The sequence below is a fragment of the Glycine soja genome, chromosome 15 (assembly GCF_004193775.1).
Source record: "Glycine soja cultivar W05 chromosome 15, ASM419377v2, whole genome shotgun sequence".
Taxonomy (NCBI): Eukaryota; Viridiplantae; Streptophyta; class Magnoliopsida; order Fabales; family Fabaceae; genus Glycine; species Glycine soja.
The window spans coordinates 9,676,772-9,740,325 of record NC_041016.1 but is presented as its reverse complement, the minus strand read 5'-3'; the positions used below and the strand labels follow the sequence as shown (position 1 = coordinate 9,740,325).

At 30.0% G+C, this 63,554-nt stretch overlaps 4 protein-coding genes, 2 long non-coding RNA genes and 1 other non-coding gene across 8 annotated transcripts; 3 read left to right on the top strand and 4 right to left on the bottom strand.

The window, feature by feature from the left end:
* Window positions 1-2,909: 2,909 nt before the first annotated feature.
* On the bottom strand, window positions 2,910-4,426 carry LOC114385778. The gene is made up of 2 exons (XM_028345849.1): window positions 4,164-4,426; window positions 2,910-3,858 (listed from the first exon to the last, which is right to left on the bottom strand). The coding sequence occupies exon 2, from the start codon at window positions 3,832-3,834 to the stop codon at window positions 3,382-3,384; it is 453 nt and encodes a 150-aa protein (XP_028201650.1). The 5' UTR covers window positions 3,835-3,858; window positions 4,164-4,426; the 3' UTR covers window positions 2,910-3,381.
* A 1,590-nt stretch (window positions 4,427-6,016) lies between these two features.
* Window positions 6,017-16,496, bottom strand: LOC114388124 (enhancer of mRNA-decapping protein 4-like). Its single transcript, XM_028348455.1, has 13 exons — window positions 16,274-16,496; window positions 15,149-16,183; window positions 14,266-14,315; window positions 14,019-14,175; window positions 13,702-13,920; window positions 13,332-13,460; window positions 11,628-13,181; window positions 10,531-10,890; window positions 9,654-9,773; window positions 8,570-8,740; window positions 7,801-7,947; window positions 7,596-7,712; window positions 6,017-6,954 (listed from the first exon to the last, which is right to left on the bottom strand). The coding sequence occupies exons 2-13, from the start codon at window positions 16,025-16,027 to the stop codon at window positions 6,646-6,648; spliced, it is 4,212 nt and encodes a 1,403-aa protein (XP_028204256.1). The 5' UTR covers window positions 16,028-16,183; window positions 16,274-16,496; the 3' UTR covers window positions 6,017-6,645.
* A 4,836-nt stretch (window positions 16,497-21,332) lies between these two features.
* Window positions 21,333-24,710, bottom strand: LOC114385663 (ras-related protein RABB1c). Its single transcript, XM_028345671.1, has 6 exons — window positions 24,469-24,710; window positions 23,294-23,433; window positions 22,938-23,020; window positions 22,255-22,459; window positions 21,883-21,951; window positions 21,333-21,647 (listed from the first exon to the last, which is right to left on the bottom strand). Exons 1-6 carry the CDS (start codon window positions 24,512-24,514, stop codon window positions 21,555-21,557), a joined length of 636 nt encoding a protein of 211 aa, XP_028201472.1. The 5' UTR covers window positions 24,515-24,710; the 3' UTR covers window positions 21,333-21,554.
* Window positions 24,711-31,192: 6,482 nt separating this feature from the next.
* On the top strand, window positions 31,193-35,109 carry LOC114387561. Its single transcript, XR_003661348.1, has 2 exons — window positions 31,193-31,583; window positions 31,724-35,109. It is a non-coding gene; the product is annotated as an uncharacterized LOC114387561 (long non-coding RNA).
* A 6,931-nt stretch (window positions 35,110-42,040) lies between these two features.
* On the top strand, window positions 42,041-44,194 carry LOC114387812. Its single transcript, XR_003661415.1, has 3 exons — window positions 42,041-42,411; window positions 42,647-43,193; window positions 43,729-44,194. It is a non-coding gene; the product is annotated as an uncharacterized LOC114387812 (long non-coding RNA).
* A 5,272-nt stretch (window positions 44,195-49,466) lies between these two features.
* Window positions 49,467-49,540, bottom strand: TRNAN-GUU. The gene has a single exon. It is a non-coding gene; the product is annotated as a tRNA-Asn (tRNA).
* A 2,947-nt stretch (window positions 49,541-52,487) lies between these two features.
* Window positions 52,488-53,795, top strand: LOC114387476 (heavy metal-associated isoprenylated plant protein 47-like). 2 transcript variants are annotated; one of them, XM_028347669.1, is made up of 4 exons: window positions 52,488-52,548; window positions 52,707-52,785; window positions 52,873-53,012; window positions 53,442-53,778. In XM_028347669.1, exons 1-4 carry the CDS (start codon window positions 52,543-52,545, stop codon window positions 53,445-53,447), a joined length of 231 nt encoding a protein of 76 aa, XP_028203470.1. In that variant the 5' UTR covers window positions 52,488-52,542; the 3' UTR covers window positions 53,448-53,778. The 2 variants fall into 2 exon arrangements, with proteins under 2 accessions (XP_028203470.1, XP_028203469.1); XM_028347668.1 differs by having other exon boundaries at window positions 52,873-53,795.
* Window positions 53,796-63,554: the final 9,759 nt, after the last annotated feature.

The window sequence follows — 63,554 nt, the reverse complement described above, 5'->3', positions numbered from 1 at the left end:
GGATGAAACGGCAACATATGGCTTGTTTAACCATATGCAGATTTTTTTTCCTAAAAGAAAAACATGTGCAGATTTTTGTTCACATTTTGATTGTTGCCAAAATATGGCTTGTGTTGTGGAAATATGAAAACCGCAAATTACAACATTGTTTTAGGGAATATTTATAGAAACCGAAAGTGTCGGCACCATGAAAGACTGCAACTTCCACTTATTGATGCTCTTCTAATATTTTTCATTTTGAGCTTTGAATTTGTGATGCATTTTAGTCTAACCTCCATGGGAAGTAGCGTCATGCATTGAGTCAATCAAATGAAAAGGGATTCAATATAATTTTGTTTTGCTTTTCTTAAACTGTTCTGGTTTTACTTTTTTTTTTTTTTTAATCATTATCTTTCAACAACCCCAGTTTATCTATCTATTTGCATTGTTCTTACTAACGTGGTAGCAGCTAGAAGTAACTTCGCTAACCATTTTTTTTGTTTTACATTAAAAAAATTCTACTGACTTCTCTTTTGTTGCCATTTGAGATTTGTCCAACTACCGTCTACTAGCAAAATTTTAAATAATTTTGTAAGATTGAAATCTCCATGGTAACATCATCACAATAGAAGATAGCATATTATATTATTTTATGCAATATTTTCTCTTCAAGTGACGATCTTTAGCTTTCATTAAATAAAAAGAATTGTGTTAGAGTATTGTTTGAAACCACCATATATCGTGCTGATTCTTTATCTTTACTCATGTTTCTCTTCTCCCCTTAATAATAATATAAAAACAAGACTAATCTCAAATAATTTATTTCTTTATTATAAACTAGAATAAGTGATTAATGAAACTTTCATCTTCTCACTCTATTATGTAGGATATCTTCTTTCCTTTAAATGTACATTTCACACATTACCATCACTATCAATCAAAAAATATTTTTCAAGATTACACTCATTTTATCTTCTTAATCTTCCTTTTGTTTTAATTTATCATGTATTATCTCTATTTCTAAATTAAATTTCAATTTTGAAGAAATTATTAATAATCAAAACTAACTTTATATCACAATTTAAATTATTTATTATAAATTAAAAATATAATTTATATATTTAAAATACTTTTAGTATAATTTTTAATTATAATATAATTTATATGTTAAAATAATTATTTATTATAAATTGTAATTGAATAAAAAACCATTAATTCAAACCAAAGGTTAACTAGTTAATACTCCCTCGTGTGGTCTTTATAAGAAATAAGTGAGTCTATTATTTTGGTCCTAATTATAAGAAACATGAATTTACTTTAAGATGTATTACTTGTCTTTTATATCCTTAATTTATTGTGAAAGATGTCCATTCATTTTCCATGTATGTGGACTCATTTATTCACCTATTAACAATACAAACACATCTATTGGGGGAGAAAACGTCATCCCTTAAATCATGTGTAGTGTCATTAAAATATTATCAATATTTTGCATAGTTGTGAAATCGATTCGGCTCGGTCTGGTGGACCGGTCCAATCAGGATCCGATGACCTAACTAGACCAGTCTCATTATTGAATCAGTCACGCAATTGACTCAGGGTGACTCAGTCAAATCCAATCGGTTAGGTCATCAAATCATAGTTAGACCGGTCTGACTTGGTCAGTTTTACAAAAAAGATGAACTTTTCTTACACAAATAATATTAATTATATACTTATATATAATAAATACATATATAATTTTAGATTTTTAATATATACTGAGTCAAGCCAGACTAATTACTGACCCATCGGTTAGACCACTAATCCATTGACTCACTACCTCAACCGGGTTAATGACTAGACCAAGATTCACAACTATGATATTTTATGATATTTTGTATTGACGTTTTTGAAATAAGATTTAGATTTATGATATTATTAATTAAATTAACTAACTTGACTATTTTTATTGGTGTTGGTGAATTAATTATTTATTTCTTGTATAAACTACCGGAGGAAATAACCGTGTACAACACAGCTAGTCAACTATTAATAGTTAAATGTAATACTAATAGGATCCACAGAGAATGCTTTGTATTTTGGGGTTCATCATTATTATTGTTGTTTGTGGAGTGTGGACAGAAAACAAAGAGCATATCCACACATTAATGATTTTCGCTTTCCACTAACAAGGAAAAAAGTTTTCAGAAGGATCAATGTTCGCAGATATAAATAGAATTGAATCACTCTCAACTACAGCAAGCCCCACTCAATCATTTTGATAGGTAACATATGATGCCTTTATACAGCAATAGTCATCAAAGCAACACAGTTATGTCCACCACTAAAATTTAATGGAAAATGCTGTTAAGAAACAAAGCAAATTGTGTGGATATGCATGTGAGCATAGTTGAATTTTTCATTCGGTCAGTGAATCAGAGCCGTTGGATGAAAATTGAATGGTTCAAATCTCAAATGTGTGCTTTAAGTATAGTTTATTGAGATAAAATGAGTCATTCGATCTTCATCAATGGTTCTGATCATTTTACTATATGAATGAGTGAAAAATCCAATTGAATAGCATACTCCAAAGCAATCAAAAGATATAATTAAACAGAGGCAAAAATTGCTTTCCAGGATTCCTATAAATGTTGGACAACCTCTAATCTACATTATATTCACAAATTCCCATTTGTCTGAACTGCATATGAAGTTTCATTCTCTCTAATGCTTAATTTGGACAGTAGTGAACAGAATTGGATTTCAATTTTCGTGGACCTTGCCATATGCTGGTTGTGCATTACATACATCACTTTGGGATTCTAGGTTCAAAATTTAATGTTTTATATTAGGATCTGTTGGGTGAAATGGAATGAAGTTTTTCCCTTACAACTGGGAAAATATCATGAATTCCACATATAAGGTATACATGTCCTGCATAGAATAAATATTAAATGCATGTCAACACTGAATGCTGCATAAATTCAAGTCTCATATTTGTGTACTACATTTTCTAATTGATCAGCATACAAGTCCATGTAATTTTATTTGGACAACCAAAGAAAAAAAGTGACAAAATTGGTCCGGGACTAGAATTAATCAATAGACTTATAGACCCTTAACCTGAAGTTGACAAATCCATATGTGATGAAGATTGTAGCTCTGAACCATTAACATGAAAGAATAATACCCAATTTTGTTTCCCAATTGCTCTCTTGGCTTTGCGGTTTACTGATATCTTCTCAAATCATCAAAGCGCAAATTCAAACATGACATCAAATCCATTATGTGGTTTCATCTAGCATCATTGAGTAGACCTCATACAACAACTGTCATAGCTCTACCATAAGTTTATTTCAATTCTTGGGCGATATAATTACAAAATCTTTTTGAATTATGGATACAAGAATCCAAATTCTGTCAAAGAGGCTTATTGAGCAGAAAGCTCCAAATACAATCTCCATCTTCCGCCTCCAGCTCCAACCCGTTACTCTCAAATGGCTTCCACATATCCTCAACCAACTTGGCTTCTTGAATATGAGCCATTGATGCCTCTGGAGTTTCACACAAGCCATACTCCTCAGAGAAATCAATACCTGAAGCTTTGAATAAAGTCTCTTGGCGTTCTAGAGATGACCAGGAATCGTCTTCAAAATCCAAGCATTCATATGATTTGGATATGACACCATCCTTCATCCAAGGGAAATCAAACACTCCCATTGTCAAATGGGAGTAATCCCATGCCTTGGAACAGTCTTTCTCCTCCACTTCATTCTTCTCCTTCTTTGCAATATTGTTGTTATAATTCTCAAAAGAAGACTCAATCTCAACTCCATCATCTTCTCTTGCTCTCTTATTCTTCCTCCGTTCCATTTATGAGCACCCTTGATACCTTTTCTGTCAATGGAATATTCACTAAAAACATTATCAACTCGTATACATGTCCAATACCCCATTGACAGTTTTATTAAACACAAATCGTTAAAAACACATCCAAAGGTTATACTACTAAGATCAAAATTGAAATAAACAAAGGAAAAACATAACTGGACACATATGCATGTGTAAAAAAACAAAAGTTACCACAAAAATGAACAACAAAACCTTTTTCTAATTCATGTTGAAAAAACAAAATGTTCAAGAAACGATTGATACAATTTTCACGATGATTTATTATGCTAAGAAATGGTAGAGCTGGATACCTGAGTCTTGAGGCCAAGGGACAGGTATGTAGGGGCTTAGGAACGTATATCTATGTTTCAATGTTGGTGGTGGTAAGGTTAAGGTAATGTAAAGAAAAAAATGATTTAGAAATAGTGAGCTTTGCACACACGCTATGCTTTTTTTTAAGGTAAAAGTAAAACCGTATCTTCCAACTCAAAACACAGCACACACAATATTAACCAGCCGCACACGTGCATGTACATTTGTTCCACCCCTTCACTTGCGGTAGGTCCAAACTATAACACCAGCAATGTGATGTGAGATAGGAGTTAGCTCCCCTTTTGGTGTTGCTAATTTTGGAAAAGGAAAGACCACAAAGAAAATCAAGGCAATGAATAAATAAAAAGAAAGAGGTGCATCTTTATTATAGCTTTTGTTACTTCTCCACGGCTAATCAGGGGTGATGGTATTGTGTTGCAACTTGCAACACCAACAACAACAAAAAAAAACTGTTTCTACTTTTATGGTTTTATGGTGATTTCATCATTTTCATGCATGCAAAATGACTGGAATACATCATTTGGCGGGCTACCTGAGTTTTTGTAGAGTTTAATTTTCATTAAATACTTCTGGAAAAGAAAATTACATTATTAACTAATTATCAAATCATATAAAATATCACTTTTAAAATAATTATCATAAAATTAATAATTAATAACCTTCTTATATGATAATGTATAAATAAATAACAATATAATAAAATCTTTATCCTACTCACTTTAATTAAAACATTTTGTTTTTATCTTTTTGAAATTTTCTTTCTTCCTAGAGATTGGTGTTTGCTTATGTGTGGTTCCTGGAAAGAAATCTTAGATTTATTATTTAAGTTGTCGGTCAGATTTTCACGTGTAAATTTGATTCTTCTATAAGAACCATCAAGATCCACACTGCTTTCAAAAAAAAAAAATTATCTATGGTGCATGGTAACTTTTTGCCCATGTTTTTTTACCATCACCATAGCTGGTCATTTTTTTTCAAATCAATTTTGTGTATTATCATAAATTTAAATTATATTGATAAATAAATATTTTAAGTATTAATAAATTTTGTATTTCCATTATAATTTTTTAAAATTAAAAATATATAATTATGTGTTTTTTGTTATTTTAAAATAATTTATAAATAAATAAATATTAGAAGATGGAAAAATAATTTAAGATCTCAAAATAAAATTTACTATTGGAGAAAAAATGTAAGAAATCTTTAAAATAACAGAATTCACATATTTAAAAACCCAAAATAATTTATCGACAAATCCTAGTTATTAATATGTTATGTTATTTGAACCCAAAACCTCCTTTCACTTTAACCCTTATGCCTTATGCCCTTCCTCCAACCACCGCACCATCTTATACTCCCAAACTGAGAGTATTTGGAAACTTGTTAGAAATTAAAATCATGTTTAGGATGTAAACGTTTTAACTATTGGTTTCTGAATATCACATCCAAAAATGAAACAAAACACGTTATAAGATGTTAGAAATATTTATAGTGCTAGCATGAGCAAGTAAAGCACATTTAAACTTTTCACCTGTCTTTGATTCAGTACAACACCAACAAAATGCTATTATAAATGACCATAAATAACCTTTAATAAAAAAAATATTTCTGACACTTGTGCTTCTAGAAGCACTCCCAAGTGCCAAATAAACTTAAGGCCTAGAGTTAGACATTCAATTTTGTTTTTTTTTTAATTTTTTTTTTTTCACTTGGTGAAGGGAATCTCTAACTCTAGAGTAGGTTGTGCATATAGGCTGGGGCTCTGGCAAGAATCTGAAATGTTGAGTACAACCCTGCAATCCAAAACTAAATGAAATTTAGGAGGGAGGTCTCAAGTCCAACTCAATTTGCTACTGTGGCTATATTAAGTATAAAGTTTACATAACTGGGGGAAATCCAAAACATCAGTAACTGCTTTGCAGACATTCTTAACCAACTCTACTGGAAACTGCCACCTGAATCAACCCTCATAAAATATCCTAGGAAAACAATAAAGCCTCTGAAGCCCACTCTCATGTTCTTTAACTATTAAGAATCACAAAATCTTTTACAAGGCCAAGCCTGCTGTAGCAGGATGCAATGACCAGTCAGTGCTTGCTACAGCCACTCCCAGCCTCAGCTGCTACCTACCCTGGAGTTTGTTTACACTCCAAAGGCAGCTTGGAAATAACTGTCATTGCAATGTTGACTTCTTTGCATGAGGATGTCACACTTTTCCTTGTCCATCAGGGTGAAGGCAATAAAATCTCTATAAAGAGTAAAGACACCTATGGAGGAGGGGGACATGGGAAAATGTAAATAATTAAGCATACAAAAAAAGTGAAACTATTTCACACAAATCAGTTGTACCAAAACAACTACATACAGTAGTTCACTTCATCCCCTCCAAACTATCTAAATATCTATACAAACCAAAGTTGATACCCAACACTTTCTGCACATGATAAAAATACAACAATGTCATTTACAGCTCAACAACACCGAGTTTATGACATGCATGAGAAGGCGGATTGTGCTCGCTTCAGAAGGGGAGGTAGTTGGTAAAGTCCGATAATGGCCCAGTGTTCGGGACACTTGATCTAATATTCGCTGCACATGTGCTGCAATCCTTGGATCTGCTGGGTTTATAGCAGCAGCCACGTCTGTCATCCATGCCAATTTTTTGGGTGTCTCTGTATTGATGTCACAGGACAACTGTTGTAGAAGAGACAGAAGCACTCCTTGGCTTAATGGCAGTGGCACCATTGCCAAAATACCAGTTAAATCAACCTGGTTATGAAGAGGTGTGAAATTATACATTATACATTGTCATTGACTTTATCAGATATAATCATGCAAACTACAAAAAAATGTCTGAATAGATTTTCTTTTGGGATAATTGGAGAGACTGGAATGGGTTTATGAGATGCAATTTCCACCTTAAACTAGAAATAAAAAATGGGGTGGTCCAATGCACGAGGCTCCCACCTAATGTGGCATGAGAAAAGTAGATTTGTGTGGAGCTCCCCCCCCCCCAAGTGAAGGAGCTATTTTCAAGATTTGTACACAAGGCAGCAAAATTTCCATTATGCTAAGGTTTGTTATAGGAACTGCAAATCAATTTCACATTTAAACTCTGCTTATCATTTTCATGGAGGACCCTCAGAAATTTACAATTTTACCCTTGAAAAAACTCAGAAAAATTCAAAATCTGAAGGTTAATGACGTTTCCTCAGAATCACTGAATATTTGCTTGGAAAATACAGAAGCAAGTTACCCAATTACCTACAGTTGAATTCAGAAGAAATATAAAGAAAAAAAAAAATCCCCTTTTGCTTCGTTTCATTTTGACCAGTTCTTTCTAAGCAACATTTCAAACAGAATGTAATTCTGAGTAGCAACTCAAGTCAACAGATGAAAGATTATCATACCTGAGAACATAACCAAGAAACTATCGAAACGTCACTTCTATGAAGGGCTCCCGTAAATGCTTCCTCAATTTTGCCCTCACTTATCAACCTTGATAATTCTTTGGTAGGATCCTCAGTCTGTCAAAGTGTAAGTCATCTCGCAGTATAAAATATCAAGCACACTCATCAAAATAGGAAGATAAAAGGAAATAACAAACAAACATACCATCTCATGCAAGCCATTGTTGATTTGTGCTACAAAGGGATCTGCAGCTACTTTGGAGTTAGTTGCAATTGCTAACAGTTTACGTTGGCCATCAGCCAATTGTCCACTCAAAGTTTGGGTGATTGATGATGCTGAATTAATTGTATCCTGTGAAATCACATCACTACATATTGAGTTTTCAAACATGACAAATCAGACATTCAAGGCATAAAGAGAGGAAAGGCCACTAATATATTTGGCACATGGTAATGAGGATGTCCCAGCATATGACAGAGTCTTGAATCAAGACTCTCCATTCATAATAAATTAGCTTCTTGTTCCCAATAATGAGACAAGATTCAAACATCTTGTAGATATGTATATGTAGATAACAAAATAACTGGACGTTTTGCCTTGTAAGTTGTTATGGCAACTGAGAAATGAAAAAAACTTGCAGTTTCTAAAATTATCTGTTTTTGGTTTTTTAAAAGAACTATCATGATAGGTCATCTATGACAAATTACCTTTAAGAAAACAAAATAAATAGAAATGAACTATACACTTCTCAAAAGGAACACATTATTCAACCATATATCACAAAAACTATTTAGATTGCATCTGACTAGTGCCACATAACATAAAACCAAGGTGTAACAATATCTTTGCTAACCAAGTAAACATAAAAAATAGAGTCCATAAGTAAGGCAAAAAAAACCTCTGATGGCAGGAAAAACAACATTAAAGGTAAAAGTCATATTAGCTGCTTTCAAAATAAGCATCCTACACATACCCTCAAAGTCATGGCTAGTGGAGAATGAGTAGAATCGAACTGCTGTTGAATAGCAGTTGTGTGCTTCACAAGTCCATTTTGAAATGCAACATCAATTTGCTCAAACATAGCCTTGCAAGACATCTCAAATGCGGGAACGACTGAAGCTTCCACACTAGTCTTGAGTGCTTCCTACAAAGTACAAACAAAACCATAAGAAATGATTAACTGAACCCACCTACAAGGAAAGAAAATTCCAGACTGCTTCGAGAGCAAACATTAAAATAAACCCAAAATATGAAGTTAATTTGAATTGTACTACCATGTGAAATAAGATATTGCTGATTCAGAAAGGGTTTGAAGTCCAATTTGATCTATATATAGAATCTTCAGATTCATCTATAGTAGCTATTAGTATTTTGGGGAGTTATCTTAGACATGAATTCTATTCCACTATATTAGACATCACTCCTTTCAGTCTTTTTTATAAGACCCAAGTAACTAACTTACCAGGATTAAGGAAATTAGTTAATTTAGTTAATCGAAGTAAATTTGTCCTCAATTTATATGTTTTTCCAAAATTATCCCTAAAATTAATGAGACATACTTTATACTTTTTTCAAATATTTTTATTAAATTTGATTCTTTTAATCTCTGTCATCATTAATATATTTATTGCCTTAATTTTTATTGGCTATGCATGTGAATAATCAAAGGATCCCAAGATGCTCTTCATACAAGACAAAGTTAGACTCCCAAAGAGCCTAAGATATTAATGCATTCTAGTTATTATTTATTCAACTAAAAAAATGATTCATAATTAAGGGTATTTTCTTCAAAAAATAATTAATGTAGAAGACATTCTAGATTAGTTCTTATAAAAAGGACCAAGCCAAACATCTAATTTGGTTCGTATAAAAAGGACCGAAGGGAGTAATTCCTAAAATATAAACAGTTTCCAACAGCACACACAACAGATGATAAAACCAAGGAAGCAAAGGCAGACAAAAGTTCATACTCAAACTCAACATGATCAAAAAAAAGAAAAGAAGAGAATGCAAAAAAAAACTTTAAAAGATATTGATGTTGACCACAAGCTGCTTACCTGAAGAGCTTGCTTGCCAGAGGTTTGAAATTGTGCCTGTATCTGCCTAGCCACTGTAGCTTCAAGTTTTGAACTAACTGATTTTTCTAGCTGATTCAATGCCTTGTCTCCCACCCCCTTCTACAGAATTCATGACATAACCTCAGTCAAACATATTCAAGGCAAGCAGAAATTGGCACTTTAGCAGTGAGGACAAAATTGAAGTAGCAATTCACCATATAGGAGGGAAGGGTGGAAGGTTGAATAATATATGAACTATAATTGGCACACAAAGATTTCTGATAACATTTCAGTTTACCATATGGCATGGCATCCAACTATTTTACAAAGTAGACTCTGAAAAGTTGTAAATTGACAAAAAAACAAAAAAAGAACTAAGCTAACCTAACCACAAACACATTAACTATTAAAGCAGTAGCACTTTTAAGGCCTAACTCAACACCAAAAGTCAGCTCGAAAGGTGAGGATAGCCGAAGTCTTTATAAGCTCTACTTTAGTCATATCTATAGTTAATTTGGGATCTCAAAACACACCCCTCATGCCTAGAATTGGACATCTAGAGCAAAGAGATCGTAGTGTTTTTTTTATTTTTAATATTGCACTAGTAAAGTTGCGTGACCAAGTAGATTGCAGTCATTGCACTGGAAAATTTGCATGGCCAGGTGGATTTTTTTTATTGCACTGGGAGTGCTGCGGTGTCAAGGGGATTTTTGAATAGTTGAAGGCGGCCCAATATCATTTCTATGATAAGCTGTAGTACCATCTAGAATTTAACTCAACCCCAAAAGTTAACTCATGAGGTGAGAATTGTCCAAGTCTTTGTAAGTTCTACTTTAACCATATATATAGTTGATAAAGGATTTCAACAAATACAAACCTGGAATGATTCTGTAATAGCTGATGATATTGTTTTCTCTATAACTTGACTAATTGAACGAGTAATGGTTGTTCCAATCGAAGATATTTCCTTCTTAATGATTTTCTCCAATATAGATACCATATCCTTGTTTACATAATTGGAGATCAAATTTGTTATTTGCTGTGTACGGTCTCGCTCTAACTTCTCTTGCTTTGCATTTTCTTCTTGCAATCGAGCCCACAAAGCATCAGTGTGAGCCTTGACAACTTTCTCCATGTTTCGACCCAAGGATCCTTCCAATCTTTTGCCTTCCTTAGTAACTGGGGCAGAAACCATTGCATTCATCTGCTTTTGCATTTCTTTATGCATGCTTAATAACTGTAAAATGGTAAACGAAAGAGAATAAGAAACAAAAAAGAAAATAAAAAAATCTAAAAATAGCTTCCTAGAAAAGATCATATTAAAGACATGAAAAAATCCCTTCCTAGAAAAGACAGTTTCTATAAGTGTTATTTTAGGATGGGTGCAAGGGAGAGTGGCATCCTTACAAGACCCGGCAGTTCAAAAATAAAAGCAACTTCATGCTACTATTATATTGTATCACATAATCATAAAACCATGGAGCTGATAGTGAATGTATTGCTAATCAGTCTTTCAGAATAACTGGAATGGAATAAATCCAAGTGAGATACATAAGAAAGAAATGGGCACAATCAATCAGGCTTCTACAGGACATGTATATTAGATTAATCCATTTTCAGGCTGCATATGCCACAACTGTCTTTGTCCCCCAAAAAGATGCTACACATGTATCTAAACTATATGTCTACAGAAACTTCCACAAAGTTTGACAGAAAAAATCTTCTGTCCCGAATTTGATCATGATAAAGATAGTTAATAAAAAATTAAAAATCCATTTTGACTACAAGGTTATAATAGGAGGAGACTATTAATCTAGAAAACAATTAACTATGCTCTACTAACATGACAACAACTTTGTCAGAAAGAACAGAACTGCCAAAATCATGGGCAATATTGCAAGTATAGGCAAAGCATGCACCATGATAAGTGAAGCCAGCAAAAATTAAAATATAGTTCAAATACAAATTAATAACCTGGCTCATCATCTCCTGCATAGCAGATAACTGTGGTAAAGCAGGCTCCATGGATGACCCTCCTGAATTGCCACCTTGATCATTTGATGAATCTGTTGAGTTAAAAGGACTGGGAGAAGTGGAAGATGCACCAGACACGTGAGAATTTTTTCCTTTTTGTCTTTTACCTTTCGCAGAAGGTGCAGGAGATTGCACAGCAGCAGCCACAGTTTCTGATTCACTGATGTTTGCAGGTAAATCCTTTCTTGTGTCTTGAACTTCTTCCTCAACAGAGTTACCACTTTGATCAGGTGCATCGATGGTCTTAATATTATCAGCTTGACGAGCTCCCTCTATGTTATAGGTCTCTCTAGCCATCTGAATACCCAGATCGGAGGCCTGAGAATAGAATAACTTCTCTTTCTTCTCAGCAACATTCGTGTGCAAGTCTCTGTCTCTTTCATACTCAGTATTTTCTAGAATAGAACCTCTCTCCCCAACAACTTTAACATCTACTTCAGAGTTTTCTGCATCTCTATGGGCAGCCACATCTTGAACGTTCATACCTTGAGAAGTATGGGAAGTATCAGAAGATAAAGAAGCATTAGAGAATATCTCAGATGGAGTTACCAAATGGGTTGGGTGCTTATATGTTGTAGAGGTATTAGAAACCACAGAAACATCATTATTAACAACTTTATCATCCTTTCGCAAATTGTCACCTGATCCAGGTACATCTGCCATATCTTTTTCAGATTCTACTCTCCGTTCAGCTGAAGAATCAAGATTTGTCTGTTCACTGCTGTGATCAGCACTTGTTGAACTAGTCTCTAAATTATTTGATGAATTTTGTAAACCAGATAACTTCTGGGACAATCTTGGACTCTGAGGAAGTGGAGGTGGAGCAGTGTGGATATGTTCAAAACCATTACGAGGAGGTAAATCATTTGACTTGGTCTCTGAATCTGAAGATATAGAAGCTTCAGGTAACCCAGAAATATCTGATGAAGGCAAATTCATAGCAGCGCTCACGACAGGAGCACTTTCAGAACTGCCAGAAAGAACTTGTGGCATATTTCCAGTTTCCATAGATCCATCCAAAGCATCAAAAGCACGAGATAAATTGGATTCTGTTTTCTCATGCTCAACATTGTCCAGGGGTGGAGGCAAACATTGTGACAAATTGAGTCCATACTGTTGAATAGCTTGTGTTTGGACACAATATATCTGTACTATATGCTCACCATCTGGTAAACTATCACTAGTTCCAGTAAGACTTAATATAGGCATTGTGACTGTGAACTCAGCAATGTAATCCATGCGGGTAGCAGTTGGATTGGATCCATACTCTATGTGAACAGCATATATTGTATTTTTCTTGGCATTTGCAAGCAGATACAGACCAGCACGGGACAATGCTACAACTTGATTAAAGAATGCATCTTCAGGGTTGGCTTCAGACGAACTTCTTATATCCAGAGTCTGAATACAATTCCATGACTCAGAATCACTAGGCAATAGCCAGCCTTCCTCATTATCAGAAACCCATATCTTCACTTCCTGATTTAGTGGCCCCTGTGGTAAAGGAAATTAGTTTAGAAAGATGTGAGGAGAACCTATACACCACTTCAAGCAGATATGAGAAATGGTCAAGCTGCATAACAAAACAGTCCAAAAGCACCCCCAATTGAAGCATAAATAAAGGGAAAGACTAGGAGCATATACCGCTGTGATAAGAACAATGTGCTCAGGGCGGTGAGGCGCAGTCAAGAACGTCACAGAATTAACAGGTTTACCATCATGTGGTCTTATAACAGCAAGTGGTGTTGCCTTACGTTCTTCCCATATCTTCACCTGTTGACAAAAAAAGATATTTAGAAGTACAAAATAGAAGAATAATTATGAATCTTTCTTTAATATTGACAACTCAAAGATGTAATATAATGACAGATTCATTCAGCATCCCTCCCCCACCCTATTTAAAGCAAGGGAATTTGAGACTTTATAATCTTTTCCAGATTCTACTAGTGCAAAATTGGATGAAAAAGTAAAGGAAGCAATGAAGGAAGGCAAGGAGAGATAATCAAATGCAGACCGTGCCGTCAGCTGATGCTGAAGCTAATCGACTCTTCATCCATTGGCACATTGACAACTCGGTGACATTGCCATCATGCTTACCAACAAGTTGCACCCCGTCAATCAACTTATCAATGGAACATTTGAGAGGCTCCTCTGCAGAAAATGTTTCACCTTTTCCAGCTCTCATGCTGTCAATTTTGAGAATACGGTTTCCAATAGCAACCATTAAAATCTCCTGTAAGTAAATTCCAACTGATAAGCTAAAACTTTAAAGGAGCTAACATCAATTGGAAGATAATAAACTTAAGACCAGAATTATAAAGTCGCTGTTACTTGTTTGTGGGGATGCCAGCATACTCGTGGATGAACTGACTCACTCTCTCCTAATATTTGAAGTGCTAGGATAACTTTTCCAGTAATTTGAGGCTTGTCGTCCTCATCAGGGCCCTCCTTGATTTTCCATATAAATATTCTCCCATCCGTGCTAGCACTGTGAACACGATCATATTCAAGGGGAAAATAATCAATAAACATAATACTGAAAAAAATGACAAACAAGAAACAGGAAAGGGATATTTACCTAGCCAACAGGTGAAGATCCTCAGCGAAGAAAGCCATGTCTGTTACTCTCTACATAAAAGGGAGATATGGACAAATTGGAGACGGGTACAGATAGGAAATTGAATAAAAGGTAAAAACAGCATCTCAAATGCATGTAACAACAGCGAATCCACTATAACTTTTAAGAGATAGAGCGTGAATTGCATGTAGAAAGTTGCAATTATAAGAATATGATCAACCTGAGAGAACAGTTACCAAGAGTACCCATATGGTGGTTAAAGAAAAGGGGCCGTAGGTTACATATATTGCTTTAAATATCAATAAGTACATAATCCTAACCAATTAATGGAAAAGACAAAGTCAAACACAACTCCAAAGCAATCTTTCTCAGACATCAAGAAAAGCTCATGCAATCGTGTGTTTATACGATATATAGCCTTTCTCGCACTACACTATCTAAATTCAGCATGATAAAGTTAAATCAAGAGAATGCAACACATGGCATACAATTAGGCGCAAACTCCCAACAGATTTAAGGAAAAAACATAATCTCTTGCTCTTTTTTGCCCAGTGGCAACAGACAACAAGGTAGTGTGTATGCAAGCAGAGATTAGTGTAAAAAGAATATATTTTCATCATCCAAAACATAAGTTCATACTACCCCTGCCAATTTGTCTAAGGCACAAGGGCACTTAAACACATCAAGCTGATACAATGTTAATGGAAAATGCCAAACATGAAAAGGGTGAGCAGCCCTCAATCAGAGAGCCAATGCATCAACTACTAGCACCAAGAAGCCACATTTGACTAAACAAACACCATAAATACTACACTTCAATCATTACAGATACAATTAACATCGCATTCATAATCAGGTCATATGCAACTGCGACACAACACACCTGAGTATGGCCTCGAAGCAGATATCTCAATGCAGTATTGATATTAAGGACCCGGATGGCCCCGAGTTTGAGTCCATAGCATATGTAAGACTTATTCACCGCGATTTGGCGGCCGAGCACGAGGCCGGGATCCGAGGCATACTTGGTGATTGGAGTGACTTCAAGCTGAGGCTGCACCTCACCAGGGACCCTCACATCAATGTCATACACAGCATGCTCTCCGATCAAGTGGCGCCCCTTCGGCATCTTGGTGCTGAGCATCCTGGTTGGTGTGGACTGCGGACTAGCCAGATTCACAGGAGAGCCTGAGGGCTGTGTGGAGGGCAACCCTGAAGGGTTTGGTGGCACTGAGAAATCAGAAACCACAGGTGATGGGACTGTGGCAGAGGGAGATGAATACGCAAGCGATGGTTCCTGATTGGAGGGAGGGTTTTGGGTGCCCAACAAAGCCATGAGGCGTGCACCAGTGGGGGGATTGGGGGATGAAGGAAGGTGTGGTGAGGAGGGAGACGGTTGAAAAATAGGGGGTCTTTGAGGGGCATGCATTTGGGGAAGATGGTGAAGGATAAGAGGGTGTTCTTGGTGTTGTTGTTGGTGGTGGTGAAGGGCTGGATAGGGGAGAAAGTGAGGATGGTGATAAGGGTATGTGCCAGTTGGTGGAGGGTAAGAGGAAGAAGGGGTAGGGTAGGAAGAAGGAGGGGGTGTGGAAGGAGAAGGAGCAGGGAATGATGGTGAAGAGTTCAAATTTGAAGGGTTAGGGATAGAGGGTGATGTTGATGGTGATGATGTTGTTGGTGCTTTGAAAAGCTTATTGAAATCAAAATTTTGTTGTTGTTGTGGTTGCTGCAGCTGTGGATTTGGATTCCCAGATGAAGCCATAAACTTTGTTTGACCAAAAAATTAAGGCTAAAAATATAAATTGTGAATGAACAAACAATCAGATGGGATCTGGGGAGGTTCTGATTGTGAGATCTGAGATTGATTATGGTGCCACCTTTTTCTTCCCTCCTCTTCACTGCTACTTGGGACTTTGTTCTGTGTTTCCTCGTACCAGCTTAGTATTCCCAGAAAAATAAATAAATAAATAAAAAAGAAAAGAGAAAAATGGTGGTTTTTAACACATACCTGTTTCTTTGTTCTCCTATGTTTCTATCTTTTCTTGTCTTGGTCTCCTCTTCTCTCTTCCTCTGCTTGGACGAGTGCTAGAGGGAATTCGTGTGAAGAGAAGAAGAAGGTGGTTTAATCAACAATTTGCGTTTTTGCATCATCCAATTTAAAAAATAGCTGCAACGACCAAAGGATGGGGATTTTGGAACAATGGCAATGGCAACCATCATAGCACTACAAAGATGGTACAAAATGGTGATGATAGGGGGAGAAATAAATAATAATTTTTTTTTCTATCTAGAATTTACTATATATTGTGCAAAAAAATCAATTAATCAATAAATGAAATAGTACAATAATTATTTTTTCATATATTTCTATTTATTTATTTTTTGGATAATTTTAAATTCTCCTATAAAAATCTATCTTTTTTTATATATAAAGATCCTATAAAATCCATCTACTATGTAATCTTCTTGCTTGTGCTATATGGCAAGTATTTGATTTTTTTATGTTTTTAAGACATTAAATATATTTATTTTTATTTAATATTTTTATAAAATATTAAGGAAATTTATAGGAATATATAAATTATTTATTATATATTACTAATATTAAGCCTATAATTAATTTTTACTTGGAATTTGGCGTTATTTGAGTAGACAGTGCCTCTAATATTTTTTTTTAATGAATGTCTAATATTTTTAAAGTTCACATTATTAATATTAGTTCACATTTAAATAAAACTTAAACTTAATTTAATTTGATAACTGAGTTTTTTTTTTCTTTTAAAGGATTGATAACTGAGTTAGATCTTGTAAAGAGTCTAATTTAATTGGTTCAATAGTATATATGAACAGTACATATGAATTATTCATATGAATGGTTATAAATTTTCTTATATTTAATTTAATTTTTCCAAATAAAAAATCTTACAATTATATTAATTATTTTATTGTACTGTATCATTTCTTAATATATTATGCAAATTTAATCTTTAAGGATTGGATACAAGTAATTAATATGATGAAATTAATATGACTCTTTTCACCTCATGAAGTAGAGGATTAAAATAAAAAAAATCCTTAGGAATAATTAAAGATGTAGACTTCTTAATTTGCTTTTGTTTTTGGTAACGTATTCCTTTACTGTAAAATAATTTAATTTTATAAGAAAATATAAATGATTCCGTTGCATTTGGTGTCAAGGGATCTTTTTTTCCTCCTTGTGCTTTAGTTATATAGTATATCATTTTAATTTAGAAGGCTGATGACTAAGAATGTCCCATTATGATACATTATATTACAATTGTAACCATATAAATTAAACACTATGCCTTAACTTTTAGCAAACTGCATGTCAAAAAAGACAAAACTCTAAATAGAAAAATTATGACTATTTTGCCTTTAATTTTAAATGTGTGGTAGACCCGTGTGTTGATATTAATCCTGTTATTTTAAATGTTCTTTAACTAAATTCTTTAGAATTTGCAAGACTATTACATGCTCATTAGGCCAATAAGGCAGCTAGAAATTGGAGGATCATTTAGCCATGTGCATCAAGTTATAAAAGGAAGAAACATTAACCAATGAAAAATGATAATTTTTTGTCTTCTTAGTTGGAATTTAAGACATGCTTCCAATGGAATATTTTCTGTCCGACTAGTAGTTTTATAAAACAATGTACAATATGTTTGGATATGCAATGACATTCACCATAAATTTTCAACACAGTATAACAGTAGCTTTAAAATCACCACATTATATAGTAGCTTTAAAATCACCATAAATTTTCAACACAGTATAACAGTCAAACAAGCTAGTAATTTCATTAGAATGTATTATGAGAGAAAAAAAATAGTTTTAGGAAGTCCATTACTACATGATAGTTTCAGAAAATTCCTTTAATCAACCTCAAAATAAAGAAGCAGTTGATGAATGGGCCATCAAGGAACATAGAACAATGAGCAAGCTGTTTATACGATTCTTTTCTTAGTATAGAGAAATAATATGGATCACACCACAATTATCCCTCCTATGAAATTCTTGCATGTGCATTGGAAAGAAAAATTAGAAAACATTACAACCTAAGGTCTCTCAACCTCATCATGTTGTTCAAATTAATGGATCAAACATTGTCATGGCGCTTTCACAAGTTCCCTGCCCTTAAGGCATTATCATACGTTGTCTTTGTCATAAAGTTTCATGAACTAAGGAATATTGACGGCTCTACACTAGGGCATTATCAATCATGACCCACATTTGTTTCTCACAGGATTTGATGGATGCATCATTTGTATGGGTAAAAAAATAAAACATATAAACCCCAAAAGGAGGGAATATGAGAATGATGGCGATGCAGTTGGGAGATCCTGTTGCTTCCCTTCCCCAGTCCCATGATCCTACATATCTATCCTCCAACAGTGATAATTCTCTTATTCCAACTAACAATTGAAACTTTCATCATATATTTTTTAAAAGAAAATGTGACTGTGTATTAGTTCGGTAGTTATCTAATTATTCGAGTTATAAAAATAATATTTTATGGGATTCTTTTCTTTATAAAATCTAATTAGTTAATTAATTAAGATTAAATAAATTAGTTAATTTAGGGACAAATTCGGTGACTTTTGAGGAGAGGAAGTTATGGTGACATTTTTTTACAAAGACTTTTTCTTATTTTTGTATGAGTAATTTGTAACTTAAATAATGATTTATATAATGACATCAACTTAAATGAATCGTTCAATCAAGTGAGATTGAGCACAAATAATTAATATGTTAAAGTTAAGGTTGAATTGTTCGAATAGTATCATCATCAACGAAAATAATTCTTGCACATATTTTATTTATCTTCTGATCGAATTACAGATTAATCAGATCGTGTTTTTCCTGATGAATCAGAGGATTAAGACAAAAAAATGAGTAGCCAACAATTTTAATGAAAAAATAACGAAGAATTACAAGTTTAGATATGGTGGCTTCGTGGAGGAAAAATCATAGTAACTTTACCTCTTTTTAGATCATTAGATTAATTTGGTGGTCCAAAATTTGTCATTTGTTTTAAAGATTTTTAATTAATTATTCTTTTAGTTTTTATATATTTTTTTATACTTTTAAGCCATAGAAATACAATTCAGTGTGTAGATTAATTAGTAAAGAGTTATTTCAGTTTAACCAATAGTTTTAAAAGAAAATTTTATTGTTCATAACAGTCAAAGAAAATTTTATTGTTCATAACAGTCATATATGCTTGGAAAGATTGCCTTCAATGAAAAATATGTGTGATGAGTATAAAAAGAAATGGTCAAAAAATTTGTGGCAGTTCTTTATTGCCAAAAATTTACTTGTCAATGAAATTTTATTTTTGACAGTTTAATAATTGTCTAAAATTTTCTTACAATCTAGACAATACTTGAGACCTCTAGGCACTAGTTAAACCAAAATAAGGTTGTACTAATTAATTTATGCGCTTGGTAGTATGTTTTATGGTTTAAAAGTATAAAAAATAAAATAATTAAATTAAAAATATCTTTTAAAACAAGTCACAAAATCCGGGCCATCAAATTAATTCAATAGTCTATAAACGGGAAAAGTCATGGTGAATTTCCCACTCAAAAGTCACCGAATTCAAATAAGGAAGGTACATTAACTTTTTGTTCTCAAAGTCACTGAATCCATTTTCTTAATTTAATTGGTAGGATGAAATTTTTTTCTTAATTTGTTTTTTTGTTTTCCAAAATTGTCTCTAACGCTGATGAGGCCTATTCTTATTATTTAAAAAAGAATTAGTTTTAATTTGTGTAATCTCTCTCATCATTAGTATAGTTATGGGAATATGTCCCTTACGTAGAGTTTGATTTCAGCAACTAAACGAAAACTGAAGTTACCTAACACCCTCAGCAAGTTGTTTGCATGGTGTACAAGTACATATTCTATAAACATCATGCAACATCCACAAAATAGAGACAAAGTCTTGCAAAGATAACCCGAAAATAGAAGTCTTACATAGAAACACGTTAAAAAGTGGATTAGTAATCCTTTAATGTCCCTTTCCTCTTTTAAGCAGTATTTATTTTGCTAAAAACAGGAAAGATTTAAATTACACAAAAATACTCATTCTATGATTAATTAAGACATAACATAATAAAAAAAAGCGAGAGATATTAAAAAGTTATAAATATTTATTACTCTACTAAATAAATCAAGAGACAATTTCTTATCTCACGCAATACCCCAAAAAGTTAAAAATATCCATCTATTTGGCTGAACATCAACGCTAATAGAGAACAACCAAAACGCATAATTAGGCTCATAACCCAACCCCCCAATTCACCTCTAAAGCATTTTGTTTTGCGCATCGATTATCAAATCCCTTGTATTGCACATTTGTACTGTTTTGTTTATACTTTATACTATCCTTCAACGTATATCAAACCCTTTCATGTTCAGAATTTTAAGTCTCAAATATATTTTTCTCATGCAAAATACCATACTTAATACAAGTGTCTTTTGAAATTTAGGTTGTTGTAAAACTGCAACGAATTCTACCAATAGCTTATGAATAGCTCATCCGTCATGTCTTGGGTAATTAAGTGTCAAAAATGTTTTACCAGCTTCGTATTTCAGCATTTACTGGACTTAAATGACACTTTGACTTTCTCAGTCGCAAGGTTAAGTTGTAGTGCAGTATAACTAAATGGTAAAAACCAAACCTGTTTCAGATGGTTAAGTCAAAAGATCCTTTACTAATCTTCTCGGGAGAAATTAGAAATTACTCCACCCCAGAATTGAGAATTCATGCAAATTTTAACAAACGACTAAACGCAGCCAGTGTTGGGAGTAAAAAGGTTGTACCTTATATTTCAACAAAAGAACAATTCTACTAAAAAATTCAACACAACTAAATGCGTGTTTGGTTTCTCATCCAATGTCACCTTACACATCTTTTGAAGCAATATATACTAGCTACTGCTTATTGGACGTGGAAATTAATACCAACGTGCGTTAGCGAAGCAGGACAAAACACAGTGTAAGAACGAAACAACAGATCAATTAACTAACACAGTAACACACTATAAGAAGAATGAAGCAACCAATCAATTTAACTATGCACACAAATATAGACAAATAATCAGTTCAGGTCAACAAAACAAAGTCAAGATTAAAAAGAAAACATTATACAATTATCTGATTTTATGAATGGAAGTAGAACATATATATCTTCATATCCAAACCCAAAATAAAAGAAGAGAAGACATAAAGGACTACATTGACGCAGATAGGTTTGGATAGGTTCTTCAACTGCAGCAGCCTCCAGCCGAAGCAGAAGGGCCATCCCTACCTCCAGAAGGTCCAGGAATTCCACCATATCCTACTTTTATTCCATAAGACTGAAACCACACGAAATTTACCAGTGTTAAGTATTTGCTCTTTGAATCAGGAGAATGTTTTTCACTTTAGAATCATTATCCCCAGAATGCATCCAGATTGTAAAAACATGAGGTATACTGAAATTAAATATCCCACTAATTCTCCGTATTCCAATATAATAATGTGAGATTTCCATAAAAGAGATAAAACAGATGAGGTAAAGAATGACAAAAAGCTGAAAAGAAAGAAACTAACCTCATTTGATACATCAAAAACTCCATCTTGAATCTTTTTGTATATGGTTGCAGCTGTTTTTATGAATGCCTGCAAGAGGATAGGCTATATGAAAACTTCCATATAGATAATTTTCCAAGATATTTATGGTGTGTTAGGATACACATCCCCAGCTCAGGTCTCAATATTATTTTCACATCAGATTTGAAAGGAAAAAAAAAACACAGAAGCAACTCTTTGTAGCTTCTGATTAGTGGATGCGTCACCTAGCATGCAGTTAACCTATAAGCTTAGATATGTTGGAAATCTGACTTTTCTTGTGGGAGTGAGGATGAGGAGATAGATGAAGATAATTCAAGATGTTATATGAATATATATGATGTGACTTTTGACCTCTTCAACATTCTGAGCAGTTTTTGCAGAGGCCTCCATAAAGATCAACCCATGCTCCTTTGCAAATTGCTCGCCTTCCTCCGTGCTTACGGCCCTTCTATGAGCAAGATCACACTTGTTGCCAATCAGCATAATAGTCATATTTGCATTTGCATGCTGTCTTGCATCTTCCAACCAGCTAGCCAAGTGATTAAATGTCTCCCTCCTATTGGTAAACACAGGTCAGCATCATTTATTGCCTTATTCAAGATAAAGAACACATAATCCTCATATACAACCACATAAACATGCATGCACCAAATTGTCACACATATTTAGTTACCCAATCAAATTGAATAAGCTCAAAAACATGTATCTCCTCAGCAAACAACAACTCAGAAAATGCTGTTTTCTACCAATATACTTGTTCAATATAAGGATATCTGTTAGAAGAGCACATCATATCTTCATATGACTAGGTTTAAAATTCACTTAAATTGTGTTTAAAAAGATTATTTAGAGAAATAAAAAGAAATCATTTTGATTAAAATGATTTCCATATCATCTCTGAAGTGTTGGGCTACATATACAGTTTATTTTTAAGACGTTAGATTCCTAAAAGAAAGCAATTTCTTTATAAATGAAACTAATTATTTTATTTTAGGATTTCAAACATATATTTAGAAGTGCAAATTAGAGGATACCTGGTTATATCATAAACAAGCAGTGCACCTGCAGCCCCTCTATAATAAGACCTTGTAATAGATCTGAATGATTCTTGACCAGCCTGCAATATTACGAGGAAACTCAGTGCCTTAGACACAAACTATATAAGTCAAACAACTAATGAAGAATATATTCCACCAGGAAAATCTGGATAATCAATCTAAGCTCACAGCACCATGAAGTGTAGACAATTACCGACACCAACAAATGAAACAACAATAGTCTTATCCTACTAGGTGAATTGGGCTACATTTGATCGCAAAAATGTTTCGGAAGTTTCGAAATTTGAACTAATTGGATTTATGGCCAAGCTCTGTGAAAGGGTTAAACAAACCGTATCCCATATTTGCAACTTGATTGGCTTGTTATCAATTGTGATCATCCTGGCACCAAATTCAACACCGATGGTCAAGTCATGGACGGGCTGAAAGCGCTTGTCTGTGAATTGAAGTAGAAGACAAGACTTCCCAACTCCTGCAGAAACCAAAAATAAATAAATAAATTAAAAGAGCTAGACTCAGTCCTCAGCACATGAACTACACATACATGGTAACCAAAACACAATGATAAAACAAAGGAAAAAACAAACTATAACATACTAACATTTAATGTTTCATATTTTTAGTTAACAAAACGTAAGCAACAACAAAGTATACATTAAATTAGAAAACTCTATTCCAAAATAAAATTGTAATCAAGATTCAAGGTTGTCAAACTCAAGAGTCCACATAAACTCGTTGACTCATACGAGTTTACCTATTATACAAAAACTAATATTTAAACCTATTAATAATGCATAACATAATACTCTTAACACAACAGTAACCAAACATTTAAACTCTTTAATAAAGCAAAGTAGCAAACCACAATAATAAGGTGTGATAGTACATTAGTACTAAATAAGATTTAAACTACATAAATTACCAAACCATTATTTATAAAAACATGAGTTCCTAAGGTGAAAACATTTCAAAAAGGAGTTAACTTCTTCAAATCATTGGATTTCAAACTCGCTTCTTGATTCAGGGAATTTATGCGAGTTTATCCAAAAACAAGAGTTTGACACTTCTCTACCTAGAACCGTACAGTGGTAAGAGGAAACTAGTTCACTCGAGAGGTTTACAACCTTCATTGTAATGACAGTTCAATTGAAGAGTCCACTATAGTAAATCATGTGAAGCAGACGAGTGTATAGAAGCAGGTACCAACACAACCACAGAATAAAAAGTATTCACAATATTATCATTTTTTTTTCTTCAATACATAACTCATTAGAAGATAATGATGATATTTTGAGAAAAAACATAACTGTGAGCACACGATAGAATAATAGAATTGGAACCCCTTTCATAAGAGCAGAGACATAAAAAAGAGAACCAACATAAAATCTCGTTAACTATCATCTTATGCATCGAACCATGGATTTAAGAATTGCTAGGAAACCCCCAAAGGAAGAAACGCAATAAGTCGGATCGGAATTGAAAGCGAGATCAGAGTGATTGAAAATACCGGTGTCACCGATGATGATGTATTTGAAGAGATAAGCGTAAGACATTCTGAGAGGTTAAGGTTGAGAATTGAGATCGGTCGATGGTTGGAATATCTGGAATGAGAAGGAATTGTTGTGCAGAGAAGAGAGCAAAATAAAAGGGAAAAGGAAGCAATCAGAGAGAGAGAGAGAGTCAAAATGAAATTATAAACAGTTCCAGCGAAGCCAAGCAAAGCGAGGTGAGCCAAAGGAATACGTTTTCCTTATACTATACCCACTTTCTCTTTCTGATTTCTATATTCCGATTAATTAATTCTACGATTATTTTTATTATAAGTTTAAAATTTTAAATACATGTTATAGATTAATTATTGAAATTATCAATATTTAATAATTATAAAAATCAACAACTTAAATTTTTTAATTAAAGTTTAAAGTTATAACTTATTGTTTCATTTTATTTCAAAATAAGTCGATCTTCTAAAAAAATTAATTAAATATCAAATAAAAAATCTTACTTACATATGATTAATCCTAAAAACACTAACCTGGTTACTTGGTAATATTTCCCACGTTCCTTCCTTCTCCCTTGTCACTTTCTTTCTTCTCTCTTAAGAATTAAGATTATACGTTTGCTATACGTGTTTTAAGGCTAGGATATTGGCCCATGCCATTGGCCCATCTAGGCCCAGGAGTTCCGCCATTTGTAATTTGATGTTATGCTAATTAAATAATCAAGGATAAGATAGAATAACATTCCCAAAAGTGTTTTTTTCTTTCTTGCTGGAAGTTGAAAAAAGTTAGATAATAGTAAGATAAGTATATGATAAACTATTATATTATTTGATGTTATGGATAATTTTTTAAATGTTTATATTTTTCTTTATTTTTTATTACTTATCTTTATTTCTATTTACCTTTTGGTTATCTTTTGTATTTATAAAATAATTATTTCTCTTGGAATAAATATACATAATTTTTTTTTTAATTTTTCTCTTTTCTATTTTTTTTCTCTCTATTCTTGTGCTCCAAGTTATATTTTATTTAATATGTTATCAGCACTATTGTTTTTCCTCTATTGGCATCTCTACCTACAAGAAAAAGTCTTATGGATAATTTTATGAAAGAAAATTATCCTTTTAGAATTCATGTTTCAAAGATTTTCTTTTCTCTCTAATGAAATTATTCATACTATGAGTTTAATTTGGTATTATTATATTATTCATCGTTTGTTTGTAAAAATGTGTTTGAAAGACACTCTCAAATAAAAAAAATCCAAAATAATATTTTTGTAAAAGGTATTGAAAATCTTCTCAAAGAAAAAAATTTAAAGAATTTATTTTTCTCACCAAAAGTAGAAAATAATACAAAATGAAAATTTTCTTTTTTTTCTCACTAGAACTGAGAAATAAAACAAAGGTGAAAAAATAAAACAAAGGTGAAAATAGAAGGAATAATATTTTCTTACTTCTGGTGAGAAAATAGTACAAAAGAAAAAAAATTGATATAATATATTTTGTTTTATCTCCTTAATTTACACTTCTAAAACAATTTTTTTCATTCAGGTTAATCATATAATAACCAGATGTCATCTAAAATACTTGTAAATGACAATAGTACCCTTATGCGTGAATTACAGAAATAAAAAATTAAATTATGTATAAATTTATATCATATGAATAATATAAAGTTTAATAACGGTGAAATCTAACGTGTCATTGCCTTAAGTGAATTAAAATTTAACTTTGTAATGAATGACGGGATCAAATTAAATCCATTAGAAGAAAAAATTGAATAAAATATTAAAAAATCAAATTAAATCAAAATAATAAATTAAAAGAGAAAAAAAAAACTAATTTAACCTTTACTTTTGTAGAATTTAGTCCTCAATCAAATTTGGTATAATCTGTCATTAAATTTATGAGAATTTCTACCGTGTTCTCATTAATTTGGGGCATTGATTTTTCAACCATAAGAATTAAATTGTATTATTATACTATTGTTTTTAATTTTAATGATAATTTGAAGAAGACAAAACTTTATTTTTTTAAAAAATTGTTAGCAAAAGATCAATTTAAAGCAAAAAAACAAACAAATAAATGCATGTCAATTAGTATAATAACAAACAACTCCACGTGACAACAGATTGAGAAAATGATAAAAAAAATCCACAGATTTAAAATATTGAATTCCATTCTTTTTTAAAAAAATATTTTCATTTTACAAATTTTAGGTATTTTATATAATTCTCTTAAGTTATATATGCCAATTTTGTGCTTTGTTAATTTTTATATACAAAAAGTATAATTTTATTTATATAATTTTATACAATTTTAAAATTTTAAGTTTTATTCTTATATTTTTTAAGTCTTTGTATTTTATGAATTTTAAGTATTTTATATAATTCTCTTAAGTTATTATAAAATATATTATAAAAAAGACAATCATTTCCTTATAGAATAGGCCTTATATTAAGGAGAATATACTATTCCTTATTTTTTTATGTTTTTAGCTTAAATTGTAATTAATATTATTTTTAATATCTATTCTAATTAATATTAGACTCAAATATCTTTTTGACCTCTCAAATTTGAGTTAATTTTGTTTATTCTCTCTCAAGTTTTAAAACTATTTTTTAGTCCCTCTAATTTAAAAATAATCTTTTTTTGTACTTATCAGAGATTAAAATGATGATCTAGTAAAAAAAGATTAAAATGATCATTAATTAGGAACCAAAACTGGGTAATTTTTAATTTTTTGAGACAAAAAACCACTTTTAATATAAATTTGAGGTATTAAAAGGAAAATTTTATTCAAATTTTAATAAAAAAAGATATTTAAGTCCTAATATTATTATTATTATTACTTATTGTAATTAATATTATTAATAACTAATGATTATTAGTACTTTGTGTAATTAGTATTATATATGCTAATACTTCTTATCATTAATATTTATAATTAATACTGCTTGTAATTAATATTATTAATAGTGTTAAAAATTATTAAATCATTATCTTCACCAAATAATTATAAAATTTTCTATTTTAAATAAAAAGGCATTCCATAAAAATATTATATTATATATATTTCTAAGTTTTTTTTGTATATTATTAATAATATTAATATTTATTTTAATTATTATTATTCCTAATAATAATTAAAATAAATTTTAATATTATTAATAGTGCTAAAAATCATTGTTATCATTAAGTAATTATAAAATTATATATTTTAAGTATAAATATATTCCATAAAAATTTACTATATTATAAAAATAAAATAAATGTAATATTTAATTATTATTTATTATTAGAAAAATATAATCTTATTTAGTACTTTTATGTGTCATCTCAAAGTGTAGGTAACATTAAATTATTATTATTAATACCTGTTGTAATTAATTTTAGGCTTAAATTTTTTTGGTCTCTCTAATTTAAAAATAGATTTTTTTTTATTTCTTCTATTTTTAGAATAGCCAATTTTCAAACAAAATGATCAATAATTGGGTCCAAAAACAAAAAGTGGGCAACTTTCAAATAAGGGGACAAAAATTCATTTTTAATTTAAATTTGAGGGACCAAAAGAAAATTTTGCCCAAGTTTAAAGAATAAAAAAGATATTTAAGTCTTAATTATATTATTAATATTTCTTATAATTAACAATATTATTAATTAATTACTTTTAATATATGCTGTATTATAAGCCTATATAAGAAATTTGAAATTTAATTATTAATTTTTAATAATATATCATCTTATTTAGTATTTTTATGTTTTTATCTTAAATTTTAATAAATATTATTATTAATATTTCTTGCAATCAATATTATAATTAATGCTTATTGTAATTAATATTAGACTTAAATGTATTTTTGACCTCTTTATTTTTAAAATTATGTAATTTTGGTCTTTTTATTTTAAAATAAAGACATTTAGTTTTTATACTTTTTAAATTCCACAATTTTAGTTTCCTCATTTTAAATAAAGACATTTAATCCTTCAATTTTATAAAATTCATAATTTTAGTCCTTTCATCCAATTCAAAAAGTATTGATCAAGAATAAATTAATTTGATGTGACACCAAATAATTTGTTTAATACTTCATAGCCAATGTTAATATCTGTCAATGCTTTCCATTTGAAGAAAGGACTCAAATTGAAGATTTTACAAAATTAAGAAACTAAATATCTATATTCTAAAATATGAGACTAAAATTATAAAATTTAAAATATAAGAGAACTAAATGTTTTTATGTTAAAATAGGGGATTGAAATTACAAATTTTGAAAAATAGAAGGATCAAAATTACATTTAAGTCTTAATATTATTATTAATACATTATGTAATTAATATTATTATTAATGTCTTTTATCTATGTATGAAACCAAGGATTTCAAAATGGATCTGAATCCTATGAGTACCCACAAAAGTGTTTGTAAGTTGGAAGAATAATTACTTGCTTATTGAAACAAAGGATAAGGGTAGATATTTATCCATTTTTGTGGGGATGGATGCATGTATGAGTGTTATAGTATTCATCCTGTCCTGTCTCACTCATGTCATATATATATATATATATATATATATATATATATATATATATATATATATATAGTTAAAATATGTTACTTAAGTAAATAATTTATATTATACATATATTTCTTTTGTAATATATTTTTTATGTGAGACCTTTTATTCTGGGACAGTGAAATATGACCATGATTTTGATTTGTAAATTTTATATTAACACTTTTATGTTGAGACATGAGATCAATATTATCCACATACTTTCAAATAGTATTTTGATTTTGAATTGACTTGTAAATCTCTAATATTATTTTGTATATTATGATTGTATTAGATTTAACATATATTATATTTGTTTCGCTCTATTTAAGAATAATAAATTTATATATGTATATTGTCATCACATATATCTAAGTTTAATTTATAGGTTTTGTTAAGCAATTAAAGCACTAATATTAAGAATAGATTTGTTGAATGATTATATTTGGAATGCTGTTTATTTGTAAGTTAAATTTAAAAGAATTTTGTGAAGTAAATAAAAAAATAATAAAATGATAGAACCTCAATACAAAAAGAATTGTATAATACTATTATCCAATGATTACTCCACTAATTTAGCATCAATTATCCATTTTGAAAAATCACTTCAAGTCTTTGAAAGAATACAAAGATAGCAAGAAAAAGAGAGAGAAGATGATAGAACTAAACAAATTAAAATAACAATTCTATGTATACAATTTTAAAATATTCTATCCGTTATAACTTAGAAGTAAAAATCAAACATATAATTTTAATTAGTTTTATTCTTTCCGTTGCAATTTTATAGGCACTTAAAATAAGTAAATTTGTCTTTTGATTTCTTAATTTAAGAGGTAACCGTGCATGTATCTAGGGGAAAACAATTCTTAGGTTAGATTTTATTTATTTTTCAATCGAACTCTGAATTAATTAGAATTTGTTTCTTCTTTCTTACAATGAGTCGATGGATTACAAAAAAAAATCAATTACCATTCAAAATCTGAAACAAACCAATTAATAATTATTATAATAATCAATTATACAATGGTACATGCTATTCCAATTATAATCACTATTAATGGTAATAATAGTCTGCGAGCAATCCCTTTTTTTGGGTCTGTAGCAATTATCTATAATTAAGAGAAATTATAATATTACATTTTTTTTTACTGAATAGACTATAATATTACATAGTAACTAGTATATTGGAAAAAGAACGGGAACCTAAGACTGTGGCCTAACGTCTCACTCTGTACACGGTCCGGTGGAGTTGTGGTCCTCCCTAATTGGTCAAATGCCCCTATTAAGTTCTTTCAAAAAATGCAATGACTAAACGGATTAATGGTCCCAACTCCCTCATTAATTTAGCATTAAGCAGGGATATATCTTGAGACCACATTGAAACTATGAAAGCCTTTTTAATCTTTTGGGTCCACCGTAATTTCCCTATTTACAGCTACACATTTATATATAATTAATGAGAGCTAATTAGAATTTATTTTATTTGCTTGAAAGATTAATTAGAGTAACAAAGTTAATTAATTTGAGGTCCACAATGTTGAGAGTAACATTTGTGATAAAGCTAGCTAACTTGGGATTAATTAGTACTCACATGAAGTAAAATATATTATGTTGCTTAAAACAAGAAGTAAAATAAGGCCTTTTGTCTTATCTTAGTAAAGTTGTTTTCGCTTAATTATTAAATTGTTACTATAGTTTAAAGGATGAAACATGCTTACAACGGCTAGAGTTAGTTTAATCATATCCATTGATGGACACTGAACAAATTTTTCTATTATATTAAGTACTGTTTGATGGTAATGGAGTATGAGTTTCCTGATCACATTTGTCCATATTTGATCCAGCTTTGGTTATGGGAGAAACGGACCCAGCATCAAACGCTCACTGCAACTCTGGCCTTGTCTTATTGAATGGTTTTGGCCTCGTCTGGAAATTGATCACACTAAGTCGTTGACCCTTTTGCTAGCATTGTAGTGCATGTATTAATAATAAAATTAATTAAACTAATTGTGCTAATCAATTTAAAATTGTAATCATTAAAGCTTACTTAAAGTCTGCACAGTAATATAAAAAAGCATTAAGTTTCAACAAAGGAAATTTGACAGAGACACACCTCATGTTACATGTAACTGAAGGATGAAAAAATGTGATGGGAAATTTGAAATGAGAAGTTGTCTGTGTGGGGAGAGGGATTCACCTTTTCCAAGGGAAGAAAATCCAAAATAGACTACCTGTAAAACCCAGGCAGCTTTGGCTTTATCTGATGGAACTATTTGTTACAACCAAGGCTTGGTTGCCGCCTTTGCCAATTAGTGGACCCTTAATTTCCCCTCACTTCTGTCTCCTTAAATACCCCATAGGATCATTGGCTAAAGAAGCAAAAACTAGGGAGACTCACTTGAAGCTCCCATAGAGAAAAGTCATTTTGTGTCAAGCAAAAGAAGCAGATAATTATTCCCCTCCTCTTACTCTTTTTGTCCCTCTGATGTATAATTAAGGGTATGTAGCTCTTGATTATGCTGTCAAATGGGACCATTTTCTTTTCTGTCTCAACTCATCACACACACGTGAGTGAGAGTATATTGCTAGCTCTTGATAATATTTGTCAGTCTTGTCTAGCTTGTGTATGCGAGTTTAATTGTATATCCTACAACTTTATGCCTTTTGGAGTTGGGTTTTGATTTACTTCATTGTTTTGATGATGCAGATACTTGTCAAGTTCAAGCTGATGCTCCTTGGTGGATGTTGTTATCCACTCTGATTGGAGAAATGATGTGCTTGCCTGGCTCCCTGAATGCCATGTAAGAAGCTTGTCAAAAAGAATTGACAGCCTTTTTATTTGGCATGAGGGGAGTCATGCAGGCTATTTAGTCACCCAATCAGATATGAGGAGATCCATCAGGAAGTACAAGCCTTTTCAGTACATTGAAATCATGTTGGCCAGGTTTGTCACTGTTTTTCATAGTGCCATGTTGTGGTCAGTTGCTGCTAAAACACTACAGCAAATGGATAATAGAGATAACAAGTTTAATTCAGCTGTGAACAAGTATGTGAAATCAAATTCTGGATATTGACCAGAATGAGAAATGATTCAACTGCTGCAAGCTCAATTCTATAACACATACTATCCAAGTCATTTGATCAGTATCAGTGTTATAGGCAATTAATATAAGATGATCAAATATGTAAAGTTCACATTCTCTCTTTCTTTCTCTTGAAGTGAAACAAAATTTCATGTCACTATTATACTTTGTCTACTACATGTTATTTGGAAGGTTCTATACTTCCATGTTTCTTTTTCTTACCTTACATATACTCCACAGCCTCCAACTGCCCTAGCTACTGCATGAAACTCAGCTGCATCATGGAGACTCTAGAAAATGTCGTTGAAAGATTTAATCAGATTCTGGATACAAGTTTATATAGTGGATAAAATATTGAGGATGCCATAGCATACATAGAACATGTCCCAATCTGGTACAACAATTTCACCAAAGAATATGCTGTTGAAAGCTACAGCAGCTATATGTAGACACTGAGTTGTGGGGGTTTTCAGATAATAATCATCAGATGTTCGTGTGATTGCACTTTGTTTTGAGCTGTCAAATTCAATGGGGCAACATCATTATCTCAAGGGAATAATTCATTAAAGTAGAAGAAATTGAAACAGTACTGAAAAGTATACTAGAGGAATCCTACCAAAAAGTGCATGCTCACATGAATGATCTTTACAAGTCTTACAGTTACTGTTGAAATTACACTAGAAGGAGTAGGGAGACATTGTGCAAATAAATACTAACAATTTATTGGCGTACTATGCATGATTCATTTCTTAATGTACAAAACAGATATTACTGATTCTTAATGCCTAAGTATCGATATAATTTGGTAGAAGTCAGTGCTTAAAGCCTTAATGTACTGGTAAATGGAGTCTGCGTTATGACCATGCAGTAGATTATGCTATTGTCCTGAAAGTTAGATGATATGGACTTTTCAAGCTCCTGTTGGAAGTGTCTAGTAAGAATAACACGACCACCTAGACCACTTGAAATTGTTTCCAGTATGTTCTGAACATCAACCTTAACTCTATCAATGTTTTGAGAGACAAGATAACTGTGTAGATCATCATAAAAGTCTGAAATTTTAGCTGGATCAATGACACTGATACCGTACTTCTCCATGACACCGATATTGTTTGAAACACATATAGAGGAAGTATAAATCAAAATTAACAAAGATACTAATAGTTGTAAATTTGTTGTCTCCTATATATTTCAATAGCTGAGCTACTTCACTAGATTAAATGGATGGTCTGCAATATTCATGAAAACAGCATTTAGGGACTGGGATGTAACTGATGCCGGGTCTCATACAAAATTCAGAGAGAACTCTATTTCACAAACAAAAAGAACAAGAATAGAAAGAAAAAAAGGCAACTACACTTTATCAGGAACAATTGGCTTTATATTTTCTTTTCATTTCATTTCCTATTTCTTAGCTAAGTTGGCTCATATATATAGGCTTTGCTTTTGCCACAACTGACATCCATTTTCCTATTAAGTGAAGTCATTTGACTCCATACTTAATCTCTGTTGATATATCATAAATTGATATAAGTGATTGTTTAGGTACTTAGGATCTCATATTGCAAGTAAAGGACTCTCAATAATATCACTTTCTCACTTCCTTGGATTGCAGAGTTGATGCCTAATAGACTGAGAAGATGTTGTAACCGGATGGTCCGTGTGTATTGTTAGAGGAACGGAGTTTTAAAGGGAAAAATGGATAATATTTAAATATGCTGAAGTCTTTACCACTTTCAACACAAATCTCAAGTTCATTAGATGAATTTCCTTGCAAGCTGCTTCTAAATTCACCATCTAGAACTGGCAAGAAAATGAAATATGAATTATGCTCCTTGGATGATTGTGAATTTCCTTCCCTTGCTTCAATGAGAAACATCTGAGTTCAATAGGAATATCTCTCCCTTAGTTTCCTACTCGCAGTATCATCCACCAAATTTTAAATCTGTATAGGAACAGTAATCTGACATCCTTGCATCACTCAAAACAAATCTTCGAAAACTTTTATTGCATTTGCATTATAAGCAGTTTCATAGGCAGACTTAGTAGAATAATTTATCAAGAGTTCTGGTTGACATACAAAGACCCAGAGACGAGTAGTGGCTATTGGATTCCTAATATAATGTAGCCGAGCAGTTTTTAGATAGACATTTTTTTTTCCATTTGCTGTAAAAAACAACAACAGTGTGGTTTGTCATTGTATTCAGGGCTTAAACAAAAGCAAAATGAACATCAACAACTTCTAACAGCTCCTAGCAGGCATGCCAAATATAGGGTGGAGTAGTCATTTTCACTATTGAAGTTGCTATTGCCTTCTTAGTGTGAATTAAGAACCTGAATCCATTATACTTTCAGGCTTTTACAAAAGCAACTTTAACTTCTTTTAGAAGAAAGCAACACAAATAATCGAAAGAATATAGACAAAGAGGTAAACAGTTCATATGTTATGTTTATATCTAATCGTTGAATTTGAGTGCATTTGGAAACATTCATCCTTATTTTCTTTAATTTTGTCATTTGGAACTTGTGATGTGCGTTTTTGTTTATTTATTTGAATTTTAGGAAGTTTACCCATGAAAGGCTTGACATGAGAGACTTGGAAAAGCAAAGGAATGATAACAAGCATTGGAACATGAAGACTACAAATCAAAACTAGAGGCAACCATGATTACTAGGACACCTTAAATTCTCAACTCGAGACATCCAAGGGAAATCTGCTGGTCGTACGACAGTCGTGGAGTGTGATAGATTTTAGTTTTCATTAGTTATTTTTGTCTTTTAACTGTTTTAGGCTTGGACCCTTTTGATACCTTGAATATAAATAGATCTTTTAGGACTGAAACCTATGGGGGGCAATCGTCTTCTTCTCCTTCTTCCTTCAGTTTGAATGTTTCTTCTTTATTTTACTTTCTCTGTGACCATGTTTGACTAATCTCATCATTCTAGAATTGGTACTTAGTTAGCCCTTGATGACTATTGTTCGTTTTAATTGAATTGCGTTTGTGTTTAATTTCTGATTTCCTTTCTTATAATGCTTTATTATGTTAATAGATTACCCATCTCTTTAGATAACTTTAGTTGTTTAGGGAAGAACTGAAACTACAAGAAAATTGTGGATTAGCGACGGATCTCTTTAGATAATCTTATTACTTAACAACAGCTTAGACTAGTATTCTATTTTAGGCTAAAATTATATTCGAAAAATACAATAATCAATGGATATGGAAACAAAATTGAATGGCTTAAGTTGATGTTTCACATGGGAAAGAAATTGATTAGAGTAATATTACTCCTAGTTAATGAAAAAAAAGCTAAAATTAGAAAATTCTATTGATTAAAGGAGTAATATTAGAGATTTAAATGGAATATTCAAGGATGTATTTCATTAATTATAGAAGTTATATAGGAATTATAACAATTAATATAAATATAAAAAAATCTATTAAAAATAAATTCTACAATAGTACTTGTGCTTAAATTCATTTTAATTTCTTATCTGCAAAAAACATCATTTTACTTATGTCTTTAAATTAATAAACTAATATTAATAAAATATTATTTGAAATATTATTAAATGTATAATTTTAACTTTTATCACTCTTAGTTTAATAGATAATTTTATAATAAATTATCTTAACTTAATTTATTTTAAATTAATTTAGTTAATTTACTAATTAGTTTTCTCTTTAGTAAAAAAATGAATTCTTTGAATATTTGTGAAAGCCAAAAAAACTAAAAAGTACCACATAACCAATAGATATAGTGGTAAAATTTGTTGACTTAAGAAGTTATTTCACGTTAAAAAAAGTTGAATAGAGTAATAATGATTATTATAAGAAAATGAAAAAATAATTAAAACTAAAAAACAGTTAATTAAAATGAAAAATTAAATAATTTAAATCTCATAATAGAAGGGTGAAACTCATTCATTGAAGAAGTTAAATAAAGATGATAACAATTTACTTAAAACTTTGAGTTGTAAAACTTCTATTCCTCTTACTTTTTCAATTATTTAAACATTTTAAATATTTACTCTTTTATCTACTTTGGATGTACATTTCACGCACTATTATCATAATTAGCAAAACAATTTCTCTCAATTATATATAACTATTTTTTTTATTTGTACATATTTACTTTCTCTCTTATAATAAGTGTATTAGGTTTTTTTTATATATTTTTCATGTGAAGTGTCTTAGGTTTTGTTACATAAATCAAGAAAAATTATATTAATTAATAAATGGAATAGTATAATAATTTTAGGAAATTAACCTTATTGTTCTTTGCTATAAATAATAGATAAACCACACAAACATTCTAAAATATATATTATTAGGGTTATAAATGGAAGAAATAACTAATATTACTTTCAAAATTTTAAAATGATACTTATTTTAGAATTTATTTTTTCTTTTAACTTGACACTTATTATGGCAGAGGGAGAATAATGAATGATTTTCTCAACTGCATGTTTGCATATTCCTTTTAATCAACTCTGTTGTATTTCTTTTTCACTAAATCGAAATTTAATAGTTTTTAAAATTTGTAAATAATTACAAATAATCTTATGCCTCAACTTAAATTATAAATTGTAAATCTAAAGTATAATTTATTTTATTTATAATATATATACAGTTATAGAAATAAAAATATTTTTGCTATAAAAAAGACAAAAAATATTTTGTCACAATAGTATGTGTGTGTGTGTTTTAATGCAAAATAGTGTTAAAATATATCATTATATATATTCCTTAGTAATTAAAAAATTAGATATTTTAAGTATAAATATATTTTATAAAAATATTTCTATTTGATATTTTTTTTACTGGAGAAGTCTATTCGATAGTTAATATTAGACAATAATTACGAGATTTGTTTTTTAAAATTACATTTAATAATTCACATTGTTATTAAATACTTTGAGTACTTTCTGTATTAAATACTAGTCTTTAGAATATGCACAAGAGATGTTTTTTTTTAAAGGAAGATTTTTTTAAAGTTAGGCTTCTATGATAATAATTGGTTAGATTATAATTTATAACTAATTTATATATTTTGCATACATTTTGAAAATGAATGTTGTAATAAAAGATATTATAGAATTATTTTTTCAAAAACAATTATATGCAAAAAAATATTTAATTATTTAAATTTATTACCTTTAATTGGTTAATATATATATTATTTAGTTAAAAAATTATAATTTCTTCATTTAATCATTATATATAAAATAAAATTGATTTATTTTAAAATATTAATCTAAAATAATTTCAATAATTATATAAAAAGTATTATATTTTTTATAGGTATAGAAACATATTATATTTTTATATAATTAACAATTTCAACTGATTAAATTGAAATCTTACATATATAAGGTAAAATATTTTTAGTGCTTTAAAAAATTTAACTTTTAGCTTTAGTCTTTCTAAATCGAACAATGGATAATTTTTTTTCGAGAGACTAAAATTAAAATTAAATTTTTTTAAAAGAATGAAAATATATTTTACCCACCGGCATGCCAGCTGAGACACACAATTCATGAGCATACTAAAATCTTTTATATAATTTTGTTTATTTTTAATTATATAAGACATATAATTTGCTAAATATATGATATTAATGATAATTACAAATTAATAGTTTTCAAAATATTATCAAACTTGTACCCAATAGAAAATTATATAATAAATGAAATAATAATTATAAATTAATAACTTTTTTTTCATTTTTCACATATGATATTGTTGTTTTTAAAAAGAGGAAATTATATTCACACCCTTAAAATTTGATTAAATTGCACAAAGCACCTATTTTGTTTTACCTGCCTGCCCGCTCACTCACATGATATTAATGATAATTACAAATTAATATTTTTTGAAATATTATCAATTTTGTACCTGTAGATAATTACATATAATAAATGAAATGATAATTATAAATTATTACCTTTAGTTTTTCCTCACATACCATATTGTTATTTTTAAAAAGAATAAGTTATACTAACATGTACCTCCTAAAAAAAAGGGTTATATCAACACCACTTGAAATTTGGTGATTTTTTTATTTATAGGAATTAAAGATAAGTACTAAAGAGTTTATAATACTCACATATTTTATCCTCAATTTTCTTTATAAAAATTAAAAATAAGTATTAAAGAATTTATAACACTCACATATTTCACTCTCAACCAATCAAGCTTGATTTCCTTAAAATTTTGTGAGATTTCACATACCTTATTTTTTTTTCTAGCCCTCGCCCCTCGCTATACTATCCCTTAATTATTTGAAAAATATTGTATCATGTTCCCATATTAGGAAAATTGTTGTAAATATTAAAAAAATAAAAAATATTTGTGCTATCTTTCAAAACTTCAAGGGATATAAATGTAATTTATTCTTTTAAAATTAAAATTCATAAATAATATAATAAATGAATACATAATAATCAATAAATAATTAATACACATATTTAAATGCTCAATAAAGACAGCTTTAAAATTCACTATCTTCACCCATTATCTAATAATAAAAAATAAATGATTTTATAAAGTGCACATTAAAAACCTACTCTCTAATAAATGTCATACTAATTAATACCATTTATTAAATAAATGAAAATAAATTAACTAAAAAATGTCTAAAATATCTTAAATTTGGACGAAAAAATATGCCAAATATTTCCTTTTTTATTATATGCTGTAAAAGACTTCAAATTTAATTATTATTTTTATTATAAGATATAAGCTTATTTAGTATTTTTTATGTTTTTATCCTAAATAGAAATTTATATTTTTTAATTAACGTTTTTTTTGTAATTAATATTATTAATAATGTTTTTTTCACGGAAATATTATTAATAGTGTTAAGAATTATTATTATCACTATGTAATTATAAAATTAGATATTCTAAGTATAAAAATATTCCATAAAAATAATATATTATAAATATATATGAGAAATTTCATATTTAATTATTATTTTTTAATAATTTCTCGTGTCTTTAATATAAGACACTTACAATAAAATTTCACAAGCCAATAAAAATACGTAAATTAGTTAGTTTATTGATTTTTTTTTAAAATATTACTGGTGTATCAATTTCATTCTTCTTAATAATCACACAAATTATTAATATTACTTTTAGTTAATATTAGGCTTAACTATCTTTTTTTAAGGAAGCTTTAAATATTTTCTAGTCCCTTAAATTTGGGTTAGTTTTTTTTTGTCCCTCAAACTTAAAAATATTTGTTTAGTTTCTCTAATTTGAAAATGGAAAATCTTTGGTCCTTATCAAGACTAAAAAGATCAATAGTTAGGAACTAAGTGTGGGCAATTTTTACATTAATAAAAAAACTTATAATTTAAATTTTTGGGACCAAAAGTAAATTTGACCCAAAATTCAAGAATTTTTTTTAAGTCTTAATATTAATAGTAATACTAATACTTCTTCTGATTAATATTATTATTAATCCAGTAAAAATATTACTAATAATAATTTGTGTAATTAACATAATTATTAATACTTGTCTTTAATATTAATATTTAATATTTATTGCATTTAATATTATTATTAATACTTCTTGTCATTAATATTTCAATTTAATATTTATTGCAATTAGTAATATTATTAATATTAATATTTATTTTGTTTAATATTATTCTTAATAATTCTTGTAATTAATATTATCAATAGTGTTGAAAATCATTGTTATCATTAAGTAATTATAAAATTATATATTTTAAATATAAATGTATTCCATTAAAATTTACTATATTATAAATATATATAATAAAACTAATATTTAATTATTATTTATTAATAATATAAATCTTATTTAGTACTTTCATGTTTTTATCTTTAATTGTATTTAATACTGTATTATATTATTATCTGTTGTAATTAATTTTAGACTTAAATATTTTTTTGTTCCTCAAATTTAAAAGTATTTTTTTAATTCTTCTAATTTGAGAATAGCCCATTAAAAAAAAGGATCAGTAATTAGAACCAAAAAGTGGAAAATTTTCAAATAAGGGGAAAAAATCATTTTTAATTTAAATTTGAGGGATCAAAAGTAAATTTGCCCCAAATTTAAAGAGTTAAAAAGATATTTAAGCCTTAATTATATTATTAATACTTCTTATAATTAAAAATATTATTAATTAATTACTTTTGATATATACTGTATTATAAGGCTATATAAGAAATTTCAAATTTAATTATTAATTTTTAATTATATCATCTTATTTTGTATTTTTATGTTTTTATCTTAAATTTTAATAAATATTATTATTAGTATTTCTTCCAATTAATATTATTATTAATGCTTCTTGCATTTAATATTATTATTAAATGCTTCTTGTATTCTTGTGCTTAATATTAAAATTAATGTATTGTGTAAGAGAGAGAGAGAGAGAGAGAGAGAGAGAGAGAGAGAGAGAGAGAGAGAGAGAGAGAGAGAGAGAGAGAGAGGAGAGAGAGAGAGAGAGAGAGAGAGAGAGAGAGGAGAGAGAGAGAGAGAGAGAGAGAGAGAGAGAGAGAGAGAGAGAGAGAGAGAGAGAGAGAGAGAGAGAGGAGAGAGAGAGAGAGAGGAGAGAGAGAGAGAGAGAGAGAGGAGAGAGAGAGAGAGAGAGAGAGAGAGAGAGAGAGAGAGAGAGGAGAGAGAGAGAGAGAGAGAGAGAGAGAGAGAGAGAGAGAGAGAGAGAGAGAGGAGGGGGGGGGGGGGGGGGGGGGGGGGGGGGGGGGGGGAGAGAAGTTACGCTGAACAACTTGGAGGGACACTAAAAAGAAACCTTATTTTCTGGATCTTAAAGCACAGGTATACGTTATAACAAATTAAAAGAGGGTGAAGTAATAATATCTGAGAGAAGAAAAATTATCATAATTAAAGTGCTTTCTACACAACTTTGCCAATTGCTACCCCAACCATGGTTGCATTTTGCCCACATGGACAAATGCATATGATATGAGTCATGTCTTTGAGATATAGATTGATGTGTTCCCTTATGTGGAGTTGTGGTCCCTAATTGGCCAAGTGCCCTTATTAAATTCTTTCAAAAATGAAATGACTAAACGGATTAGTGGTCCCAAACTCCCTCTTTTAGCATTAAGCAGGGATATATCCTGAGACCACATTGGAACTATGAATGCCTTTAGATCTCTTGAGTCCACAGTAATTTCCCTGTTCACAGCTACACATTTATATATAGTTACTGAGCTTATTAGAATTATTTTATTTGCTTGAAAGATTAATTATAGTAACAAAGTTAATTACTTTGAGGTCCTCAATGTTGAGAACAACATTTGTGACAAAGCTAGCTTGGGATTAATTAGTACTCACATGAAGTAAAATATATTATGCATAAAATAGTTAGCTGAAAACAAGAAGTAAAATAAGGCCTTTTGTCTCATCTTAGTAAAGTTCTTTTCACTTAATTATTAAATTGTTACTATAGTTTAAAGAATGAAACATGCTTACAACGGCTAGTTAGTTTAATCATATCCATTGATAGACACTGAACAAATTTTTCTATTATATTAAGTACTGTTTGATGGTGATGGAGTATGAGTTGCATGATCACATTTGTCCATATTTGATCCAGCTTAACGGACCCCAGCATCAAACTCAGTTAAACGCTCACTGCAACTCTGGCCTTGTCTAGCTTATTGAATGGTTTTTTCCTCGTCGATCTGGAAATTGATCACGCTAAGTCATTGACCCTTTTGCTAACATGCTAGTGTATTGTTAATAAAATAATTAAACTAATTGTGCTAATCAATAAAATTGTAATCATTAAAGTTTAATTAAAGTCTTTAGAGTAATTAAAAAAAAGCATTAACTTTCAATAAAGGAAATTTGACACATAAGACACACCTCATGTTACATGTAACTGAAGGATGAAAAAATGTGATGGGAAATTTGAAATGAGAAGTTGTTTGTGTGGGGAGAGGGATTCACCTTTTCCAAGGGAAGAAAATCCAAAATAGACTACCTGTAAAACCCAGGCAGCTTTGGCTTTATTTGATGGAACTATTTGTTGCAACCAAAGCTTGGTTGCCGCCTTTGCCAATTAGTGGACCCTTAATTCTTCCCTTAATCTCCCCTCTTCTTTCAAGGATTTTTCTCTTGTCTCTCTCCTCACTTCTGTCTCCTTAAATACCCCATAGGATCATTGGCTCCAGAAGCAAAAACTAGAGAGACTTACATAGAGAAAAGTCATTTTGTGTCATGCAAAAGAAGCAGATTAATTATTTCCCTGCTTTTTGTTGGCCTCCTCTTACTCTTTTTGTCCCTCTGATATATAATTAAGGGTATGTAGCTCTTGATTTTGCTGTCAAATGGGACCATTTTCTTTTCTGGGACCATTTATTTTCTCTGTCTCAACTCATCACACACACATGTGAGTGAGTGTATATATTGCTAGCTCTTGATAATATTTGTCATTCTTGTATAGCTTATACCCAGTGTGTATGCGAGTTTAATTATATATCCTACAACTTTATGCCTTTTGGAGTTGGCTTATGATTTATTGCATTCATGATGCAGATACTTGTCAAGTTCAAGCTGAAGCTCCTTGGTGGATATTGTTATCTACTCTGATTGGAGAAATGATGTGCTTGTCTGACTCCTTGAATGTCATGTAAGAAACTTGTTAAAAAGAATTGGTAACCTTTTTGTTTGACATGAAGGGAGTCATTTAGGTTATTTAGTCACTCAATTAGAATTAGATATGAGGAGATTCATAAAGTTTTGGTCATTAAGATTGCTATCTATTTTAATCGGTGAAATGATAGGTTTCTCCGACTTCTTCCATGCAATATAGGAAGCTTTTCAAAAGAAATTGACAATCTTTTTATTTGACATTTGGGAAGTCAAGCAGGCTAGTCAGGTTACTCAGTCAGACATAAGAAAAGTCATGCAAGTTTTGAGGATGTACATTGTTATCAATTTTGATTGGTGAAATGATGTGTTTGCCTGGCTCCCTGCATGCCATGTAAGAAGCTTGTCAAATGGAATTGACAACCTTTTTATTTGGCATACAGGGAGTCAAGCGGGCTAATCAACTCACTCAATTAGACATGAGAAGGATCAGGTAAGTTTTGATGATACATATTATTATTTACTTTAATTGGTTAAATAATGTGTTTGTAAACACTTTTTGTACATCATGTAAGAAACTTGTCAAAGAAATTAATCGTCTTTTTATTTTATGTATGTATATATAGAGGTTAATAGATCAATCAAATCATTCAATTAAACATGAGAAGTGTCACATAAATTTTGATGATGTAGATCATTATCTACTTTGATTGATGAAGTGACATGTTTGTTTGGTTTCCTGTGCTCCATATAAGAAGCTTGTCAAAAGAATTTGACATTCTTTTTATTTGGTGTATGAAGAGTAAGTGAGCTAGTCAAGTTACTTAATCAAACATGAGAAGAACCATGTAAATTTTGATGATGCAGATTGCATGCTTCGGTCATGATGATGTTTATTTCAGGAATCAGTTTCTATATATGCTTGATAAAGATCACCTTGCACCATTTTCTTGTACGTTGTTGGAAACGTGTACAGCATGGCATAAATTTCATTTCCCACTTACTTTTCTTTTGTCATAACTTTACAGGAGATAAACTTTATAGTCATCTACAACTGTTTATTTGATCTTTGCTCCTGTGAAGTCTTATACATACAGAGACGCGGATAATAAGCTGCTTTTGGAAGAGAAGAAAATGTGCATGCGGAAAATGCAGTGCAGTTACGATATGATATACCGTGTACTGGGGTGGAGAAATTGTGTGGACAAGAAAGAGTTCAAATAAAGCCAAAGTTAATGATGGAGTTAGTAGTGAATGTGGTCGTGGAATGCTCCCATCCTCTGAACCTGCCACTGTATTAGATTGATATATTTTGTATACAGTGACATTTACTTTGTGCAAGGTGTGATGTCACAATCTTATTGCCTAGCTATATATGAGCTCCTTCATTTTATGTCTAGATAATTAAGTTCTAAACTTGGTCCTAAGTTCATAGCATGACTATGTAATGTGAATGATAGCATTATATATGTAATTAATATACGTTTTAAGTAAGTTTTAAGGTGTACTTGGTTGACGAAAATAATATGAAACAAAATTATTGACTCAAGTCATATCACTCACATACACATCAATTTTAGTTTTAAAAAGACTAGTGTGTGACCCTGGTGGACATGTTTTTGTAGCCAAGTTTGACACGGCGAGATGGTGACCGATCTACAGGCATAATACAAAAAAGTAGGTTTGCGTAATAAAAGAAGAAAAGATGGCCGGCAACGTTCAAGGTAAAAAAAAAAAAAGTTAAAGAAAAGATGGAATGTTAAAGGAGAAAGTTGGAGAATGGAGTGAAAATGAAAGGTGGTAGAAATTAGACTTCAATTTTTTTTTAATAAGAGGCTCAGTGTCAAGAAAAATTTGGTGAGTGAAATAAACAAATTAAAATATATCACTATAAAAAATAACTGGTTTGATAGATCAAAAGAAAAAAAAAAAACTGGCTTGAGTGGCTTTCATAGACTTAGTAGTGGGATACATTTGGTACATTTCTAAACTCTAAAATAATTTAAATATACAAAGCGAAACGTATAGTGGAAAATTACTTAGTTTGAACATTAACTTGGTGGTCACCAACTGGAGTCTAACTTTTGCCTCTCCAAGTGTGCAGGCAGAACACACTAGTTTTAATCCCCGGTTAAAAAATAATCCCGTTAATTAATCCAGATTTTCTTATAGTGACTTTAGTGTGGATTAGATTCTTAGGGTTACACCTTGTGTTTTATTATGATAGCTTGCTTTTGGCTACGACTTTTGCAATAGAAAAGCTGATACGGTTTATGTAAACACTATAAATTAAGGACTTAAGGTTGAGCGAGGGAGGTATCAGGTATGCAAGGATTTGTGTAGAAATAGACCTTACATAACTAGTGATTGGAAATTAATGTTTGGCTAAACAACCATTAATTGGGACGAGGTTTTGAATGAAGGCCTGCATGTTATTTGTGTTTCTGTAGGTGTTATATATGATTATCAATATGTGAATCTCATAACTATATTGTTTATCAGGAGTTACATGGTAAATGGCTGATTGTGCGGCAAAAATAAAAGGTAAGTTATAATTATTGGGTCAGTTTTTTTAAAATTTTAAAAAATAATTATGAAAAAAACATCAAGTGTTTCTTTAAAAAACAGATAAAATTTGTTTCTTAAAAAAGTGAAAATTTTTTTTTTAAGCAAAAACAGTTTTAAAAAATATAAAATAAAATTTTTATTTAAAATAAATTTTTTTAACAGATAAGTATAAATAAACTGACCTATTAAAGATTAAAAAAAGGTAACGGTACCAAAATTTCTAACAGATTTAACAAAAATTATATTATGCATAATAGTAAGAATTATACAGCGAATCATTATCAGCATGAACCCACAAGGACCACTTAGCAGCATCATAATATGATTAGGTTGGAGACAAAGAAATTGGAAAAATAAAAATAAGCATAAGAAAAGGAGACATGAGCATGGGCAACTTTTGGTTATAATGGACGGACCAAATGCAAGTTAAATCATGTGTCAATTACCTAATTTGAAATTAAATGCACAAAGCTACCAACGAGAAGTCAACTATAAGGTTCCTCTTCCTTTCATGTAGTTGCACGTCCTAGTCTGCATGCTAAAACTCTCTACTGCCAAAATAAGCCTGTTTTGCACCTTTGGAACCATTCAATTAGAATGAATGTTAAGATCGATCTCAATGGACATTGGACTACTCAACAAATAGTGAAATTGCAATCATTACATATTCCAGTAAACAAGGGTAACATTACCAAAACTTCTAATATATTTAACGAAATTGGTAATATGCATAATAGTACCAATTATAGGACGAATCATAATCAACATGAACCCAAAGAGCCTACTTAACAACATACGATTAGGTTGGAGAAAAACAATCAGCACTTGGAAAATTAGAATAAGCATAAGAAAAGAGACATGAACAAGGGCAACTTTCAGTTACAGTGGGCCAACTAATGCATGTTAAAACATATACCTATGTGCTTAATTTGAAATCAAATATGTAAATCTCTCAACAAGAAGTCAACTAGGGCACAAACAGTTGCATGTCCTAATGTCCTAATTTGTATGTTGAAATCCTACCACCAAAACAAGCTTCAGTTGCACCTCTAGAAGCATCGATCCGATTCCAACAAAGGGTAAGTTCTCAATAGGCATCTAGCAAAGAATAGGCATCAATTGCCAACTGGAGGCAACCACCATCAGGGGCAATAGTGGAAAAATGCATTAATTGCAAATAAGTGAAAGCAATCAATCTCTGAATCCCATAATTATTACTTCATCCGATCCTATATATTGATCACTTTCAATCAAATCATCAAGATCAAGGAAGAAAAGTTAAGTCATTAAATATGTCTGAAAATAAAACAAGTTTCCAATTATATCCTAACATAATTACATATCTAACTAATTTCACTAATAACTAATTAAATGTTTAGCTTAAATTATCATCTCACATTTTCTCTCTTCGAAGCCATTATTAATATTCACCCATTACTCTACTATCCCTATTAATAAATATGGACCAATAGCAACCTTTAATTTCAATAACCAATGCCAACAAATTCTCATGACTTATAATGGATTCCTTACCTTTCTCCATGAAGAGAAAAACGTTCTAGTTTCAATTGAGAAAGAAAATAAAAAGCATAGATAATATAAGAGAGAAGGTAATACGAGAGATAGAAAGAGAATGAAGTATTTGAAGAAGTACTCATATTTTCACTAATTGCATAAAGTGAGAAGAGTGAGTGGACGGTGCATGAAAAATAAACTTCCCTAATAATGAAATGTTGAAAATAGTATAAATGACAGAATTGAAAAATCATTATTAATAAGTTAGTTGGTGATTTATAAATAGGACTAAATATTCCTTCTAGAATGTGACCAATATATAAGACCGGAAGAAATAGTTATCAAAGAATTACATGGTGAACATATAAATGTACAAGAAAAAAAAGGCAAACTAAGTTGATTAAAAAGTCCAATAAAATAGTCAATTGTACCAAAATCTCAAACAGATTTAATAGAATTGATATACATAATCATATGACAAATAATGAGGCAAATTGTAATCAACATGAACCTAGGGGTCCCACTTAGCAACCTAAACAATAGGGTTTAAGAGAGACATTTGAAATTGAAAAAATTAGAATAAGCATAAGAAAAGGAGAATAAGCGAGGACAAATTTCGGATATAGTTGGCCAATCGATGCAAGTTAAATCACATGCCCCATGTACATATTTAATTTGAAATAAAATATGCAAATCTCCCAACATGAAGTTAACCAAGGTACGTCCTCCTTGCATGCAGCTGCACGCCTTATCTGCATGCCAAAGCCCTACGACCAAAATAAGCTTCATTTGCACCTATGGAAACATCCAACTTGAATGAATTAAGGGTAATTAAACATTTAATGGACAACTAGCCAGGAATTGTACAAAGAAGCCCCTTTCACCATTGGAATCCGACCAATAACTGCCAACTGAGGGCAACCACCACACTGAGAGCAACAATAGAAAAATGCATTAATTGCAAAGGATAAAAGGAAAATCAATCAATATGTGAACACCATAATTATTATTGAAAGAGTTACGTGGTAAATGGATGCCTATGCGACAAAAAAAGAAAAGAAGACAAACTACATTTATTAATTATTCAAGTTCTCTAATAGATTTAACTCAAATGGTAATTTGCATAGTAGTACCAATTTTGTGGAGAATAATAATCAAGATTGCAAAAATTCGAATAACCATAAAAAAATAGTGGTATGAGCAAGGACAACCTTTAGTTAGAGTGGGCCAATGGGTGCAAGTTAAATGACATGCCCATGTACCCAATCCACAATTAAATGCGCAAAGCTCCCAATTAGAAGTCAACTAAGGTACGTCCTCCTTGCATGCAATTGCTAATATGCATGCCGAAACCTTACCCCAAAATAGGTCTCCTTTGCAACTATTGAAGCATCCAAATTGAATGAAGGATAAGCTCTAAATGAGCATCTATTCAAGAATTGTACAAAGAATCCCTTTTTGCCCATAGAATCTTGCCAACAACTAATAGATGAGGGCGACCATTGTCGAGGGTAACAGTAAAAAAATGCATTAATTGTGAAGGATTAAAGGGAAAATAATCAATCTGTGAATCTTATAATTATTGCTTATCAGGAGTTACATGGTAAATGGATGATTGTGTGACAAAAAAAAAAGGCAAACTCCAATGAATAAAAAAGGTAATGATACTAAAATCTCTAGCAGATTTAACGAAAATTATAATATGCATAATCTTTTTTGTTTATTTTTTATAACTATGCATAAGTACCAATTATGGGGTGAATCATAATCCCCTAAACCTAGGGCCCCACTTAGCAACACCACACAATTAGGTTTGAGAGAGACTTCCAAGATTGGTAAAAAGAATAACCATAAGAGAAGGAAGCATAAGCAGGGGTGGCTTTCGGTTTAATTAGTGGACCAACCCATACAATTATTGCTTATCCTTGCATTCTATACTAATATGCATGCCAAAACTTTACCTCCAAAACAAGCCTCCTTTGCACCTTTGGAAGTATCCAATTTGAACTAAGGATAAGATCTTAATGGCCATTTAGCCATGAGAATCCCCCTTTATCATACTATATATGTAAAAAAAAAAAACAAATATTGCCCCAGCAAATAAAATCATAGTTCCATTGCTTTACTTGCTCATGCTTGAAAAAATAAAAACATGAAGACTAATTTATTACAATATCTTTCACACATTTCTCAACTAACTGAACTAAACTTTCCTCATAAATAAGAGCTGGGCAATTCAAACTTGAGGAGCATACAATTGATTCAACTTTACCGTTCCTCCTCCCAATTATTTATTGATATACTACTTTAAACATTGAAGTGCACTATTTTTGAAATGCGTTCTGAAATTTACTGGAAACTGTCATGTTTACATTCCACACGTTGAGGTCTGTTCTCTTTTGATGAAAGCCGACATGATCATGAACATGAAGTCTACAACTACCCTTTAAAAAGTAAATAATAGTGGAGTTGAAAAGCCTCCATCGAAGAAAAAATGCCATGATCATGAATTCTACAACTACCCTTTAAAAAGTAAATAATAGTGGAGTTGAAAAGTCTCCATCGAAGAAAAAACGACAAACAATATAAATACCCCAATCATTAAGGCAATGTTCTCTTTTTCTCCAAGGCCATGAACCCAAAAAAGAGAAGAAAAAAACCTTAAATTAAAAAACAATGAAATCGCTAGAAGGAGGGCTTGAACCTCCAACCTTGTGGTTAACAGCCACACACTCTAACCAACTGAGTTATTCCAACTACTTGTTAATTTTAACTACATTAAGAAATTTATTGTTTTATTTTCAATCATATTAGCATTTTTAATATTAACATACTATTAATTGGATATTTTAGAAAGATGAGGGATCAAATTATACAACTATAACCTTAAAAAATATTACACTATTTTATAACTTTTAGCTAGATAAAATTTTCTTAAAAATCATTGTTTGATATTAAAAGTTTCTTTCATATAGATCTCATGCAAAAATTTATAAAAATCCAAAATAATTTATTATCTCATTCATATAGATTAAAATTGACGTAATATAAATATTTCAAAATATATTAAAATATGAATCACTTGATTACTTTTTTGTTATTGTTTAATTTTAACAAAATTTGACACAGACGATCTTAATAATATATAGATATAATTCAACAGTTGAATTAATAAAAATCACATTCTATATCAAAATATAAAAATAATCTAATAGTTATCATTTAAAAATGCATCTTATATTATTCCGTCATTTTAACAATATTAATATTTAAACTGATTTAATTGTATTAAATTATGTATGAATTAATAATTAGATAACATTATTTTTTTAATACATACCAATATGATTAAGGTAATAGTATAATTTAATAATCCTTATCAAAGATTATGTGTAAAAATTAAGGTAATGGCTAGTATTAATTAATAATTTATATTTATCCATTACTCTTTGTTACATTAATAATTAATAAGAATATTTAATATAACATAATATAATAAAGTATTATCATAAAAATCATTATGATACATAAATTATAAATAAAAAATATACAGTAATGATAATAAATATAAATCATCAACATAAATTCTAGTTATTATTATTAGTTTGAAATGTTCAAATCATATAAATCATACAAAACATAATTTTTTTTTTGAATTTGGTCATATTATTTTAGACAATTCAGAAATTATTATGTATGATTTTTATTTTAATAGAGAAGAATAAAACAATTAAAATGAATATTTAGATTGATTACATTTAATGAAGAAGAATAAAATAATTAAAATTAATATTTGAATTGATTGTATTTAATAAAGAATAATGAAACAAATAAAAATAAAGTTAATTACATTTAATTGATAAGAATGAATATGAATTGTCATGTGACATTATTCCATGAAATCAAATATGATGTTGTCTTAGGAATATGATGTTGTATGACGATGAAAATTGAGAAGAGAATGATTCATTTGAGTCCTATCAACGTGTGTTCTAAAAGTTTGGTTAATAAAGTAAAATGTTTGATGGAAAAATATGAATTTCAGAAATTAAAAACTTTACTTTTTTATTTATTTTTAATTCTTAAAATACTCTTTGACATATAGTGTATAGTAACTAAAATCTACTTTGGTTGGGTCCTTACCATGTCACAAAAGATTTTTTCTTGCAGCTAGCTATACAAAAATTTTCATTCTATAGGCTATGTGATAAACATATAACAATTCATACATAAATTTGTATAATATCATTTTGTTTTTCTCTCTTCATAATTATGACATGTAATAAATGGTATGAGGTGAGAAATAACCACCAAAAATATCATTATATAAATTGTTTTATAAATTAGCTTCCTTATAATGTATGAGCATTTTATAGGATAGTTAATCAAATGTTGGGAAGGAAGATGACAAAGAAGAAATAATTTATCACTCATCTTTAAGATTATTAATTAATGTTATAGTCATGTAATTATACTAAATATTTAAAAGAAAAAATTTATTATTTAGGGTCGTAGTATCTATTTCGAACAAAATTATTTACCATGGAGATATAGTGTTAAAAAAATCAATCACTGGCTAAAATGGAATAGAAATTCGGGCGTGAGAACGAGTTAATGAGACTTAAATGGCATTATATGATTAACATCGATTAAAAAAAGAAAGAAAGAAAAAGTCGATAACTAGTAGAAGTAGATATAAATGAATTTCTCTGTAACTGAAAATTTCTGCATATTTGCTCACCTAATTAGAAATTTATTTGTTTCAAATAGGAGAAAGAATGATTATCTGGGACGTTCTGGACGCACGTAGTCTTTGTCAACCAGATCACACATGTTCATATTACTTTTGGAAATTAGGCTACGTATGGGGAACGTATATTTCATTTTTCTTTTTGTATGAGTTTGATGGGAAAAAATAGAGAAAAAAAATAATAAATATGATAATTAAGTGATACAATATAAGAAATAAAAAATAAATATATGTTAATAATAATGTTAAAAGTTAATAGAACTAGACTAAAAATGAAATAAGTACAAAATTAAAAGAATAATTCTAATTTAGTCAAGAATATTATTTTAATTAACTAATAAGTGATTTTAAGTTTAAGTTTTGAATATAAATCGTATTAAACATTCAAATGAAGATAATTAACGATCATAATTGTCTAAAAAATGATTACTTCTAATGAAGATTAATAGTAATATTAGAGTTGATGGTGAATGAGTCAAAAGATATTTTTGGAGTGTTTTGAGTTGCGGAGAATTCTAATAAATGAGAAAATTAAGTGACATCAAGTGTAATAGAGTGAGAGTTACATAAAAGTCAATTTTTAGATGAGTGTTACGATAGAAACTTGAATATTATGAGATGTTCTTCAAGTGCTTGATTGCTCATCAATTATTGGTGAAATGAAGACTTGAACCAACATTACTTTAACCTAGTCTTCCTTCATTAATAACGAAGAAATTTCCAACACAACTCCCTGAACTCCTGAAGCTTCGCCCTCAAGAGTACAACAGAGGTACACGGTTTCAACCTTTTCATACATTCAATAATTAATAATATTACAGGAAAAACTTTAGGTCAATATTTCCATCTGTGCATTGCTTTTCAACCTAAGACTACATGACTTTGACTAGGCATCTTTAATTATTATTAATGACAAGACCAACGTGGCTTTGCTTACAAACAAATTAAATCATACGCATATAAATGTCAACACAACTGCATTTCCTTTCGCAGTTACACCTTCGAAAACATGAAGGTAATGCTAATAGATATATCATATATATATATATATCACTAACGAAATGCATATTAATTATGCAATCATATACTCTTTTTTTTCTTTCACCTGAATCACTTTTCTGTGTTTTGGTAGAGTTAAGCAACTAACCCTTGTTCATTTGGCTGTGTTTGCAGCAAAAGATTGTGATGAAGGTGCACATGAATTGCCAAAAGTGCCGCACGAAGGCACTCAAGGTTGTTGCTGCAGCAAGTGGTTCGTGACAAAAAAATATTAATCTCTCTTTCTCTCTATCTGTTTCATACGTAAGAATTTGATTAAGTTTTAATTGGGTGAATGCAGGTGTGAATTATGTGGGGTTAGAGGGAGAAGAGAAAGACAAGTTGGTGGTGATTGGAGATGAAGTTGATCCTGTTAAGTTAACAAATTCTTTGAGGAAAAAGGTTGGACACACCGATATCATAAGCTTAGCAGAGGTCAAGGCAAGTTAGAAGTCTAAAACCATGAACCATTGTTCATCATTATACCCTTTTTTTTTTTCATTTTGATGTAATTTTGTTAAATTTCTTGTTCAGCTTTTTGGTTAGAAAAATGTTTGATAAGCATTCCATGTACTATTATACACGCAAGAGACAGAAAAATATAAATATAATATAATTTATGTAGTGATAAGAAGAGAGATAAAAAGAAAAAAGAGATATTGATAGAATGTTTAAAATGAAGAGTGATTCATGTATTATTATTGAGTGGAAAGTATCAGGCATGGTCTTCCATTATAAGTAGTTTCAGACCGTCAATAATTCAACCTTGAAAACTTCCACACCTACGGGCATGTAACCCTTAAATGGGAGAGAGAAACAGAGCATTTTTTGGTTTTCAACCTTGAAATTTGTCATTGGTTAACGATGTAGGTGTAAATTCTGTGAACATAGAGGGGGAAAGCAAAGATCGAGTGGTGGTGATTGGAGAGGATGTGGATGCTGCCAATTTGACGAGCTGCATGAGGAAAAAAGTGGGGCACACTGAACTTGTTACTGTAGTAGAGCTAAAGGGTAAATAGATATGAAGACCATGCCAGGGATATAGTTTTTAATAATTATTTTCCTACTTAGATTAGATTAGATTAGTGGAGTGAAGTTTAATTTAATTTAGATTCTATATGCAGAGTGAGCGTGTAAGTAATACAAAAACATATTATACCAAATATATTTTTAGTTTGATCTATTTTAATAAAGATTTGAGTTTAAATTTTGTGGATAAAAAAATTATGATTGAAAAGAGAAATCAATCCTATTTCATAGATGAAACAAAAAATACCTATTATAGTATATTAAAGTAGTTAATCCCTCAAAATATAAGTCTATCATATTTTTAAGAGAAGAAATCAAATTATACCATTATATCTCTTGAAATTTACACCAATTCTCACCCATTGATTTAATTTTAGTCTAATGGTCCTAATTAAATTACTTAAGTGAGTCACGTGATCTCTTAAGCTTTAGTATCTCCTCAATTACACAAAAATAAAAATAAAAAGATTGCGAAGCTTTCTGCCAAAATCCCAGTAATTAAAATTTGTACCTTACAAGATTTAGATAACAACTGGTTGTTGCCCCAAACTCGCAGCACTTGAGTTTTAAAATCGTTCAGAAGTATAATTGCTTGCAAAAATGCAGCCTTCGGGCTCTTGAGGCTTGAAGTGAGAGAAATAAAAATTTTAGTTGTTAAGGAACTCATGGTTAGCGATCAATTCTCTGATGATGATACTCATCACATGAATATCTATCTTGAGAGGATCAAAGTTTTGGAGCAGTGAAAATTCAACCTCTAAGGAGTGTGTCGTTGAGATTTTTTTTTTTTTTTTACAATTTCTTGCAATTAATTAGTTTGTGTTCAATCACAAATTGTCTATAATGAATTGATAGTGATTGACAGTTTTCCATTTTGAAAAACTTTATATGCTATCCTAAAAAATCTTTAATTCTATGAGATAGAAATACATTGTTATAAATAGCATTAAGCAGCGGAAATTGGAAATAGGTGGGTGGGGGCACGTGAATTGTATAGAAAAATGAGAGTGGGAGGTATCTGAAACATAAAGAACGAAAAATAAAATTATGCAAGATTGGAATCTTGAGAGCAATAAAGGGAGGTGTTTAATATGCAATCAAGTTTTTAAGAAAAACAGGGATTGATGATCGCAAACTTTTTTTGTGGGTAATAGAGGAGATGATTTGCACAGGGATTGATGATCACGTGCTAATTTCTGATCCGTAAAACAGGGATTGATTAAGATTAAATCAATAGGTGAAAATTGACCTAATTTTCGTAAAGTTGTGACTGATGTAATCTGATCTCCTCTGCTTTTAATTATAACTAGTTCCATGTTGAATTAATTTTGTTAGTGAGATTTTCACTATTTGGATGTTGATTCCGTTTTTACCATTTAACCTAAATTTATTAATTCCCAATTATAACAGGAACATTTGACATAATTTATTTTAGAAAGATTCTATGTTTTTTAGTTTTTCCTTTGAGTTTAGTGTAAATCATAATTTGTAATTGATATAATATTTAAAATAATTATTATAAAAATCAAAGTTACCAAAAACAATAGACTGCAAATAAATGATGGTGTAAAAGTTTTTATACAATATGTATAAAGTAATTAATATGTTTTTTCTATTTCTTTGTATGTTCAATGTTCATGTTAAAAATAATTTTTTTTTATATGTTCAATGTTCAGGTAGAAGAAATGTTATTGATTCCTCAAAAACATAAAAATAAAAATAAAATCAAAGAAGATGCATACTAAAAAAAAGGTTCCATACACATACACATATTTTAACCAAATACAACAAACTTACCTGTGTCTTCATCATATATCTTTCCTATTAACCTAAAAATAAATAAATAAAACATTACTATATTTATCACTAGAACACATGTTGATGGACCTGACTAAGTATACATGCTACTGGACTATTTATATTAAAAAAACTAGAGAAAAAAAAACTCCTAATCCAAGACTATGAATTAAATTTTCAGGAAGTTGTGACTACATCTTTTTCCTTATGGTGTTTTGGTATGCTTAGCATGTGCAATTGTTGATCCTTGGTTGGTATCATTCTGATTCTGACTGTCTTCTTTCTTCTCTGGCTCTGAATATTTCAAAAAGGAATCAACAGTTTGTTTAATAAATGGATCAGACGCCATCATTCCTCTAACTTCTTCCGTATCAATCACACCTGAAAATACTCCAATGTTCTTTTCTGGATTAGTAGTTGTAGTGTCAATCTCTTTTCCTTTTTCTTGGTTAGTAGTAGTGCTTTCATTTGATGTAGAATGAGTAGTAATAGTGCTACTAATGTTGTTCTCCAAGTCTTGCATGCCTTCGTCACTTCCTGCCATATTCACACCAGCCTGCAATAACTTTTTTTCTTAATCAATTATATATAAGAAGATTTTAGGAAAAAATGCAAATGATTTTTTTATCCATCTATTAATTTATAAATACATAATTATGTTGATTAAGGTAATTATGTTTTTTTTTATGATTTGAATATTTTAATTCATAAAATTTTATATTCTCATTCAAATTAATTACTGTAATTATATTCATACATATTTTAATTCAAATTTATAATTTATTTAAGTTAAGAAATCTTCAAAGATTTATTTTAATTTTACAAAAAAAAATTGTAAGTTTGTAAGCCAATCAAATTACTCATGTAAAAAATCTTGAAAGACTTACTTTAATTTTATAACACAAATAATGAATTCTTCTCCGCAAGTAGACTATTGAGGCTTGGCAGTGGAAATTTATGTTGATTTTAGGGAAGCCATGGGTTCAAAATCAGACTACTGGTTTTATTGCAGTCAACAACTCGTTTTGTGTGGTGTGGTGACACGCATATTTGATGCAGAGTTGGAGAAAATTGAAGGGAGTGGGAAACTACTATTATTTTTATTTCTTTTTCACTTCCTCTTGTATTCAATGAAAATACGTTTTCATTTTATTAAATTTTTTGAAAAAAATTGTTATTAATTTTAAAATTTTACCTTTTAAATTATTCTTAAATTAATTATTATACAAATCATCATCTTAATGACACACACATGACCTTTTTAATAGTAATAGAATTAATTGTGATAGAATTATCTTTTGAATTTAAATTAATGACAACACAAGTTATTCTTTTTAATTGTAACCAAATTAATTTGATTATTATTAATAAAGATAATTCATACGGTAAATTTTATTTAAAAATGTAATTATATGATATTACCATTAAAAGGTAAATTGTATCTTAATTAATTTAATTTTAATTTTAAAATATATGATTTGTATTACTATTAATGGAATTATTTTTTAAAAAAATTAACTTATATCTATAATTAATTAAAAAAATTTAAACACTTAACACAACAAAAATGAATTTCAATTGAGCAAAATACATAACAAAAATATATTTTTATTATGTATTTGGTTAATAGAAATATATTTTTGTTGTGTATTTTTTTTCAATCCCTCTTACATAACAAAAATATGGTTTTATTTTATATTTTGTTAAGGAAATTATGTTTTTCTGAAAATGATATCTTCGTCATAACAAAAATTTTAAAACATGTGAGTGTGAATAGCAAAAGAGAAGTGAAAATAACCACTCCAAAAATTGAATGAAAGGGTGGTTGGAATAAAGTGCTCGTGAATTGAGGCAGCATAATTTACATGATATGGCACGGAAAAGATAAATGGATTTTTTAGTGCATAGCGTGGAAAAAAAATTTGTCAGCTTCTTTTATTTTATTTTTCATTTTCACTGTTTTTCTTTTAAAATAGACTTAAATATTTTTTTTTCTATTTTGCATAATTTGTAATATTTTGGTCCTTCCATTTTAAAATAAAAACATTTGATTATTTTGTTTTAAAAAATCTATAATTTTAGTCATCATATTTTAAAATAAAGACATTTGATTTTTTATTTTAGAAAATTTATAATTTTGATTCTCATTTTAAAAAAATAATAATTTTGGTATCATTTTTAATTTCATTTCATTTATTTCTTACATTATAATTAATTAAATCACGTTTTGATGATATCTTAAATAAATATGATAGATCTAGAATTTAATTGGATCAAAATAAAAGAAATAAAATATAGAAAAGATTGAAAACTTAAATAAAATCATAATTTTTAAAAATAGGAAAATTAAATATTTCTATTTTAAAATGGAGAAATTAGAAGTATAAATCTAACAACATAAAAACAAAAAATTTATATTTAAGCGTTTAAAATAATCAATTGTTAGCTTCTTTTATTACTTTCATTTAGTTTTATTGAAGGAATAAATAAAAACAGGAAACACAAATACATACACTTTCTCAAAAACGTTACTTCCTCATTTCTCTTAGCAACACTCATATTTCTCTAATCATTGAAATGAGCAAATAAAAACAAAAGTTAAAATAAGCTTTTTTATCAACTAAAATTAATTTATACATAAATTAATTGGTAAAAATTCTATTATATGAACTTCTCCAAAAAATGATTTTAAGTAAGCTAATTTTAGTAAAAAAAAATCATTTAATATTTTTTATTTTCTTCTATAATTTATAGAGAAGTTTATCTAATAATACTCTAATAGATTTATCTGTTTGAGACAACGTTTTATGTCTATTGAAAGAATATCTTGAAATTAAGCAATAAGGAATCACATAGCAGGGATGAAATTAAGAAAAACAAATACTGGTTCAGTTCCGTTATTAGAAATAAAATATAAAAAAAAATTGTGTCTCCTCTTTTAATTTTTTTCTTTTCTTTTTATTGTTTGGTGTCATTTCCTCGTCTTCTGATAAAGCATGTCCAACGTAGCATTAAGATTATTTATCCTATGCTCATGCAAATTATTTTATCCTTTTAACAAGTTGTATAAAGGCTATCCTCGCTTTTTATTTGTTCTTAATTCCCATAAATCTTTCAAAAGCTTGGATTGGATCAGTCTAATGCAGAATCATCATTAATTATTCTGTGCTTATGCAAACTATTTTGCATTGTTTCCTTTATCAAGTGATATAAAGAGTCTTCTTTTACTAATTTCCTTTAAAGTGTGTTTGCCGCTTCAAATAATAACATGGTAGTAGAAAATTGCATCACCATATTTTCTGAAATGACACTAGTGGACCATTAATTTCCTTACTTGGTTATCTTTGTTTTCCAACACCAGCTGATAATGAGTCCTTTTCGTTTCCCTTTTTGAGTATGAAATCCAAATTTCATCCTATGCTGCATACCAATCCTATCATTTTGACAATGCTTTATGAATTATGATGTAACCTCCAAAGGTGGAAGCTTATCTTATCTCCACTGCACTGAAAAACCACCAAACACATACTACTCTTGTGCTTCCATTTCTTTGTAATTAATTTATAATAATCAGATGTTTGACAAATCAATCCTGAATATCATAAACTTAGGTTATTTCAAAGCATGATTGATTCCAACTTTTTTAAAACACATTTATACTATATAACCTAATAGATTAAAACAGCTTTTTAATGCATATATGAACCTTCTCTTTTCCCCTAGACCATGAAGAAGGGTGTATTAATTTTTAAACACATAGTGTGTGCCTCTTGCGGCCGAGAGTGCGGGATCAATTGGCATGTCATTGATTCAGTTTAACTAGTAATCACTAGTTTGAGTCTAGGTATACAACTGCGTTAAATATTTGAAGTAAAAGTTTTGTCATCCATAATAATCATACTCATCAACTCAAACATTTTTTTTCTTCGGTAGATGATATTTGTAGTATCTACCAAGAAAGCACAAAATCAATCATGGTTTTAAATCTTGGCTATAGTGGAGGCAGACAGAAGCAGCTTGATGTAGGCAAATTTACATAAGGGGGGTTACTTTTGAAAACTAATTACGGAGGAGGGTTTCTTTTAAAACAAATTACGGAGAGGGTCACTTCTGGACGTGGGTGCCACCATTGACACTAGCGAGAAGCTTGAACCGCAGTGGGATAGGGGTGCCACTATTGGCATTTGCGGGACAGGCTGAGGAGAGAGAGGGTACGGGATGGGCTGATGGCAGTCCCGCCACTGCCTTCTGCGGGACCATCATTTCTCAGCACGAGTTAATTATAGATAATGAGTAGGGGAGAACTTTGTGAACGTGAGTGTGAATTTGTTTATTTAAAATAATTATAATTTTTCTTGGCAAAACTTTAAATGAAGACGACGGGCTAAAATATAGATTAAAAATAAATCATTTCCATTTCCACACCCAATTCTTAATCTCACTGCAGTAATTGGCGTTGGCCACATTCGCTTCCAAATAAATTATTTTCTTGTCCTTTTTATTAATGAAAAGAGAGAATGCAAATTTTTTAACAAATAGATTTTTTTTTTTAACCAGAGGTATCTCTAGAATTTCTTATATACAGTTTTTTTTTTAATTTGACATTTAACTAATTCTTTTTAACTGGGTCAGTTTTAATTATTTTTTTACTTAATTAATTTTTTCTAAAACAAAGAGATACATTTAATTGTAACTTCATATCTAAGTTAAAGATTAAATTTAAATTTTATTTAAGAAATCTAAATTTAAAGTGATATATGTGGTACACAAAAGGGAGATATTGCTTCAGTCATGACATGTGAAGTATGGCGGGACATATAATTTATTTGACGGCTTTACAAGTTTATAAAAAAAGTGTATTTAGATTTAGATAGTTATATTAATTAAATACTTTTATTTAAGAAATCTAAGATAAAGTGAATATGTTATAAAAAAAAGTAACCATTAAAAGAAAAAAAGTGTATTTAGATTTAGATAGTTATATTAATGAACATATAATTTATTTGACGGCTTTACAAGTTTATTTAATTAAAACAAGATTATTAAATAAATGAGTTTGTCTCATTAAATTTTTTTGACTATATTTATCTAGTTAAATATTTTACCTTTTTCAAACACTACTTAAAACAACGTTTAAACTTATAATTTTTTTGGTTATATCCTTAGTATTTTTTTTTATAAAATTTCTTATTTAATCCTTTTTAATATTACATTATTTATTTAAATTATTACACTGCTTCTTTTAATCATAAAAGTATTTAATTTCTATAAATACAAATTTTATATCATTTTACATTTATTAATTAACTCATCAAGTAATAAACAAACGTAATAACTTTTAACTATTTTTTTTCATTTTTAATTATTTTTTCTTCAAGTTGACAAAAATTGGAAATTGGTTATGTTTATATTATATAATAATTATTTTAAAAATCATATTTAAAATAATTTTAATCTATTGATAGTATAATTTTTATACTGTATTTATATTATAAAGAAAATGCATAGTAAAAAAAAATTAGGACACGACAATTTTAATAAAAAAGTATTTTTATTATTTATTTTTATATCTGAATCTTAAATTACAATAAAAAAACTAATGTAATACAATTTAGTAGAAATAATTAGCTAAAGAAAGAAATAAGCTACCTTAATATATATATGCTCTTGGTCTTAAGAAAGTGATAAAAAGTTTTAGCACAGGAGTGCCGCATGACCCAATGGCGGGTCTTAAGAAAGTGCACAGGAGTGCCACATGACCCAATGGTGGGACTGTCTACGTTGGCATGTCCCGCCAGTACCAATGGCGGGTCTCTCTCCTCCCTCCCTGTTCCATCAGCACCAATGACGATATGCCTTCTTCTTTCCTAGTCAGCCTTGTCCCGCCAGTAACAATGGCGGCACCACGTAAATAACAGACCCCCTTTGCAATTTGTTTTAAAACAGACCCTATTTAGTAAATTGTTTTTAAAACAAGCCCCCTACAATAAATTTGCCGCTTGATGTATGCAGTCATTGCGGATCACAATCCTTGTACAAGAAGAGTTGTAAACTGTAAAGGTATCTGTAGCTATTCAAAAGTATTTTACTTCAAGATGCAACTACTGTAATTCTGTAAAAGCTTAAGAATATTAAGTGGGCATACATAAATGATTGATTCTATAGTAACACCTCTAATGTGCCCCCTTGTGCAAGAACAATTTGGAGTTGAAGCGGGGATCCTGTACAGTCCTGCCTATCTTTGTTTAGAAGAATATAAGTGATACAAATCTCACTCTAGACTACTTGATTGTAATTATAAATATTCTGATTCTGTTTTGAATTGTGTTAAAATGTTTGTTATTGAGTGAAAGGACATGAATGAACTTAGGCCCTAATAAGATTTTTACAGTGGTGTCCACCCCAATTTTTCAGACATGAAATTCAATCTTACTCTTTCTAAAATCGTTGTTTCTTCGTTTTTTTGCAAAAATATCTAACATCTCTCACTTTCTAATACGGGAAATTTAAGAGTAATATTACCAGGCTATGATTTTAAAATGTTTTGTAGTATAAGATGATCATTGTTATCTGAGCTAAGGCTGTTGGGATCAAGTAATAGAAGAAATTCTTTTGACATCAGATTTGCTCTTTGGAATGCATTGAAAACTTTGAGTGACATCTTATACGGTTAAGCAAGTATTGGGCACATAGTGCTTCTTATTGCTGAGGGTGCTAGTAGGTAATGATAAACAGAAGTAAGAAGGTGAGTGTTCAGCACCATCCCACAAAGGTGTAATATTCAGACAGAATCTCTACAGATTCTCACATGCCAAACTTTAATAGCGTATCAGCATGGACTTTGATGCTCAAGTCGGTGTTTGTAGGATGTGAGTAGAATGTTAAAATCAGAGAGAGAGATGGTCCTTATGGCTTACTTATATCATTATCCATTTAGTTTTTGTCATTTTTTTTATGTCTGAAGTGGCATGTGAAATGCCGCTCAAAGAAACCCTTGACACATGTCAGGACGAAAGTTGTATATGTGTTTTTGCAATTATGTGATCATCAATAAGACAATAAAGCAACCTCATTAAATAATCTTGGTGATGTTTGAAGCCGTGGAAATTACTATTTTATTTTTGATTAATTAGTATGCAATGATTCCCCATGGAAAATTAAGAATTTGGTCGTTGAAATGATATGCAACCAACCGTCTTTCTGGTAATTAATTATCATAAATAAGAAGATTGATAGAGTGACTAGAGTAGTGATTGGATTGGATTGGATTCTGGGGCCATAGATATCTGTATGATTATTGAATCAATGGAAAATTGCAGTCTCCTAGGTGCAATGTTGATGCAAAAGCAGCTAGGAAGTGATGTGCCACTATGGCTTTTTTGGTGGCAGACAGAGCTACTCAACAATATTAAGTGCTAAATAAGCTTTCTATATTCTGTAGAATCTATACCAACCTGCCCAATTGATGCTCGGATTCCCTCAAAGTGGTAAGAAAGTTATAAAGATCAGAGGGAGGATAAGGTGTCTCTAAATGAGGAATCATTCATGGCATTTGCTGAATGAAGAATTTCCTGTGATGTGCTGACTTTTATTAAAGAACTCTGAAATGCTAGCAAATAGTACTTTCTTTTGTTTACTTTATTTCCTTTTTGGCCTTTTTTTGTGTTGGTTGAGAATATCAGTGTCTTTGTTTACCCGGGTCTTGAAAAACGACATGTTTACTTTTACAATTCTTCAAAAAGCTTGCAAAGTGGTCTCGAATATATAATAAGAAAGACGTACACTGAACCATCCCTTGATCCCCACATGTAGGAAGGGAAATCTGTTCATTATTCCTCAAGTCTATAAGGATATACCATTTTTTCTGAAACATTTTACGATGAAAATTCGGCTGGCAGAAGGGGAAATAAGAACCGAAAAGTTTAATATATGATAGAAGGACTTGTAGACTATGCAAGACTTTGATCAATGCGAATGCATGTTACGCAATCACGTTAAAGGAATACAAGGGAGATATAAGAGCCTCTCCCTTTTACATATTCGGTTAATATTTTGAGTCAAATATGTAATACTTATTTGGAAGACTGATCTACACACTTAATTTTTTTTAGTTTGAGCGGGTTAGTGAGCTATATAATTAATATATTTTAAGATAAT

Coding starts and splice junctions, on each gene's coding strand:
- LOC114385778 (XM_028345849.1), bottom strand. CDS start 3,834: ATGGAACGGAGGAAGAATAAGAGAGCAAGAGAAGATGATGGAGTTGAG.
- LOC114388124 (XM_028348455.1), bottom strand. CDS start 16,027: ATGGCTTCATCTGGGAATCCAAATCCACAGCTGCAGCAACCACAACAA. Junction 13,182..13,331: donor ACATTGTTCTTATCACAGCG/GTATATGCTCCT, acceptor CCTTTACCACAG/GGGCCACTAAATCAGGAAGT. Junction 8,741..9,653: donor CTGGCAAGCAAGCTCTTCAG/GTAAGCAGCTTG, acceptor TGTACTTTGTAG/GAAGCACTCAAGACTAGTGT.
- LOC114385663 (XM_028345671.1), bottom strand. CDS start 24,514: ATGTCTTACGCTTATCTCTTCAAATACATCATCATCGGTGACACCG. Junction 23,434..24,468: donor CATCATCATCGGTGACACCG/GTATTTTCAATC, acceptor TGGTTTCTGCAG/GAGTTGGGAAGTCTTGTCTT. Junction 21,952..22,254: donor CTGCTCAGAATGTTGAAGAG/GTCAAAAGTCAC, acceptor ATCCTCTTGCAG/GCATTCATAAAAACAGCTGC.
- LOC114387476 (XM_028347668.1), top strand. Junction 52,786..52,872: donor GGTTGTTGCTGCAGCAAGTG/GTTCGTGACAAA, acceptor GGGTGAATGCAG/GTGTGAATTATGTGGGGTTA.